Source organism: Manis javanica, chromosome 3, assembly GCF_040802235.1.
Source record: "Manis javanica isolate MJ-LG chromosome 3, MJ_LKY, whole genome shotgun sequence".
NCBI classification, from domain to species: Eukaryota; Metazoa; Chordata; class Mammalia; order Pholidota; family Manidae; genus Manis; species Manis javanica.
Genome location: NC_133158.1, coordinates 178564403 through 178625350, shown reverse-complemented (window position 1 = coordinate 178625350; position 60948 = coordinate 178564403). Strand labels below are relative to the sequence as shown.

The following is a 60948-nucleotide window of genomic DNA, read 5'->3' as shown; positions in this document are numbered from 1 at the left end:
CATGAGCTGGCACTTAGGGGAGAACCTCTGGACTGGCAGGAGGGCTACTCCTGTGGAAGAAAAGTGTCTGGCACTGCCCTGCTGAATTCACTATCCCATGTCCTTCCAAGGGAAGCCAAGCCAGGTGTGGTCTATCATGGTCTGACCATCCAACTGAGTTTAAGAACACCCCCAGTGGACATGCTCTCCCGCAGCACAGCCCTCACCTACCTACTGCCAGGCCTTAATCCCACTTAGACGTAAATGTCTACTCATTCAGCAGGTGAGATGAAATCCAACCAGCCTGCTTCACAGTCTTTGATGCTGACCATTGCCACATCTCTTCAACTGACAGCCAGAATTAAAGGGTACTGACTACCAGCCCCGCTTCCAACTGGCCAATAAAAACACTTGACCAAGGTTTTTATCATCATTTAATGAATGTTCCAAATACAACTTCATTGGGCTACAGGTGACTTTCACGATGGTGGAAGCTGATAAACCGCCCCCCTAATCAATGGCATGATTACTCGTAGTTACCAGAAACCTAGATATCAGCCAGACAGACTCAGTGAGGACCAGCATGATCACTCAGCTGGTCCCTGGGATTCTTATTTTCCTATTTCCTTCCCTTGTTCCTCCTCCCCTAAGGACCTCCTCCAGGGGTGTGGATGCTCAGGACAGGAGAAGGGGGCAGAGGGACAAAGAGTAGTGTCACAAACCCCACACCCCCAACACAGTAAGAAGACATGGGGCCCAGGTCTGCTCAATAAATACATAAATCATTTCCAGAAGCCACCACAGAGGTCAGCAGGCCCAGGGACACTGAGCTGGAGGAGCCACCCTCCTGTGGCCTGACCACGGTATACTTGCTACGTGCTGCACACCAGCACATCTGCAAAGGGTCCCAGGAAGATCTTGTTGAAGATGCAGCGGACCCATACCAGGTAGGTGGTGAAGGGCTTGATGTTCTCAGTGAAGGTGTGGTTCTGCAGGGCCAGGATGTAAGGCACGTAGGTGTTCTCCCCCTGCTCCTGCAGCCACACCTCATACTTCACCTCCCTCACCTTCAGGTACTTGAGGTTCCACGGGATCTTCCAGGAGACCGAGAGGCGGGCCTCAGAGGCATCCTGCACGGACACCTGGCACCTTGCTTCCCGAACCTTGCCTGGGTAGAGGCTGACTGTCAACTTCTGCTTCTGTGGCCCAGGCCGACCCTTCACCACACGCCGTATAGTTTGCATGAGGGATGGGATGTCCACCTTGGTGTCCTGGTAGATTCGGAAAAGCCACTCTGGGTTCCGGCAACAGAGATGCCGTGGGACCTCATGGCTTTGTAGGATACGGGCCTGCTCAGCCCGGTCGAGGTGGGTGATGCCCCCCTGATCCCAGGACCGCTCAGGGTATGTGACTGTGTTCTCTGGCATCATGTTCCGCCAGGCTACATACTGGAGGTCCATGCCAGGCAGTGTGGCCAGTGTCTTATAGGGGGTGTAGTGGTCAGGATTGACGGCATACGGGAACAGCTCAACCACTGTTGCCCCACGGGGTAGGAAGAGGGCTGTGACCAGCTGGGCCCCATGCATGCTGACCAGCATGGAGGCATTGCTGACCAGTTGTACAACATCTGTAAAGGCATGGTCCTCCAGGGACACTGTCACTGTCCTCATCTGGAACTCCTGAGCCAGCGCCAGAAGAAGCTCAGCCTCATTCAGGATGAGTCTATTTTGAGTGCGGCTGAAGACCAGAATGTACTCTTCACCCAGGGGGACCCCTGCATAGCTCACATTCAGCTTTTCCTTCATGAACCGTGAGAACTGACGGATCTCATTGCCTGAGACGAGGATGTTGGCCTTTGGGCCTTGGGGCTGCACAAAGCCATACTGGTACCAAGTAGTAGTCTTGGAGAGGCCCACAAAAGCACGGGAGAAGCACAGCAGCCGCCCCAGGGTCTTTAGCTGTGCCCTCAGGAGGGGCTGCTTAGGGCTGAGAAGCTTGTAGAGGTCAAAATGTGCACCCTCACTCCAGCCCTCCATGAAGAAGAGCCGGGCCTCATGGGCCAGGCCAGGGAACTGCTGCAGGGTGTAGAAGAGGGGCAGCAAGTCATCGTGGAAGACATGCATAAGGTTGTCAGGGTTGAAGCGGTTGGTGATGAGGGCCACGTCGGGCACGAACACGGGCTTGGGCATGAAACGCAGGGCAGCAGCCGGCAGCTCTATGAAGTTGAAGTACTGGGTGTTATGGTCCTCCACAGTGGACAGGTCGAGCAGGGCTGGCTGGAAGCGTCGGGAGCCCAGACTGGGCAGCATGACAGAGGTATTGCCGTGGAAGAAGATGAATTCCTCGGCCTCGTTGGAGTAGCAGAGCCACTTGAAGTGGCATATGCGGTCGGTGTGCGTGCGGCCCGTGCACACCATGTGTGTGCCACCCTCCATCAGGATCTGCAGGGCCTTTGCGTAGTCAATCCTCAGTGCTGGGGCTGGCTCTGGGGCCTCTCGGCTGAGGGCCAGCTCTTCCTCCAGAGCGGCTACATGCTCACGCAGCCGCACGTGCTTCCACAGGACTGCTGCCAGCACTGATACCAGGAGGGCGTTGAGCACTGCTGAGAGGTGCATCCTTAAGGCACCAAGTGGCCCTACTGAGATGATGGCCCCTGGGAAGTGCCACAGGCCAGGTGGGCTTTACCCATCCCTGCGGGCACCCTGCACACTGGCAAAAGCCTGCAGGAGAGAAGGAAAAGGGAAAGGTGTTGGCACAGTCAGTCTGGAGTCATCTCAAGCTCCCACTATGTGCCAGGCATGGTGCTAGGCTTTGTATACGTGCTGCAGCACTGATCCTTGCACCATTTCGCACATTTGTAGGTACAGATTAGACCACACTGTTCAAAAGTATTCACTCCCTCCCTCCCCCACTACTTCCATGAGGGGAGTATATATCCCTGTATCTTGACTTTGGATTTTGCCACATGACTTGCTTTGGCCAATGAGATGTTAGCAGGCAGAACATAATCAGAGGTTTAAAAGCTTGTGTGCTGGCCTTGTTTCTCTTTATACTTATGGCATTGCCATGAGAAGAATAGTTCAGCCTCACTTGCTGGTCCCAGTCTAGCTCAGCTGGCCTGTAAGTGGGTGGGCGCAGCCAAGATCATCAGAACCACCAGCTGAACAGCCAAGATCGGCCAAGACAGAGACATCTGAGATGAGTACATGTTACTGTTGTATATCCCTGAAATTCTGTGGCTGTTAGGAAGAATGGCTGCCTCGAAAGCTGACCAACAGAGAGATCTGTGATGAAAGAGGCCACAGGGAGAATTCTCCTTTAGAGGCCTGGCATTCCTGCTATGCAAGGTAAAGACTTTTCCTTGCCATCTGCACAAATGTGACTGAAGTCCTGTTGGTGCTGATCCCAGGCCACACACCAGGACACCAGTACGCCCCTTGTTAGGATATGGGGCACATATGCAAAACACCTGCTTTTGCTTAAAGCTTTGGTCTGGAAATCATGCCTTTTGGCTTTTAGAGGCCTATGAAAGGCTGGGTAGAAACTTGTCCTCTCAGTGATCCAGTAAGAGAATTATGTCTGAATGTCACCACTGACAAATGTTTTGTATATTGAGGCAAAATCTCAAAGGGTTAATTAAACTCCCTGCCCCACATACCCACACCTACAGAGAGGTGTGCCTGGGCTTTCGGCATTTGTTCCCATTTTCCTGTACTACCAGGAAGGGTATCAAAACTGCTCTGAGGCTGACTGTTCAGACAGTTAAAGAATCTCACCCTCCATCCTCACAGAAGACACATGGGTAATATCTGATGCCTCCTTGGCAACTGCATTGGGGAGGGATTGATGTGCTCCTGCTCTTGGGGCTAGTTTTGGACTCTTCGTGTCTTGCAACTTCTATCTCTGAGATCAAAAGAATCAAAGTATAATCTTGCCCAGAAAGAGCCAGTGGCTTAGATTCCCTCAGAGGCAGAGGCAGAGACAAGAGTTTGAGTCAAAATAATTTGAGAAATTATCCCAAGAAACATCATTCCCAGGAATGAAGAGGTAAGATAGAAAAAGGGTGAAGCTAATAGAGGGGACACTAATGAGCAGGTCACCACTTTGAGGAAGCTAGGTTATTTGCCTACCAAGTCCTGTTCAGCATTAATTGAAGGCCATTCCTGGGGACACCATCTCTTCCAACCTACCCTTCCAACCTAACCCTATTCCAACCTATACACATATGCACATATTACCCAAAATTTTTCAGGAAGAACTACTCTGACCAGGTGTAAAATGCACTCCAGTGTTGTCTCCTCTAAGTTCATTTAAAACGGGAAGGGGTCATGCTCATCTTAATTGATTTTACAACCTTAATAGGGTTGGCAATTTGTTATTTAAAAAATATTGGTCTAGACCAGAGATTCTCAACCCTGGCTGGTTATTGGAATCCCCAGGGGCACTTGCTACAAACACATATTCCTGGGCACTAATCCTAGAGATCTGATTCAGCAGGTCTGGAGTATAGCTCAGGCAGCTGCCTCTTTTATTCCTGTTTCATTTTCCTGTCTTTTTGCAGATTATTTCAAATTCCATTTTTATTTACATATAGTATTCCTGCGTGTATCTCTTGGAATAGATTTTTTTAGTAGTTGCCCTAGGCATTCATACTATACACATGCAACTTATCACAGCCTATTGTTACCAACATTTTACCTTTCAAGTAAGTACAGAGACCTTACCATGTTTAGGTTCCTTTATCCTCCATCCTTTATAATTATCATAAATATTTCCTCTGTTTCCATGAAGACCCACATCAGACAATGTTATAATTTTTGCTTCAACTGAAAAGTGAAGTTGCATTAACTTCAAATGCAATATCCTCAAGAGGAAAAGGAAAGTCTATTAATATTTGCCTACATTTTTACTTTCTCTATTCTTTCTTCATTCCTGCTGTTCCAGATTTTTGTTTGTTATCACTTTCTTTCTTTGAAGAACTTCCTTTAGTCATTCTTATAGAGAAGATCTGCTGGGAAGAAATTCTTTTGTTTTTTTTTTTCATGTGAAAATTTCTTACTGGCACCATCATTCCTAAAGGATATTTGCACTGGGTATAGAATTTTGGGAAATTCTCCTTTCCTTTCAGCACATGAAGACTCAGGCTGTGCCACTGCCTTCTGGCCTCCATGACTTCTGGTGAGCAATCTGCTGCACCTGCACTGCTGCTCCTCTGCAGGTAACACATCTTTCTTCTGATGTGGCTCTTAAGAGTTCTCTCTTATCTTTAGTTTTCAGAAGTTTGATTATCAAGTGTCCTGGTGTGGATTTCTTTGGATTTACCCTGTTTGGGTTTCATTTGGTCTTGAATCTGTAGGTTTATGCCTTTCCCCAAATTTGGGAGATTTTCAGCCATTATTTCTTTAAATACTTTTTTGGACTCATGCTGTTGTCCTAGGCCTCCAAGCACACTAATGCTATATATTTTTCAAAAACTTATTGTCCTAGTTCTCTGAGACTCTGTCTAGTTTTTTTTCCAGTCTATTTTCTCTGCTGTTCAGATTGGATAATTTCTATTGTTCTGTTTTCATGTTCACTGATTTTTCTGTCATCTTTCTTTTATTGAGCCCATCCAGTGATTTTTACATTTTGGTTACTACATTCTTCAGTTCTAAAATTTCCATTTAGTTCTTCTTTGTATGTTTTCTCTCTGCTGAGAGTTATCCTGGGCATTTAGGGTATCATGATACTATGCAGCTTATAAGTCCATTTCAGCAGTTTTTATGAAAACCATGCTGATGGGAGAAGGGAGAGCAGTGACTCTACCACTGGGTGAAGTGGAAATCCATGATCCCTACTCAGTTTCTACCAACACTACCCTGACAGGGAGGGTGAGAGATGGGTAGGGGTGTAAACCTAGCCTCCTCAGCTGGCCTCTACTGACATTTGGGGTGCCTCAACTCCACCAGGCAGGATGGAAGTTTCCAGTGACACCTCAAGAGGATTGTGGTAGAGAGGGATATCTTGCTACCACTAGGCAGTGGTGAAGGTCCAGGCTTCCCATCCAGCCCCATGGGGTCGGGGGTGGAGTGGGGTGCTGAACATGGGAAGCACCTGGTTACCACAGGCAAGTATGGAAATAGGTTATCCATTCAGACTTTAGTAAACCTGGGGATGGGGGGAACAATTTTTGCTGGTGTTTTGAAGGAATAAGATGTTACTGTCAAAAAGGTTTCTGTCTTGGTAGATGGCTCCTTTTCTAGTCCTTTGACAGCAGAGAGCAAGCTTTCCTTGGTGGTTTTTTTTTTTGTTTTTTTTGTTTGGTCTATGCCTGTTGGAATATCTGGGTTGTGGGCTTTTCTATATCCAGCTGGGATATAAAGGAGATGAAAAGAAAACCCAGGGAACTCATCACTGTTGTTCCATGTTCCAGGGTCCCTAGCTGCGCTACATTCTTCTCTCCACCTTTAAGCCTCTGATGTTTTATATATAATATCCTGTGTTTTTAGCTCAGGAGGGATAGGAATAAATGTGTCTACTCCATTTTGACAAGACCCTAAAGTCTCACTGGTATCTCCTTTTTTTTACCAAGCTCCCAGATGATTCTGGGGTATGGACAGATTTAAGAAAAACCAAGTGGCTCTGAACGAAAGAACCAGGCTATGAATTCCAATAGCTCCAAAAGTCTCAACTCATTCCAGCAACTCAAAATTTTAAGTCCAAAGTCTCATCACCAGGGAACACAGTCAGGTAGGGCTGCCTGGAACCTTGGGTATCCAGTGGTTTGCAGACCCTGATCCTTATGGGCTAATGACGGTTGTGGCAGGCAATGAGGACATGATGCCAGGGTTCTGAACCTTCATACAGCTCCAAACAGAACCAAGCCCCTTTAAATTTTTTTTGATATTTAGGGGTACTGGAGTGGGTTGAATGGTGTTCATCCAAAATTCATGTCTATCCATAACCTCAAAATTTGACCTTATTTGGAAATAGGGTCTTTACACATGTAATTAGTTAAGGATCTTGATGTAAGATCACACTGGATTAGGGTGGACCCCAAATCCAATGAGGGTACACTTGTAAGAGACAGCAAAGAATACACACAGAAACAGAAGGTGGCCATATGAAAACAAAGACAGAGATAGAGACTGGAATAATGCAGCTATAAATCAAAGACCACCCAGGATTACCAGGACACACTAGAAGCTAAAAAAAGGCAAGGGACGATTTTCCTCAAGAGATTTCAGAAGGAGTGTGGCCTTGCCAACACCTTGATTTTAGATTTCCAATCTCCAGAACTGTGAGAGAACACATTTCTGTCACTTTAAGCCATGAAGTTAGTGGTAATTTATCACAGCAGCCTTAGGTATCATAAAAATTCATTTGCTCTCAAGAAGGACTTACACTGCAACAAAGGTTAACAACGACTAAGCAAGTCTTCCTCATTTCATAGAGGAGCAGCAGTTTGTTCTAAATCACACAGTAAGTCTGTGGCACAGCCAGGATGAAAAATGGAAGTGCCCTAAACTTCTGGTGCACTGTTGCCTCCCAAAGGCTGGGGAAGGCACCTTCTAAGTTCAGGGCGCACAGCGCAGCCTGCCCCATTTCCCCATCAAACAACCTTGCTCCAGGGCCGGGGCAGGTCTGATGTAGATGTGCCTCTTCAGCACAGCTCTTCTGGGGAGAGCACACCCAGTTCATCCTCTGCAGCTTCCTTTGCATGAGGGAAGTCCTCTGGAGTACCCCCTCGCTGACACCACCACACCCTCCGCTAACCTTCCCCTGGGAGGGACAGGGGATTGCAATACTTCCATCTCAGGGCCCCAGCTCCACCAGTTAGTTTGGCTGATTGGCTTGCTCTTTTGGAGACATCTTCAATGGTATCATTAATCAATCAGTAGCTTTCGCATCCATCCTAAACCTGTGTGGCTCTGAGTTCCTGCTGCATCACTGGTGGTAGGTAGCTTGCTGAGGAGAATGTGTGCTGTCTTGGAAAGTTTGAAGATAAAAAGCCAGAGAGGATTCAAGATGGCGGCATGAGAGGTAAGACAGAGAACGCCTCTCAAAATCAAATATAATATGAAATATAGCTAATACAACTAAATCTAAAAGAACAACAGGAAAGAAGACTGCACCAGACTGCATACACCTGGAGAACAGAACAGACCTTATGAAACAGGGTAATGTACCAAAGCCTTGATCTGGCAGGACACAAGACCTTCCCCCACCCCAGCTCACCAACAGGAGGAAGAGAAATGGAACAGGGAGTGGGTGGAAGCCTAGAACTGCTGAAGACCCAGCCCTGGAGATCTGCTCTGGGAGCACAAACATACATTGCATAGTGTTCTGGAGATTAGTGGGGTTGGAAAGTAAGACAGGTGAAATACTTGGAGAGATTGAGATTCCAGCCATTTGTGGAGGACAGGGATCCACTTTTGGCTGCTATGGGATAAAGGAAAAGCAGGTGGTCTAAGAGGCTTCCTAGAAGCGAGAGGGCTGCTGAAGGGGCGGGGTTTGCACAGAGATTGCTGTGCCAGAGAAGGGATAGTGGACAAGGGTGTCTGAGAGTGCTCTGCCCAGGAGGTTGGGAACTTTCAGAAGCTTCAGATGCTCCATCTCCCTGGATGGTTACTCAGTTCCGTGACCCGCACTGTGATACACAGCCTGCTATGCCTTCCTCCTGGCCTGCCAGTACTGGCTAGCAAATTGGCAGGCCTGGCGTCAGGCCAGCCAGGCCTATGGCAGCTACAGACGCAAAACACAGAGGCTTACACATGTGTGGTTGGCACACTGATTCTGACAGAGGAGACAAGCGCTGTAGCCGGAAAGCAGGAAACAGCTCTTTCCACCCCCCAGGCACCAACCTTGCTCCCCTGCAACCCCAACATCACTCCAGGGGTTGAGGAGCTCCAGAGACTAGAGCTCCTGGGCACTAGAGGGCACCACATACAAATATGAAACGTCAAAGGAACCTGGTTCAAATCAAAATCTCACAAACACCAGAAAAAGGACCAAATGAAATGAAACTCACTGATCTTCCTGAAAGACAGTTCAAAATAAAAACCATAAACATGATCGTGGAGGTATACAAAAATATTCAAAAAACTCAGCGACGAAGTTAGGACGGAGATTCAATCATTAAGAAATTCCATATCTGAAATGAAACATACAATGGAGAGATTTAAAAGCAGATTAGATGTAGTAGAAGAGATGTTAAATGGAATAGAAATTAGAGAAGAGGAATACAAAGAAGCTAAGGCACAGAGAGAAAAAAGGATCTCTAAGAATGAAAGAATATTGAGAGAACTGTGTGACCAATCCAAACGGAACAATATTTGTATTATGGGGGTACAAGAAGAAGAAGAGAGAGAAAAAGGGATAGAAAGTGTCTTTGAGGTGGTAATAGCTGAAAATTTACCCAATCCGGGGAAGGAGACAGTCTCTCAGGACATGGAGGTGCACAGACCTCCCAACACAAGGAACCCAAGGAAGATAAAAACAAGACATATAATAATTAAAATGACAAAGATCAAGGATAAGGACAGACTTTTAAGAACAGCTATAGAGAGAAAAAAACACACACAAAGGAAAACCCATCAGGCTATCATTAGACTTCTCAACGGAAACCTTACAGACCAGAAGGGAGTGGCATGATATATTTAATGCAATGAAACAGAAGGGCCTCAAACCAATAATATTCTTCCTGGCAAGATAATCATTTAAATTTGAAGGGGAGATTAAACATTTCCAGACAAGCAAAAGCTGAGAGAATTTACCTCCCACAAACAACCTCTAGAGTGCATTTTGGAGGGACTGCTAAAGATGGAAGTATTCCTAAGGCTAAATAGCTGTCACCAAGGAAAATAAAAGCAGAGCAAATAAAGTAGAACAATTAATTACTAAGCAGATGCAAAATAAAATCAACTATCCCCAAAGTCAATTAAGGGATAGACAAACTGTACAGAATATGATACCTAATATATAAAGAATGGAGGAGGAAGAAAAAGGAGGGGAAAAAAAAGAACCCTTAGGTTGTGTTGGTAATAGCATACAAAGAAAGTTAAAATAGACTGTTAGATATAAGGGAATTACCCTTGAACCTTTGGTAATCACGAATCTAAAGTCTTCAATGGCAGTAAGTACATACCTATCGTTAATCACCCTAAATGTAAATGGTCTGAATGAACCAATCAAAAGACAGAGTTACAGAATGGATAAAAAAAATACAGGACGCATCTATATGCTGCCTACACATGACTCACTTCAAACACAAAGACATACACAGACTGAAAGTAAAGGGGTGGAAAAAGATATTTCATGTAACTAATAAGGAGAAAAAAGCAGGAACTGCAGTACTTCTATCTAGAAAACAGATTTCAAAACAAAGAAAAAAACAAGAGACAAAGAAGGGCACTACATATTGATAAAGGGGTCAGTGCAACAAGAGGATATAACCATTATTAATATCTATGCACGTAAAACAAGAGCACCTACATATATGAAAAAAATAGTGTAAGACAATTAAATGGGAAATAGAATGAAATGCTTTCATTCTAGGAGACTTCAACACTCTACTCACTCCAAAGGACAGATCAACCGGACAGAATATAAGTGAGGACACAGAGGCACTGAACAACATATTAGAACAGACGTACCTAATGGACATCTACAGAACTCTACACCCAAAAGCAACAGGATACACATTCTTCTCAAGTGCACATGGAACATTTTCCAGAATAGACCACATACTTGGCCACAAAAAGAGCCTCAGTAAATTCCAAAAGATTGAAATTCTACCAACCAACTTCTCAGACCACAAAGGTATAAAAATAGAAATAAATTGTACAAAGAAAGCAAAAAGGCTCACAAACACATGGAGGTTTAACAACATGCTCCTAAATAATGAATGGATCAATGACCAAATCAAAATAGAGACCAAGCAATACATGGAGACAAATGACAACAACAGTACAAAGCCCCAACTTCTGTGGGACCCAGTGAAAGCAGTTCTAAGAGGAATGTATATAGCAATCCAGGTCTATTTAAAGAAGGAAGAACAATCCCACATGAATAAAGTCACAATTATTGAAACTGGAAAAAGAAGAACAAATGAGGCCCAAAATCAGCAGAAGGAGGGACATAATAAAGATCAGAGAAGAAATAAATAAAATTGAGAAGAATAAAACAATAGAATAAAATCAATGAAACCAAGAGCTGGTTCTTTGAGAAAATAAACAAAATAGATAAACCCATAACCAGACTTATTAAGAGAAAAAGAGAAACTACACACATCAACAGAATCAGAAACAAGAAAGGAAAAATTATGACAGACCCCACAGAAATACAAAGCATCATTAGAGAATACTATGAGAATCTATATTCTAACAAGCTGGAAAACCTAGAAGAAATGGACAACTTCCTACAAAAATACAACCTTCCAAGACTGACCAAGGAAGAAACACAAAATCTAAACAGACCAATTACCAGCAACGAAATTGAATGGGGAATCAAAAGACTACCCAAGAACAAAACCCCCTGGCCAGATGGATTCTACACTGAATTTTATCAGACATTTAGAAAAGGCATAATACCCATCTCCTTAAAGTTTTCCAAAAAATAGAAGAGGAGGGAATACTTCCAAACTCATTCTGTGAAGCCAGCATCACTCTAATACCAAAACCAGGCAAAGACACCACAAAAAAAGAAAATTACAGACCAATATCCCTGATGAACATAGATGCAAAAATACGCAACAAAATATTAGCACAGTGAATTCAAAAATACATCAAAGGATCACCCACCATGACCAAGTGGGATTCATCCCAGGGATGCAAGGATGGTACATTTGAAAATCCATCAACATCATCCACCACATCAACAAAAAGGACAAAAACCACATGATGATCTCCATAGATGCTGAAAAAGCATTCGACAAAATTCATAATCGATTCATGACAAAAACTCTCAACAAAATGGGCATAGAGGGTAAGTACATCAACATAATAAAGGCCATAAATGACAAATCCACAGCCAACATCATACTTAACAGTGAGAAGCTGAAAGCTTTTCCTCTAAGATCAGGAACCAGACAGGGATGCCCACTCTCCCCACAGTTATTCAACATAGTACTAGAGGTCCTAGCCACAGCAATCAGACAAAACAAATACAAGGAATCCAGATTGGTAAGGAAAAACTCAAATTGTCACTATTTGCAGATGACATGATATTGCACATAAAAAAACCCTAAAGACTCCACTCCAAAACTACTAGAACTAACATCTGAATTCAGCAAAGTTGCAGGATACAAATTAACACAGAGAAATCTGTGGCTTTCCTATACACTAACAATGAACTAGCAAAACAGAAATCAGAAAAATAATTCCATTCACAATTGCATCAAAAGGAAAAAAATACCTAGGAATAAACCTAACTGAGGAAGTGAAAGACCTATACCATGAAAACTACAGGACACCCTTAAGACAAATTAAAGAGGACACTAATAAATGGAAATTCATCACATGCTTTTGGGTAGGAAGAATTAATATTGTCAAAATGGCCATCCTGCCTAAAGCAATCTACAGATTCAATGCAATCAAAATACCAACAGCATTCGTCAATGAACTAGAACAAATAGTTCTAAAATTCACATGGAACCACAAAAGACCCTGGATAGCCAAAGCAATCCAGAGAACGAAGAATAAAGCAGGGGGTATCTCACTTCCCAGCTTCAAGTCTAGTAAAAAGCCACAGTAATCAAGACAATTTGGTATTGGCACAAAACAGACACACAGACCAGCAGAATAGAATAGAGAGTCCAGACATTAACCCAATCATATATGGTCAATTAATATATGATAAAGGAGCCATGGATATATAATGGGGGAAATGACAGCCTTTTCAACAACTGGCGTTGGCAAAACTGGACAGCTACATGTAAGAGAATGAAACTGGATTACTGCCTAACTCCATATACAAAAGTAAACATGAAGTAGATCAAAGACCTGAATGGAAGTCATGAAACCATAAAACTCTTAGAAGAAAACATAGACAAAACTCTCTTGGACATAAACATGAGCAACTTCTTCATGAACATATATTCCCAGGCAAAGTAAACAAAAGCAAAAATGAACAAGTGGGACTATATCAAACTAAAAAGCTTCTGTACAGCAAAGGACACCATCAGTAGAACAAAAAGGCATCCTACAGTATGGGAGAATATATTCATAAATGACATATCTGGTAAGGGTTGACATCCAAAATATAGAGCTCACACACATCAACAATAAAAAAGCAAATAATCCAATTAAAAAATGGGCAGAGGATCTGAATAGACACTTCTCCAAAGAATAAATTCAGATGGTCAACAGACACATGAAAAGATGCTCCACATTGCTAATCATCAGAGAAATGCAAATCAAAACCACAATGAGATATCACCCCACACCAGTTACGATGGCCAAGATCCAACAGACAAGAAACAACAAATGTTGGCGAGGATGTGGAGAAAGGGGAACCCTCCTACACTGCTGGTGGAAATGTAAATTAGTTTAACCATTGTGGAAAGCAGTATGGAGGTTCCTCAAAAAACTAAAAATAGAAATACCATTTGACCCTGGAATTCCACTCCTAGGAATTTATGCTAAGAAAGCAGGAGCCCAGTTTCAAAGAGACATATGCACCCCTATGTTTATCACAGCCCTATTTACAATAGCCAAGAAATGGAAGCAACCTAAGTGCCCATCAGTAGATGAATGGATAAAGAAGATGTGGTACATATACACAAGGGATTCAGTCATAAGAAGAAAACAAATGCTACCATTGGCAACAACATGGATGGAGCTAGAGGGTATTATGCTCAGTGAAATAAGCCAGGCAGAGAAAGACAAGTATCAAATGATTTCACTCATGTGTGGAGTATAAGAACAAAGAAAGAACTGAAGGAACAAAACAGGAGCAGACTCACAGAACCCAAGAATGGACTAACAGTTACCAAAGGGAAAGGGACTGGGGAGGATGGGAGGGAAGGGAGGGATAAATGGGAAAAGGGGCATTATGATTAGCACACATAGTGTAGGGGTGAGGGGTACAGGGAAGGCATATAACACAGAGAAGGGAAGTAGTGATTCTATAGCATCTTACTACGCTGATGGACAGTGACTGAAATGGGGTATGTGGTGGGGACTTGATAATGGGAAGAGTCTAGTAACCATAATGTTGCTCAGGTAATTGTATATTAATGATAGCAAAATAAAAAAACAAAAAAAAGAGTACACTCTGAAACTACTAGATATTAGTATCTGAATTCAGCAAAGTTGCAGGATACAAAATTAATACACAGAAAGCTGTTGCATTCCTATACACTAAGCCGGAAGACAATTCCATTTACAAATGCATCAAAAAGAATAAATACCTAGGAATAAACTTAACCAAGGAAGTGAAAGGCCTATACTCTGAAAACTACAAGACACTCATGAGACAAATTAAAGAAGATACCAATAAATGGAAACATATCCCGCGCTCATGGATAGGAAGAATTAATATTGTCAAAATCACCATCCTGCCTAAAGCAATATATAGATTCAATGCAATTCCTATCAAAATACCAACAGCATTCTTCAATGAACTAAAGCAAATAGTTCTAAAATTCATATGGAACCACAGAAGACCTCAAATAGCCAAAGCAGTTCTTCCTGAGAACAAAGAATAAAGTGGGGGAGGGGGGAGTGCGCTCCCCGACTTCAAGCTCTACTACAAAGCCACAGTAATCAAAACAATTTGGCAGTGGTAGAAGTACAGACCCATACACCAATGGAAGAGCCTAGAGAGCCCAGATATAAACCCAAGCATACATGGTCAGTTAATATACAATAAAGGCACCATGGATATACAATGGGGAAATGACAGCCTTTTCAACAACTGGTGTTGGCAAAACTGCAAGAGAATGAAACTGGATTATTGTCTAACCCCATAAACAAAAGTAAACTCAAAATGGACCAAAGATCCAAACGTAAGTCATGAAACCATAAAACTCTTAGAAGAAAACATAGGCAAAAATCTCTTAAATATACATGAGCAACTTTTTCCTAAACACATCTTCTTGGGCATGGGAAACAAAATAAAAAATGAACAAATGGGACTACATCATGCTAAAAAGCTTCTGTACAGCAATGGGACACCATCAGCAGAACAAAAAGGCATCCTACAGTGTGGGAGAATATATTTGTAAACGACATATTTGACAAGGGGTTAAGATCCAAAATATATAAAGAACTCAGATGCCTCAACACTGAATAAGTAAATAACCCTATTAAAAAATGGGAGGATGATATGAACACTTCTCCAAAGCAGATGGCCAACAGGCACATGAAAAGATGCTCCACATTGGTAATTATCAGGAAACGCAAATTAAAACCACAATGAGATATCACCTCACACCAGTTAGGATGGACAAAATTGAAAATACTAGGAACAAAAAATGCTGGCAAGGATGTGGAGAAAGGGTGGAACTGCTGGTGGGAATGTAAAGTAGTTCAACCATTGTGGAAAGCAGGTTCCTCAAAAAACTCAAAATAGAAATACCATTTGACCCGGGAATTCCACTCCTAGGAATCTACCCTAAGAATGCAGGAGCCCAGTTTCAAACAGACATACGCACCCCTATGTTTATCACAACACTACTTACAATAGCCAAGAAATGAAGGCAAACTAAGTGTCTATCAGTAGATGAATGGATAAAGAAGATGTGGTACATATACACAATGGAGTATTATTCAGCCATAAGAAGAAAACAAATCCCACCATTTGCAACAACATGGATGGAGCTAGAGGGTATTATGCTCAGTGAAATAAGCCAGGCAGAGAAAAACAAGTAACAAATGATTTCACTCATCTGTGGTGCATAAGAACAAAGCAAAAATTGAAGAAACAAAACAGCAACAGACTTACAGAACCCAGGAATGGACTAACAGTTACCAAAGAAAGGGACTGGAGAGGGTGTGTGGGAAAGGAGGGAGAAGGGGAATAAGGTGCATTATGATTAGAACACATAATGTGGGGAGGGGCACGGGGAAGGTAGTACAGCACAGAGAAGACAAGTAGTGACTCTATAGTATCTTACTATGCTGATGGACAGTGACTGTAACGGGGTATCTGGTAGGGACTTGATAATGGGGGGAATCTAGTAACCACAATGTTGCTCATGTAATTGTATATTAATGATACCAAAATAAAAGAAAAAAAGAAAAAAAGCTGTCGGCTCTCCCAGCTCTGACCCGCAGATCTGGAGTGCCTGCGACACAACACTGAAGACCTGAAAGGCCACCAGGGGACTCGAGGCGCTGCAGCACAAGAGTAACACCGAAAAGGCACTCCCCATATTTACTGAGCAAATGAATTTAAACATCTAAAGAAATCTGGGTAAGGGGTTCAACACATGTCCAAAACACAGTCATTATCTGACCCTGAGTCTAGCCCTAGGGCCTGACTCTCCTCAAGGACACCGACACCACGTGGGGGGTCATGAGCTGTAGGAACTGCTGGCTCTAATCCTTCTGTTTTTGATCACACATCAAGAGTTGTAGGAAAAATAATCAAGTCATATGTATTTGTACATTTGATTTCTATATCACTTGATTTATGTATTAATCCCATTAATCCCACAAAAAGCCAGACAGACTTGGGTTCCAACCCCAGCTCTACAACTTAGGGTGTGCCTTTTTGAACTCAGGCTCTCAATCAGCTAAAATGAAAGCGCAGCACCCACGTCTTAGGACATGGATATGGTCAGAAATAATGTAGTTAAATCTCATGAATGCTGATATCTGACTGCTTCTGTTGTACGAAACCAGCAATTTCATGCAATTAGGTTCAACCTAATAAATGTCTAGTAGAGAGGAAAAGAAAATATTTTGAGGCACCAGATGGTTAATATAGGGCTACAGGGATGCACAATGAAATCGGGTATTTTAAAACATTTGGACGCACACTCGGCTGCCTTCATCTGACTCAAAGCAAAGCTGATCAGTGCTGAAGCAAGAACTGTCACTTTTCATCAAGGTCATTTGAAACAAAGGATTTTAAATACAAGCAGAAGATTCCTCCCAAAGATAGAGACTGAGACCAGACAGTGAATATTGTTACTTTGAGACCTTGGCCTCAAGGTCAAGTGCATTGATAAATGACAGAGCTTCACTGTTTTCATGTTGCATCCATGCCCCTTTCCTCTTTCTAACAAAACCCTGGGTCTGTCCAGATAGGCACCCTCTATCCCTGGTACCCACAAGGCAAAGAGGAAGCCAAGATCCACCCTGTACCTCCAAGGGGCTAATTAGCAGAGAGCATGCTTCCAGGGCCAGTTACTGGCCCAGCACAGCACACTACCTGAGTCAGACCAAGCTAACCAAAGGAAAGGAATCCCGTTCCACAGTCCCAGACGCTGGACAGAAAAAAATGTCCCGTGGCTATTGCCTGCCTTCTGACCATGAGGAAAGCAGCTTAAGAACAAAGCCAGAATGTCAAGGATGGCATGATGGAGGAGCGATCCAAAGGACAAAGGACCCTTGCGACATCCCTGAGCCATGCCCCCCACATACTGCTAGGGAGATGGTAACTTTCCTTATTACTGAAGCTGGCTTGGATTATGGTTTTGGTTTCTCATAGTCAAGTGCAATTTAATGGGCACAGAGGGAGAATCTCTTTGCAAAGTGTTGTGTCTGAAGCAAATACATGGGGGTCTGCCTGCACCCGTTTCTGAGTTCTGTGCTCTAACCCACAGGGGCTTTTTGGTATCCGTTTCCCCATGATCCTTCTAAGTTGGGTAAATAAAGCTCTCCCTCTAAGAAATCCTAGTATGAGAAATGAAAGCAAATCTAACATATTTACTGTAGGTCAAAGTGTAGCTACAATAATTTTCCACACAGGTTCTGTCTGCTGGTGGGGCACATGTACTAAGGTAACTTGAATGTCACAGCACAGGCAGCAGGTGGGGCTCCAGGGAGCCCTGCAGTCATGGAAGGGCCAGGCTTCTTTTGAGGAAGAAACAAGTCCTAGATTGGCCATTTCTTGGAGCTTTCAGAAGGAACAGAAATGTCATCTTGAGGGTAAAAAAGAAGGGAGTCAGGGGCTGTCCAGCAGAGTGATCCAAGGAGACCACCAAGTCCAGTCTGGTTAGAGTAGATGGTCTACTAGTAAAATCAGCTAAGGCCAGAGTGTCAATAGCCTAGGTACTAGGTCAAGGAATTTGAACTCTATTCTATAGATAACTGAAGGGGTGCTACTGAGATCTCTGAACAGCGTAGCCTGGAGATGTGGGAAGGGCAGAGGTAGAAAATCCCAGGACAAGTTCCCAGCCTCAATGTCTTCCCACTCAGTATGGAAAAGGAGAGCCTAGGAGTTAGAATCAGGGCCTAGAGGAGAGGGTGCTCAGGAAGCTAGTGGATCACACTCTCCATGAAGCATGGGGCTCTCCATCACAGGGCACAGGAGCAGGTCCTCATGGCAGTTCACATCCAAAAGTCTGCAGACAATTTAAATTTTAAATACATTCCCGTGAACTCAAAGCTAGTCCTTTAATAGAACTCCTACTCACTGACATCCCAGAGGGCCTTCCTGGTCCTAGGAGAAGAGGACAAAGTTGCAGCTACCCTGAGGGCCCATGAACTTCATATCCTTCATGCAGGTTCTCAAGGCTATTTCAGAACAAGAGCTGAGAAATTCTTATTCAGCCCAGGGATGAGAGGACAGGGCAGGAGCAGCTACCTTTTTAGCTGAGTTTTGACTGTGCCTTCAGTCAGCCCTATTCTTCTCCAGGTCTCAGTGAGCCCATAAATCCTGCAGCTGAGAAATGTGCTTAAATGTCACTATTTCTTTGTCTTTTCAAACCCATGCACCCATTGATAATAAAGAGAAACTCTTTCATGCCCCAAACTGACCTGTAAAGTCCAGTATCACCTTCCCCCAAGAATTCCTCATTCACAAGAGACTCTATTCTGCAATATCTGTCCCCCAAGACCACAGAATTCCACCAACCATTACTTTCTGAAATTGGTATTTTATATATATCTGTACGTATAAAATCATATTGCTGCATAAACTTTTCCAAATATATGTGGCCCCGGAAATTCTCCACCATCCTCACCAGGTAAGAAGTCCTTTGCTATTAGGTTGAACCATGGTTAAATTGCGGATTCTTACCATTTCTGACGAGTTTAACAAACTAATTATCCTTACCAGCACTATGGTACAAACAGTACCAAGGCTGCTCAAGACAGAAAACCTGTGTACTCAGCATGACATGACTACAGCTGGAATTCTGACATCTCTCCAGGAGGTAAGAGGAGAAACCAAGAACCAGAAAGAGGTCAGGAGGAGAAAGAGTTCATTCATCATTAGGCCTCACCTTAGATCTGGGCCAGGGAACTGAAGAGGGACTCATCATGGAATGACAAGGGGAACCCAAGCAGGAGAAATAGCTGAGGGCTATGTGAGTGTGTATCCACATACATACACACACAGCTTGTAGGTCTGACCACTGGAAGGGTCTGCAAGCAATGACAGCACAGTAGGAATAAGTACACCCAGAACTCTGATCTTGGTTTCTAAATATCATTCTTCACTAAAGGGAACCAGGGCTCCTGAGAAACAGTTGTTTCCAGGGCTGGAGCAGAGAAAGTACAAGATAAGCTTGGAACATCTTATAGTGCCAGAATGTCAAGAATTTCTCAAAAAATTATAGAAGCATATAGAAAAGCCACAGATGCTGTAATTCCCGCTCATGTGACACCAAATTCAATGGTGTATTTTTTCCCTACATATATGTATAACAAATGTTATACACAGCAGAGAGACAATAGCATAACTTCATTCAGGTACCTGGACCCAATTCCAATGTGCTTAAGTATGTGGGAGGGGGTCTTCCCACACATACTTACACCAAGCAATTCTCAAATATCAGCAGGGTGTTGGAGAACTCAACTCAATTCTGATGCTATCTGCCTGGAGGCAGCACCAGATTCCCAGGCTAAGGGCTCCAACCTATCACACTGCCTTCCACCTCCCCACTCCAGACACTGTTCTCAAGCCAGTTACCTGTGCTTCTGACCTACTGGCTACAGATTGGAGGTTCCCACGACCTCCTCATTTCATTCTCTTAATTTGCTCAAGCAGCTCACAGAACTCAGGAAAACACTGATGTTTATCAATTTAATAAAGGATACAAGTTAACAGTGAGATGAAGACAGACAGAGGGCAAGGTCCTGAATAAAGGGGCTTCTGTCCCCATGGAGCTGGGGCCTGGCTCAGTGGCTTGTGGGGGCATCTGGTTCCCCAGGCACGAAAGCTCTCTCCAACCAAGAAGCAGGGTCCAACTGAGCAGAAGAGAGAGAGAGCTCTTCTCAGGGGTTTTGTGAGCGCTTCATTGCATGGTCATGATTGACTATAAACTACTGGCCATTGGCTGATTCAGCCTCCAGCCCCTGCCCTTGAGTGGGAGTCCAAAAGTCTCTCATTAACATGACAAAACACCTGTTTCACCTTTAAAATTGAAGTATTTTCAGGAACCATGGATGAAGACCAGAAATACTGGGGAAATATATATTTAGTCATATGAATGATCAAATATGTATTCTTTTTTTTTTATTAAGGTATCACTGATATACAATCATATGCTCAGGTTTCACATGAGCATTGTGGTTATTGTATTCTCCCCTATTACCAAGTCTCCACCACATACCCCATTACAGTCACTGTCCACCAGTGTAGTAAGATGCTACAGTCACTGCTTGTCTTTCTGTGCTATACTGCCTTCCCTGTGAGCCCCCCTATATTATGTGCACTAATTATAATGCTCCTTAATCCCCTTATCCCTCCTTTCCCACCCACCCTCCCCAACCAATCCTTTTGGTAACAGCTAATCCATTCTTGGGTTCTGTGACTCTGCTGTTTTATTCGTTCAGTTTATGCTTTGTTCTTATGTGCCACAGATGAGTGAAATCATTTGTCTTTCTCTGCCTGGCTTGTTTCACTGAGCATAATACCCTCTAGCTCCATCCATGTTGTTGCAAATGGTAGGATGTTTTCTTCTTATGGCTGAATAATATTCCATTGTGTATATGTACCACATCTTCTTTATCCATTCATCTACTGATGGACACTTAGGTTGCTTCCATATCTTGGCAACTGGAAATAGTGCTGTGATACACAGAGAGATGCATATGTCTTTTTGAATTTTGGATCTTGTTTTCTTTGGGTAAATTCCTAGGAGTGGAATTCCTGGGTCAAATGGTATTTCTATTTTTAGTTGTTTTTTTAATTATTATTAAGGTATCACTAATATATACTTTTATGAAGGTTTCACAAGAATAGCAATGTGGCTATTACATTCACCCTTATTATCAAGTCCCCCCATACCCCACTGCAGTCACTGTCCATCAGTAGTAAGATGCCATAGAGTCTCTATTTGTCTTCTTTGAGCTGCACTGTCTTCCCTGTGACCCCACACACACCATGTGCACCAATCATGATACCCCACAATCCCCTTCTCCCTACCTCCCCACCCACCCTTCCCTACCTCTTCCCTTTGGTAACTGTTAATCCATTCTTGGAGTCTCTGAGTCTGCTATTTTGTTTCTTCACTTTTGCTTTGTTGTTATACTCCACAAACAAGGGAAATCATTTGGTACTTGTCTTTCTCTGCCTGACTTATTTCATTGAGCATAATACCCTCTAGCTCAATCCATGTTGTTGCAAATAGTAGGATTTGTTTCTTTCTTATGGCTGAACAGTATTCCATTGTCTATATGTATGACATCTTCTTTATCCATTCATCTACTGATGGACACTTAGGTTGCTTCCATATCTTGGCTATTGTAAATAGTGCTGTGATCAACACAGGGGTGCATACATCTTTTTGAATCTGAGAAGTTGTTTTCTTTGGGTAAATTCCTAGGAGTGAAATTCCTGGGACAAATGGTATTTCTATTTTGAGTTTTTTGAGGAACCTCCATATAGCTTTCCACAATGGTTGAACTAGCTTACATTTCCACCAGCAGTGAAGGAGGGTTCCCCTTTCTCCACACCCTGGCCAGCATTTGTTGTTCCTAGTCTTTTTGATGTTAGCCATCCTAACTGTGAAGTGGTATCTCATTGTGGTTTTAATTTGCATTTCCCTGATAAGTAGTGATGTGGAGCATCTTTTCATGTGCCTGTTGGCCATCTCAATTTTTTCTTTGGAAAAGTGCCTGTTCATATCCTCCACCCATTCTTTAATAGGGTCATTTGCTTTTTGGGTGTTGACGCGTGTGAGTTCTTAATATGTATTTCTTATAACTCATTATATAACAGGAGTCAAACTGAAGGAGCTTTCAGTGGCTAAATCTGGAACAATTTGGATAACAAAATTAAAGAGCAATAGTAATGGATTATAACCCATAGAATAAATATCCATGAGTTAATATTGTTATGAATAAATTAATAAATATAAATGGGAGAAGGGACAGATCTTTACAATAGAAATCTAGTAAATGTAGAAGCAATGATAGAGATAGAAAATCACTAATTAGCAAATCTCACTGTTGTTTTAGCAAGCTCCACTGATGGATGCAAAAATTAGTGGATGAAAATATGATGACAAATTATATTTTCATAGCCTCAAACTATCTCCCCTGAGACATATATTAATTACAAAGGTAAAAATAGAATCTTTACAGCAGAGAGGCCTGGCATACATCCTCTGAACCAAGTAATCAATGTTGACATCACCAGCAATAACACACTGCTATCATGTACCCCTTGACATCAAGCACTGGGAAGAGCTCCTCCCTTCTGCAGTCTTCCTGCCTGAAGTACATAACCTCAATCTATATCCCTAAATGGGGAAACTTGGCTCTAGCTCTGAATATGGTCTGTATTAGTTAATAGAGAAAACATTAAACCCAAATTGAAAGACATTCTACAAAATACCTGCCTAGTTAACAAAAGGTCAGGAAAGACTGAAGAGCTGTCACAGACTGGAAGAGAAGAAGGAAACAAGGACAACTAAATGTGATGTAGGATCTTGGACCCGAAGAACATTTGTGGGACAACTGGCTTAATTTGAATAAGGTCTGTGATTTAGTTAGTAGTGCTGTTATTACATTCCTGGCTTTGATAATTGTACTGTAGTTATGTAAAATGTTAACATTGGGGGAGCTGAGTGAAGCATTTTTTGTAACCTCTCTGTAAATCTAAAATTACTTCAAATAAAAAGTTATAAAAAAGTTAACTTAAGAAAAAAAAAGAACAAGTATTTATAGGTAAAATGGCATATGTGGTTTGTTCTAAAATACTCCAGCAAAAAAAAGGACAAAGACAGATGGAACAAGACAGTAGGATATTGATAATTGTGGATGATGATGATGTAGGGTTCTTTATATGATCTTTTGTGTCATATTCTATAATAAAAAGTTAAAAAGGAAACAGTAAAGAATCAAACAAATTACTATTACAAACGACAGAATTCTGGAGAGTGAACTAGTAATAAATTAATATTCAGAAAAAATATATATAAAGCCCTTGCTGAAGAGATGAGAGGCAGATGTATGTGGCACACACTATGCATGCTTTGCCCTGATCATAGACAAGAATGGCTTCCAACAGCAGCTAAAGCAAAACGGACACAGCCAGGCATATCAGAAAGCAAGACCTCCAGGGAAATGAGAAAAGGAGAGAGGAAAGACCCACTTCCAACTGCGGTGGGTGCCTCTCTAGTGAGCATTCTGCTACCTGACCCTCTCCTAGTCATCCCCATGGCGAAAGGCAGGCTTGGAAGCAGGTAGGGATGTGGGGCAGGGCCACAGACAGGAAGGAGGCCAGGGTCATCCCGCAGACCTGAGGGGCCTTGTGTTCAGTAGCCAGTCCCAGTCGAGCACTAAGCTCAGGCTTTGAGGCAAAGCTTTTGGGAACTAGGAAACACGGGCGTGAGGGCCTTGTGGGACAGACAACTAAGCAAGACCAGCCTTTGAGCCTGGGAGTCGGGGAGGGCTGTTTCTAATTAGAAGTCAAGTCTTCCATCCACCCCAAAGGCCTGCTGGAATGGTCTTGGCAGTAGGCCGGGCAAGTACAGACTGGCCCTCTGGGACCTTCACTGGGCACTTCAGGCTTTTGAGTTGTCCTTCAAAGGGAGAAAATAAGAAGGAATGTCTTCTGGGGATGCACAGAACACTTTGACAGAAATAATGTGCAGTGAAAGCATAGGAACCAGAGGTCAGATTGCCTGGGTTTCTATCCAACTTTACCACTTGCAAGCCAGGCAGCCTGCACAAACATCTGATGGGAATGGACGACATATGCAACCCTCATCCTTCCCAGGTGGGACAGCGCTGAGGCATGTGCCACGTGGCTCCCAGAGCTCCCTAACGGATTAACAGCTGCCTACAGTGGGAAGAGACCTGCTGCGCGCCCTTTCTCCCTTCCCTGTCTCAACATCCCACTAACCTATTCATTCCCGTTTATTGAGACTGAGTGCAAATAATCTACTTGCACTGGAATCCTTGTCTCAGGATCTGTTTCTGGGGGAACATTAATTAACACAGTTATCATTGTATTTCGCCACTGTGGAGACAAACGGAAAGCTGCCCTTGCACTTTTACCTGCTGTGAAGCAGCCAGAGTGTGGTAAGAAAAAGCCAAGTCCTTGGGCAGCCCAGGGTTATTACGAAGTCCCCCAGTCTCTCCTGACGTCCCACGTGCCCCTCGCCCACGCGCTGCAGCAGCCTGCATGAGCCCGGAGGGCTGAGGCGCAGGCAAAATCCTCAGCAAGTTTTCCAAAAGATAACAGATGGGGGCAGAGAATACATCAATCAGACCACCAGCACTAAAGACATAAAAGGCCTTCCTCATCGCCACATCAAAATGTGCCTGACAATAAACTCTAGGAGTAAATTCAAGACGGTGAAGAATAACTGGGCCAAGTTGCTACCTGGGCAACAGAGCCAGTGAGTCCCTTTCTCCACGCCAATTTTCACTGCTCCTGGGACCACCTGTGCCTGGAGAGGCTGCTAGTCTCAGTGACAAGGGGCTGGCGGCAGGGAGGCTGGGCAGTGAGAAGGAACTCAGGCAGCCAGACTCTCGTACAAGCTGCTGCCCTCTGCAGGACTGTGGCTTGTTGGGCTGGGTGTGCTACGGGTCCAGGCCTGATGTTTGACCAATTGTTCAGTGCCACCCAAAGCCTCCCCAGGACAGCAGTGACCAGGGTTAAGAACTCTTTCAGCCTGAAGACCTCCATGCCCCACTCGGTCACCTGACTCTGCTGACATATGCGGAGGGACCAGAATCCCGGCACCGTAAGACACCTTACTCTGCAGTGACGGGAGCTTCCTCCCACTCTTAAGCAGTCTACCCTTCTTTGTACTTCCCCTAACAACTCTGTATACTCTCCTAAGACCTCAAAAGCTCAAAAGTGGAGCTGGAATGTGCCTCTTTCTCATCTGCTGTCCTTAATCATATCTGTCCTGGGGAAACCCCTTCTGAGCAGTGGGGCAGGCTCCACCCTTGTCTACAGTCAGATATGGCAAGTGCTGCACACCCCAAGCTCCTGCTGGCACAGTGCTGGTCCCCTGCATGCATGCACAACCCCATTTACTTCTTCCTTACCACCACACAGCAGGATGGATTGCTTTGTTCCCATTTTCTATCTAGAGAGCGTCTCAGAGGCTGGGCCACATGTCCACAGGCTGAGATTCAAAGCCATGCAATCCCACTGGGGCTGCCTCTCAGAGGTGACGGCTGCCCCAGTGTCTTGTCATGAGGGTCCCTGGATAAGAAGGAGATAAGATGGTGGGCCTCGGTCCCACAGGCCACCAGGGTAGTATATGTGTCTCCACCTAGTGCCCTCGGAAGCTTCTGCTGATTCTTTAGGATCTTTGGGTAAGCATGAAGATCTGGCCTGTGAGGGAAAAAGGAAATCACCACCCCCTGGGCTTAAAAGCCCACCCAGAGCCTGCAGTGGGATGGGATCTCAAGAGGACAGAGGGTCTCTGACATGGGCCATTCCACACCGAGAAAAAGAAGAGCCAGACAAACCCTTTGCCTGCTTAGGCAAGGATATGACAGGTGTCCTCACAGCATCCTCCAGCCCAGCCCCTGCTCCAAGCCAGCCTCGTCCCAGCAGCCAGGACAGCTGCTCCCCTTCAGGGGTTCCTGCTGCCTCTACTTGGAGAATCCTATTTGGTGCATACCCCAACCCTGTGAATTATTCCCATTCTTGGATTAGGAAGCTGAGATCAGTGAGGTTCAACGACTTACCAAAGGCTACACAGTGTGAAGCCTGGATATTAACCCAGTGCTCTCTGACTCTAAAGACTGTGCTCAAAACCATCAAAACACAGAAGATCTGGTTTTAATTAAAGTGAGGCAGGGGATGGGGGTGGAGGAGAAGAAAAAGAAACATCTCTGGCATTCAAAGGAATCAAATCAGGGATGAGTAAGCCCAATGAAGGGCCCAAACATGCCGCCCTGGTCAAAGGCCGTACTCCCACCTGGGCTGGTTGAGTTAGCAGGGAAAGGGCTCCATCAAGGAGTACTTCCTCTCGGTTCTGCCTCCCTGAGATGCTGACACTTCCCTTGGGCAGGGTCCCCTCATGGCCAGGACATGTCAGCCAACATCAAATGGAGCAGCACACTTCCCTGTTTTACATCCAGCTATGGGCAGAAAAAATTATCCCCATGCATGGAAAAACCATCCAGTTGGCCATCTGATGTGATCAGCTCCCACCTGGCCACATGCGGGACCAATGACAGTGACTAGACAGGCCCACTGCTGATTAGCTGAGAGCTATCAGTTTCTGGAGCAGGGAAGAGGATCCTGTGGAGAAGCAAAGGGGTGTGAATGCTGGGGGGTGACAGCAGTGTCCGCTGGTGAAATTCTTGAATAGATAGAAGGGCTTCACAGGGGCCTGACTACCTTGCTCCTTACCCATTTGCTTTTCCTTTAGAAGAGCAGAGGCATTAAAACACAGAAGAGCTGCCTCTCCCCACCACTCCATCTCATTCATGCCTTAAACGGAAATAATGAGGCTTCACTCTGTGGATATGAAGCTTCTCCATCGCTTACGGATCACCAGCTGGATGCCCTGCTGTGCGCCTCTTGTACCGATGCACTATCGGGGATCCAACCTGCACCTAAAATGGATTCCCAGGTTATTGCCAGCTATCAAATATGAACCCACTCTGATCTCAAAACATACAATCAAAACCACACAAAAATCTACTGCCTGTGCAAATGGACATCACACCCACTATGTACTTTGCAGAAATTTAAAAAGTAACCCAAATTTAGCCAATTTCCCTGTAAACCCATCATTCTACAAGAAGAGATATGTAATTTCTTTGCCCAAGATTCTCCTAAGGCCTGTCTGCTAGCTCAGGGGCTTGGTACCTGGTGCAAGGCTGCCGGAAAAAGAGGGAAGGGCCCTGCTGCCTTCTGCAGTGAAGTCCGGACATTACAGAGGCAGGTAAGAGTAATGCTGGCAGGCGGCAAGGAGAGGAACAGAAGGGCTGGCCCAAACCTTGATTCTCCTCCTCAACAGGAACGGCCTTGGTACCACCTTCTGTGCTGGGGGGCAGAGGGCTTACTATACTGTGTTCTGTGGAAATAAACCTGTTACATGGCAAAGAAAGTCCCCAATGGACTTCTGAAGTGCTGCTCCAACAGCTCAGATCACGCTGTTTTCAGTAGACCTACTCCCTGGTGTGGTGATTATTATGACCAGACCACCCTCGCCTCAAGTTACCTGTCAAGTCACTTTGTCACAGACAAAGCATGGTCTGGTGCAGGGCACTCTCCCAGAAGAGTAAGGCGCAGGAGGAAAAGGCAGAGGGGGACGCCCACGCTAAGACGGAACAAGGCTTCCAGGCTTGCAGACACAGCACGGACACTTGCCCTGAGCCCCCGTCTCCCAAGGAGGAGGCAAGCCCTGAACTGTCCTCCGAAGGGAACACCAGCAAAGGCCGGGACCCCCAGCACGGGCTGGAAAGCTGGACCTGAAGCCATCCGTGGCAGAGGTCTTTGACTCCCTCCTTCATTCTCTTGGCAACAGACCTTGGTAGGTGTGAAGAGGCACATCACTGAACTTATCTAACTACCACTATGGCACAGCCAGCTGCCAAGCAGAACAGATGCCAGCCATGAGTACTGCAGCAGTGCGCCCCTCTGGGCCAGCTGGCTACCTACTGAAGTAAGGTGAGTAGGAGACTATCTACATTTATCTATATCTGTTCATAAACCTGAGTCCAAAGACTTAAGAGGACATGAGGAGAATGGAGGAGTGAGGCTTTCCATCTGTCCACGTTAGAAAAGAGTATGTGCAAGAGATACAAAAATGAGAAAAAAAAGACAGCTCTGTTCTCAAGGTTCTCGCTGTGGTGGAAGGGACGGGAGGCTTTCCTGACACCTGCAAGGCAGCTGCCAGAGGAGAGAGGACGTGCTCTGGGGCATGCCTGGAGCGGTGCCTTAACTGCAGGGGGACGAGGGAGGGCCGTCGCTCCAGGAGGTGCGCTCCTCCGGTACAGGCGACAATCTGCCCCTGGCCACTGCTGCCTTGTTCAGGACTGGCCTAACTCCTCATCTGATCACCCTGTCATCCCGATAGATGGTCCTATGGTCTTGGTTAAAAATCCCTGCTTCTCACTGGTTTTGCCCTAAGAGCTTCCTAGGGGAAGAGCACCGTTAGGTGGTACAGAAGAATCTGTTTAGGAAGCTGGAAAAGCCTGGCACATCTTCCACAGCACACAAACACATTCAATCTGGGCTAAGCACTGGCATCGGGACACACACGGCTGCAGAGGAGATTTCGGCCTCCTTCCTAACGGTGGTCAGGAATGCTTCCCAGGCCAGACACTTCACACTCACCTTCCTTCACACTGCGTGTGAACTGGCTTTACGATCTTGGCATTCCTTTCCCTCTTTAAGCCTCACTTTCCTCCTCTGCACAGTGGGAGTAATAACCTCCTTGGAGTGCTGTGAGAATTAAATGATGAACGCATGTGAAGTATCTAAATAGGCCTCCTAACACATGAGCTGTCACAGCTGTAGTTCCATTAGGATCCCTACAGTTAACAACAAACAAAAACAGACAGTAAACCAACCGTGCAGCTGCAAACCAATGCCCAAAGGGGCTGAACCCCCAGTCACTGTGAGTGGCACACCCACTCTCTCCCAGGCTCGCTCAGGCTTCCCAGTGACTTGTTTCCCTTCTCCCATGAAGATGCCCCCATAAATTTAGAAGAAGCTTCTACCACCACAACCATTTTATGTCGGCAGCATCCTAGAAACTCTTCATACGTCTTCTCATTGAATCCTTGAACCAGCATTAAGAAGCAAGCACAGCACTGTTAACATTATCCCCATCTTACAGATCAGAAAACAGAGGCTAGGGGAGCTAAGTAAATGGTCCCTAGTCCCTCAGCTTGTACGGAATGGAGTCAAGATCTGAACATGTGTGTAAGCACCTTCTATGCTACCAGCCCAGCCACCATTTGGACCCCATCTCGGCATTCCTGGCACAACAGTCCTGGGGATGCAAATGTCACTGTTCATCATTCTCTGCTGCTTCTACCTTGGGCACCAGATTGAGGACTCAACCAGTGTGGGGCACGAAGAGCTTAGTGGCTCAGCCAGGACAAAATGTGACAGTGCAAGAATATTTTTCAAAAGGAAAGGAAAAAAGAAATAAACAAGAGATTAAAAACATGCCTAAAAAAGCCCTTTAGAAACTGAGGCAGATGGAAGGTTCTGCCAATTCACGCCCTATAACCACCTCACTCAGCTCCTAGGGCAGCTAAATATTGTTAGATTCCCATGGACTTAGGAATCCTTTGGTGGACCCCATCTGTTCCCAGAAGCACTGGAGGAAGGGGTCGGTGCCACCATGCCTGCAAGGCAGCAAGGACCAGGTGGCTGGAGGGGGGCTGACTGCTGCGGACTCAGCATCTGCACCTGACCCCCCAGTGCCGGGTGCAGGTTCTGCTTCGGGGGGCCTTGGCTTTCTCCAGACACAGAAAAAGCACCTTGGGGTCTGATCAAGAGGAAAAGCTCCAGGAATTCTGGGCCTAGAGAAGGAGGGACAAGCTCACACATGGGAGCCAAAAGCCAAAGCCAGTGGGGAGAGTGAAGTCAGGCCAGGCCATGTCACCAAGAGACCAAGTACTCAGGTTGCAGCTCAAGTTGGTGATGGCCTGAGGGCAACTTTTCATCTTACGGTGACCACAGCATGGTATCACCAACTGAGTGATTTATTTCTCACAGCTCTGGAGGCTGAAGTCCCAGGTCAAGGTGCTGGCAGGGTTGTTTTCTCCTGAGGCCCTCGTTGGCTTGTGGGTGCTGCCTTCTCCCTGTTCTCTCACATGGCCTCTTCTCTGTGTGGACTGGGAGAGATCTCTGGTCTCTCCTCCTCACCTTGTAAGGACACCTGTCCTACTGGATTAGGGCCTCACCCTCATGACCTCATTTAACCTTACCTCCTTAAGGCCCCATCTCCAAACACAGTCACATCGGGGGTCAGGGCTTTGGCATATGAATGTGCAGGGTCACAATTCAGTCTGTAACATTATTCTGGTTTTTCCAGAGAAGGCTAGAAATCCATTAAAATGTGAAATGTCCCAATTCTTCAATTCTGGCCACTATTCAGAGTGAAGATGATGTGCAAGGACTGGCCCCGCAAGGGCTGGAGCTGCTGGGCCCGCTGCTGCTGGCAATACATGGGCCCAAGTCTGTCAGTTCTGGCGTAAGGGAAGCCCGCCTCCTGTCGGACCCACAGCTGCACCCAGGTTCCCAGCTGCACAGCTGCTGCTTCTGGTCACTCCTCCAGGAGCAGGGCTGTGGAGGTGAGGTACTGAACGGCCAGCAACCCTAGGCTGCAGAAGACCCAGCAGGGCCCAGGGTGGGGTGGCAAAAGCATAGAGAAGGTTTCATGTTTACATTACAACAATTTTATTTTTAAGGATTGTTCCAACTGAAAATCAGAGAATTCTTACTTTGCCATTGAAAGGGCTTTTACCCCAAACAGCCTGAGTTACTAGTGCTAAATGGTGGAAGCTTCTGGTCCTGCACTGATGAGTTCCAATAATGCAAACATCCTCAGGATGCCCTCCTCTTGTCCCTCCACCTCTTCTTCTGTTACCAGAGCAGGACATGGAACTAGTACTAGTGACATAATGCTTCTCTGTCTTCCAAGAGTAGATATTAATCCAATGCTACAGATAAACTCGGGCAAACATTTATAGGACATCGGGTTTTCTGGTGAAAGTATATACCCTGTGGAAAAAACTTAGCCTCTGAGTCCTCATTGTAAAACTTAATATTTAATTGACCAGGCATATTTAACATTTATTAAAGAATTCACATTCTTAGTCTAACATATTGTCTTGACATGGACAATCTCTCTGTTTCAGTATAAAAGGCAAAGCGAAGTCAAAGCTGGAGACATTAATCCCAGATCAATAGCTGATGACTGTGATTCTACTTTATTACCACTAAATGGGCATGAAACTTCAAAGAGTATGGGGGACCCAACAGAATTCCAGACCGTGTGACTCTGCTGCAAAGGCTAAAGGTCAAGCTTCTCTGAGGCTCCAAGGTCTGAGGTGCCGAAGTCTCTCCGCACAGGAGGGACAGTGGGGCAGGGGTGGAGGGGCCCTGGCCCCAGTGGCTCTCCCACCATCTTCCCACAATTTTCAGCTCCAAACGACAGAAACCTCTGCTCACACAGCGTGTTGTGACATTATCTGGCTTTCACTTGGCACCCACAGGTCAACTGTAAGTTAGACCTGCTATGGTCTCCTCTCTGGCACAACAGAGCAGTGCTCCTGCACACCAGCATGGTCACAAACAGGGATGCGAACAGGGAGCAGAATGCGTGAGGCTCACACAGGCAACACAAAACATGCCTGTATCAGCTTTTCTAGTGAAACTGCAAATTCAAATAGAAACAATTCTTACAGGGAATGCTCAGATCCCCATGTGTACACAGATTTGGATGGAACTTCAGGTCTGGTTGGAGAGGACTGAATTCAACAGGGGGGTCAGAAAAATCACTGTAGGAAGCATGAAACCTTCGCAAGAAGCATGAAGTGCACAACACCGGTGCACAGTAGGCAGCTGCGCTTGTGTGACTGTGGCAAGCGGATTTTGAGCCCAGTGTTGGGGGTGTTTTGGTTGGGGTTGGGAGGAATAAGAGGAGCACCCCTGTTATGCGCCCACATGTCCCTGCCGGCAACGCTGCTACAAGTCTCTGCCTACAGCAGGTATTACTGTGCCAGTTCTTGCATCTGCCCACCAAGCAAGACATGAGGCCAGCAAGCCATGGGCTCCTCTCCCAGCCTGGGGTAGTGATGGCCAAGCCCAGAGCCCCTGAGGCAGAATGGGCAATGTGGCACAAGGCAGGTGAAGATTGGGGAGCCCGGGTGCAGGGCAGGTGTGGACAGTGCCAGGAGAAGGGAGAGGGAGGAAGAGCCCAGCGGAGCCCCTTAGGATCAGGAGACCACCCATGAAGCCCCCTGCAGGGTGAAGCTGTGCAGTGCCCAGGTCACTAGCAGTGCCTGCCAGACGTCCAGGGAGCCTGGAACTAACATCAGCAAGTGGAAGGAGGCGGCAGGCCGTGGGGTGGCCTTCCCTTTGGCCTCATCACCGTGGTGTCGCCCTCAGCTCCTCCCTTCCCTAATGAGGATGATAATACTACCCCAGAGCTGACATTCCCTGGCTAGTCACTAGGTGCTGGGTCTTCCAGATCACATGGCAATTTTCATTTTATAGATAGTAAAACCAGAGCACAGAGAGGTTTGAAACCTGCCCCAGGTCACAAAGGGAGCACCGAGGAGCCTCTAAACAGGCAGCTGGTTACAGTACCTGTCAACTTGTTTTTTCTTCTTCTTATCTGGAAATAATTCCAGACTTATAAAAAAGTAGCATGTAGAGTACAAAGAACTCTCCTACATTCTTATCCAGATTCACTAACTACTCATTTGACATATTTTATCATTGTCTCTCTTTTTTCTGAACCATTTAAAAGTAAGTTGGAGACATCTGCTCTTTGGCCCTTAACACTACAGCATGCATTTCCTAAGAGTGAGAACATTCTATTGCATGACACAAATTTGTGAAATTAATATTGATATGAGACTCTTAGAAACCCATGGTCTCTGTTCTGTGCTCTGGCTCCAATCCAGGAAGAAGCACAGCATCCAGTGATGTCTCTTTAATCTCCTCCAATCTGAGGCCTCCACAGTCTCTCCCTGACTTTCATGACCTTGACAATTTTGAAGTCAGGGTCAGTTCTTTTGCAGTTTGTTGCTCAACTGGGGTTTCTCTGATGTTTCCTTATGATTAGACTCAGGTTATACACATACATCAGGAATCCATCTGTGAGTCTAACCATTAACCTTATTCTATGCGTTGGGATACTTAGCTGTGAGCAGCCAGGATTAGGAAGGATCAAGAAACCCAGTCTTTGCCGGTGGGTTTCAGCCTCAGGCAAGTTTACTCTTGATTCAATGAGACTGCAAAATGACAATGGAACAGTTTATACCTGGCTTTACTCTGATGGTGGCAGCTCAAGTGCTAGAACAGAAACCTGTCTGCCTCCGGGCCTCTCCGCTCTGCAGCAGTCTCAGTCTGTCCTAGGCTGCCACCACTCCAGCCTCTGCTCTCCTGCAGCCTTGCAGCCCAGAGTACTGGGTGGAGCTCTTTACAAAGTCAATGATAACATATTGCCCACGTTTGTGTAGTGTGCAGGAGGCCCAGGGTCAGGTGAGAATCATGGCCATAGGAACTTCATTTTCTCTACAAACCCTATCCTGTGTAGGATGCGTGAAGGACTAGGGCCACTTCCCTGAAGAGAAGCCCCTGGACCCACGGTACTCTGCACACCTGAAGGACTGTGGAGCAAGAATGAGGGTTCTCCAGAGGGGTGGGCTACAACCTATTCTTACTACCTAGACACTTGCGCGTGATGGAGAAAGGGTAATGCATGTCCCCAGGCATACATATAGACTCCAGGTGTTGTACCCAAAGTCGTGAATCCTAGAAGACCACCAAGGAGCCAACACTGATGCAAAAGCAAAGAGCCTTTATTGGAGCTAGCTCAAGCTCAATCTCTCATCTACACCAACACAGTGGCAAGATGCCAGAGAAAAAGAGCAAGTTTCAATACCACAAAGGTTTTATGGGGTTCTAGGGCAGTTGGTGGGGTGATGGTCATGGCTCTGACTGATTGGCTGGATCTAGGGGTAGTTGGTGGGGTGATAGGTCGTGGCTCTGGTCAATTGGCAGGGTCTAAGGGTGGTGGGTGAGCTCTTTGCTGACTGGAGAGGAGAGAGACCAAGCTCCGATTGGGTGAAATAGGATTCAGGTTCTGATTGGCTGAGGTAGGATCCGGGTCCCAATTGGCTGAAATAGAATCTGGAGCTTGCCCTTTCACAGGGAAAAGTAAGTCCCAGTAGATGGCTGCCCCTCTGCCCAAACACAGCTTTGGGGGCTGTTCCGGGGCCCGAAAGTAAGGCCTGCAGAAAGAAGTCATGGTGTGGATAAAATGAAGGTTCCTGTGACCAGGATTCTCACCTGGCCCTGGTCGGCTAGCTCACTACACACGTGTGGGCAATATGTTGTTACTGACTCTATATAAAAAGCTGCCCAGAGCTCTGGGCAACACGGTAGCACGGCTGCAAGGCTGCAGGAGAGCAGAGCAGAGGTTAGAGTGGTGGCAGTGCTGAGGACAGAGGCTCAGAGGACGGCTGTGTGGGCAGAGAGGCCCAGAGGCAGAGACCAGCTTGCTGAATGCAGACTCACTATGAGTGGATGGGATTTTAGTGTTTGACCTGCCACTGTGGAAATAAAGTTGGGTATAACCCTTTCACCCCAAGAACGTTCTACTGGCATTTCTTTGGTCATATTGAATCCATAGTGAACTTGCTCAGGGCTGAAACCCACTGACAATATACACAGGTAGTGGCATTTCAGCATGATAGGAAGGAAGAGGATTTCTCTAAGGGTTGGAGCTGTTTGAACAGGAAAGAATTCACTTCTTTGTAGGGTAATGAGCCCCTGCATGGAAACAGTCCAGCAAAACAACTGGTGAAGGCTACAAAGGTGCGGAGAGCTTGGCCAAGGGGTCATCCAAACTAGGACTCACAGTGGGACCCAGTATAAGCATCACCTGGGATACCAGAAATGCAGAATCTCAGGCCCCTACTCTAGACCTTTTGAGTCATAGCTCTAAAGGAGGAACCAGTAACCTGTGTTTTAATAAAGCTTCCAGGTAATTCTTATGTGTGCTCAATTTTAAGAACTGCTCTGAGGTGTTTCTAACACTCCACAATTCTGCAATGTCTTGCTGTTAAATACGGCCATAGAGGATTTCTGTCTAGCCCAGGGTAAGCAACTGATTCCAGAGACAACCATGCTCATCGATGAAGGCAGAGGAAATCCTGTTCCCAGCCACTGCTAAGATGGTGCATAAGCCTATGATCTGGAGCAGATGGAGAAGCCTGGCCTTCTCTAAGCTGCCTTTTGAGAAAAGTTTCCCCACCCTACTCCTGCCTTGCTTGTGTGTGGGAGTGGCAAAAACCCAGCCAGGGTCTCTCAGGCAGCCTGGGTATAATGCAGCTGCCAGGGAGAGGTCCAATCCAGTGCTGGCAATGGTACCAAATGTCCACACCTGCAGGACAGCAGAGGTGGTCCCCTGAGAAGTGGTCCCTGAACAGAGCAAGACTAGATTGTCTCTGGTTCCTTACAATGGCTACTGTCTACCCCACTGGAAGCTCTGAGACCCAGCACAACTGTGGCAACTCCTGATGCTGCCCCAGGATGCACCTTGATTCCTGCCACAAACCCACCCTGCTGATGGACCCTGGGAGCATCTCACCCTTGGGTGTGTCTAAAACAACCCAACACAAGGGCCTGAAGTGGTAATAGCAGTAACAGTGGTTAACAGTGGCAATAGAGCAAACCAGGGCACTTAACCCCTCCCTGAGGCTTGGGGGACTGACTACCCACTACCCAGCCAGGATGGGCCCTCTGTTATGCTTTTCAACATGGAGAAAAGAGACAACTCTTTGTAGTAAGACTGTACAACGCCAGTCCCTACTCAGAGTGAAAGGTCTGACTCTCTGACGGAGGCTGGGCCCTGAGTATGACAAGTGAGGACATGGGAAGCCATTCAAAATGGAAGCATTGAGAGCTGTACTGGCTACCTCAGAAAAGTGGATACTGGCTTCTCGGCAGGGTGTAGAGGCTAATGTTACCACCGGCTTACTTTACTGAGCACCTACTATGTGCTGGCACTATCCTAGGTGCTTTTCACGAAAGCCTCTGTGGAGAAAGCGAAGGTTCCTGTGGCCAGGATTCTCACCTGGTCCTGGTCAGCTAGCTCACTACACATGTGTGGGCGATATGTTATCACTGACTCTATATTAGGAGCTCTGCCCAGTGCTCTGGGCTGCTGCACAGCTGCAGGAGAGCAGAGGCTAGAGTGGTGGAAGCACCGAGGACAGAGACTGAGACGGTCTCATTGAATCCATAGTGTACTTGTCTGGGACTGAAACCCACTGGAATACAGCCTCTCAAAAGCCCTCCAGTGCAGGTACTGGTTTCTCTGTTTTCTCTAAATATGAAAAAAAACAACAACCCGCAAAGTGCATGGGGTGAAGTACCTCTCTAAGTTGTATAGCTCAAGCAAGTGGCACCAGGATTTGACTCTAGGGGTCTTGTTCATGCTGCTTCAGATTCAGAAAGTATAATCGGTGACTGAGAAGCAGGCAGGCCTCGGAGAAATGCCATTTTATCACTCAAGACAAGAGCAGGTGTGGATGGCTCTGGAAACACAGACCCACATGCCTTCAGCTGTAACTCAGCAACCCAGGGTTTATGTCTAATTACTCCCCACCTGGCCAGACAGAGAAAGACCCAGCAGTGGCAGGTGCTCAGGGAGCTGTGGCCATTACCTAGCTCTAAGGAAAGTCTGGGTAGCACATTGGGGTGATAATTATCCCACCTACCCTGGTGCTTGCTGAGGGTAAATCCCCCAATTTAGAATTAAAAAGCCATCACTTTTCAGAGCCAGAAGAGCACTTAGAAATGACTTGCTCCTACTCTTTATTTTATAAGACAACTTGACAGAGAGTGTGAGCTCTCATAGGCAGCCGAGGCATGCCAGTGTTCGGCCCGGGGCTCCTCCCCACACCCGCGGCTCATGGGTGGGCCTCCTCCCAGAGGCAGAGATCAGGCCCAGAGAAGACGCACAGCTCCGGATTCTGCCCACCCCCTAGGCAAGACCACCTCTCATAATCAAGCTCTCCAGGCCCCCCTCAGTCCTGGGGTCCAATGATGAAAACCTCCAGAAGCCACACCACTTGCCTCACTGTCTCTTACTGAAACCTTGTCCCCCTAGCTCCCCAGTGGACACGTCCAGCCTCATCCAAGCTCAGACATGCAGAGGAAGCACAAGCAGCCAGGCTGCAGGGTCCAAGAGCCACTGTTAACAACAGAGAGTGCCCCAGGTCTCACGGGCTCCAAGAACTGCCAAGACCAGGGGAGCAGAGTAGGAGAATTAAATGGCAATGGTTTTGTAGCTGAGAGGCTAGGATGTGAACTTGTGTCCTGACACTTGGCAGCTGTGTAACCCTAGACCAATTTTTCTTTATCTTTTGATATATAGAAAGCTGTACACAATTAATGTATGCAACTTGGTAAGTCTGGAGATAAGTATAGACCCATGAAACAATCACCATAATCTATGCCATAAACGTATCCATTACCTCCAAAAGTTTCTTCCCGCCCTCTTTGAGTATGTGTGGGATGAGAACAGTTAATGTAAGATCTACCCTCTTGGGAAATTTTTATTGTTAAGTATACAATACAGTATTGTATTGTACAGGCACTATGCGGTATAGCAGACCTCTAGGACTTAGTCATCTTGTATATCTGAAACTATACCCTTCGACTAACACTACATTTCACCTTCCCACAACCATCATTACACTCTCTGCTTCTATGAGTCTATTTTAGATTTAACCTATAAGTGGCATCATGTACTATCTGTCCTTCTCTGTTTGCCTGGGCCAGTTTTTAACCCCTGTGAGCCTCTATTTATTGGTCTGAAAAACACACAAAATGAACCTACTTCACAAGAGTTCTATGAATTCAATGAGACAACACAAGCAAAACACACTGCTTGACAATTATTTTTATAGTATTGTTATTAGTCATAATAATAATGCTGTAACTCTAATTCACTGGCTTTTACTCTATGCCAGCCACACACTAAATGCTTTACATGAATTATCTCATTTCTTCCCTCCTACAAGTCTGAAGTAGGTGTTATCAATCTCATTCCACATTTGAGGAAGTGTGCTTAGAGTCATTAAGTGAACTGGCCAGTGTCATACAGCTACTAAGTTGTGGGGAGACAGACCCCAAGTCTGACTCCAAAGCCTATGATGACATCCATGGAACATCCGCCTTTCAAGTTCCATTAGTTTAAAAAACTTATCAGGTGACAGGCGGGTCCTGAGGGAGGGTATCCACTGACAGCCAAACTGGGAGTGCAAAGACTGGGGAATGGAACATGTGTTAATTTCAGCTGATTAGCTCAATACTCACTAGAAGCCTTTGTTTACTGCTAAATATTTCAACAGCAGCAAGGCTCAGAGCAAGAACTTTTGAACTAGCAAGGCCAGCTCAAAAAATGTGGCAGTCGCTCTGACACCCCGCCAGACCAAGGCCTCCAGGACACTCACTGGCCACAGTGCTGGGGAACCCAGTTACTAGCACTCCATCCTATTCTTGCTGAGGATCTCCACTCTCTGTTTCTCCTCACACTCCAGGGGCCCAAGGCTCAGGCACTGATGTGCTGACCATTGCTGGGGAAGAGGGGACCTGTGTCCTTTCCTGCCTCTGCCTCCAAATGGGACTCAGATTCCTCATCTGTAATGTGAAAGGATGAGCTGGAAGATCTCCAAGATCCATGAGCCAGAGAGGGCAGCTAGGTGCAGTACAAACACGGACCTGGGTTCCAATCTCACCGATAGGGTTTCCCATAGTTAGCAATCCCAAGTGCTAACACAGTGTGTACCTGACACTGGGCCGAGGACTTCCTTAGCATTATTTTATCTCATCCTCCCAGAAACTCGGTGATTAAACAACTTTTATCCCCATTCTGCAGAGGAAGAAACAGGCTCAGAGAGGACAAGTGACTTGCTTAAGGGCATGCAGCTAGTAAATGAGAGCTGGGATTTGAGTGCCTGGCACATGTAACAGTAAACATTTAGTGAATGAACCCTGTTCTGTCTGTGCTCTCAGCCACTAAGTCCTATCAAACTCACCCCACAACCCTTTGCATACTGGGCCTCAATTCCCCCAGATATGGACTCTCAGAGTTGGCTGGCATGAACTAGACTCTAGCCACCCACCACCAGGTGCAGGACTCTAGTCTGAGGGCCCTACATCTTAGAAGAGCATCCCCCATCACTTACCGGTGGACAGGTTCCTGAACACACGTACGGAGTCAGGAGTCCGCTGGACACACAGCAGGTACCTTACTGAGCCCCAAGGAGGCCAGGGATCAGTTGTAGGCCTGCTCAAGTAGTGGCTTCAAAAGCATCTCTGAAGGCCCGAGCCCCCTCCACACACCTCACCTGGCTCCCCGCCACCCGCGCCTCGTGCGCATCATCATCTCCCTAGCAAAAGGGCTTGGGGACCCGCTACCAGTGCCAGCCCTGAGCAAACGGCTCCAGTGGGCGCGCGGTACCGGAACCCCGAGGGTCCACCTCTGCTCAACGGCAGTTCGATCACACGTCACTCCTCCGCTCTGCAAATTCCCTTGGCTCCCTCCCACCCGGAGAGGTCAGGGGGCCCATTCCTCAACTTCAAACCCAGCCGGGTCGGTCCCCTCGCCAGCCCCAGCGCGCGCCTCTCACCCTGCAGCCCGGGCTCCGCTCAGTGAGATTCGGCCGAACCCGCTACCGCCACCGCCTCCGTCCCCGTCCCGGTCCCCGGGGCCCGCTCCGAGCCTGGCAGGACCAGGTAGCGAGCGCAGGGTCCGCCGCGCCTTCCTGTTACGTCGCAGCCGTCGGCAGCCGCCAGGATTGCGGGTACCCGCGGTGCGCCGGCCTGGCCGGCCAGTCCAACGCAACAGCCTCTGTACGTGCACAGGTTCGCGGGTTCAGCGGGCCCGAGGGGGCCAGAACCACCCCCTTGTCTCGCGGAACTCTGGGAATTGTAGTTTGCTTCCAGGAAAAGACCGCCCATTGAACCCGCGGTATCTTGGGAGTTGTAGTTTGCTCACCGAGAGACGGTGGTCAATGCTAGATTTATATAATTATGGGAGTCCGGATAAAAAATTTAAATGCAAATTAAACCAACAATCAGATGTAATTTATGAAATCAAAGTAATTCATACGTTCACATGCTTTCAAAAATATAATACTAAGGGGAACTTAAATACAAAAACACTCTTCTTCTGCCGCCACCCTATGACACCCTACCCCTCACTCTGTCCAGTCCTGACGGACCAGCTCCTCAAGGGTAACCATTCTCATCTCTTATGGCTGCTGCATCTGGCATTTACTGCCCACTCTCGAAATATACATTTGTCCCTATTTCTTCACTTATGAATTTTAGACCTCTGACTCTGCTAATATAGATGAGAATTTAGTTTATTTAGATGAGCACCGGTTATGACTTCCTGTATCTCTATTGAGTTATGAGATATTTTTGTTGAATTGGGAAAACTTCATCTTTCATTTATAATTATTGTAAATGATAATACCCAAATGTTGAGGCAGTAAAAGTTGGTAAATTTATTCAGGACAATTTGACAATACCATTAAAAGCCTTTAAAAAAATGCAGACCTTGGTTAAAGAAATTCTAATAATCATGGATGACATCAAAAACTAAACAGTGTCGTTTGTAGTGATAAAAATTAAAAGGCTGGAGTGGCTATATTAATTTCAGGCAAAGTAGAATAAAGAGCAAGGAAAATTACCAGGCATAAAAGGGGATATTAATCAATGACAAAAGGGTCAATTCACCAACAAGACATAAATCCTAAATGTGAATGTGTCTGACAATAGAGTCTCAAAATAATAAATACTGATAGAACTAAAAATAGAAACAGACAAATCTGCAATTATTGTTTGAGATCTCAACATCCCTTTCTCGACAATTGATGAAACAACCAGACAGAAAGTCAACAAGGATATAGAAAAGCTCAGCAACACCAAAAACCATTTACATAATGTTGATCTAATCAACATTTACATAACTCCACTGAACAATAGAATACACATTCTTTTCAAGTACTCACAGAATATATATTAAAATAAACTGTATCCTGGGCCTTAAGTTAAAAAATTAGCAAAAGACACATGAACAGATATTTTAGTAAAGAGCATATACATATAGCAAATAAACACATGAAAAGATGTCCAACATCACTAGCCATCAGGGAAGTGCAAATTAAGACCATGAAGAGATAACACTACACATCTATAAGGGCAACTTATATTAAAAAATAGTTACAATATCATGGTGAGTATGTAGAGAATTGGATCTCTCAGACATTGCCAGTGAAAATAGTTTGGTAGTTTCTTAAAAAAACTACACATACATTTAATCTGTGACTCATCAATGGCACTCCTGGGCATTTATCCCAGAGAAATGAAAATCATGTCCATACAAAAACTTGTACTGATTGTTCATAGTTGCTTTATTTTAATATCCCTAAGCCAGAAACAAACAAAATGTCCCTTAACAGATGAACAATTAAATGAATTACAGTGCATCCACACCACAGAATACTATTCAGCAATGAAAAGGAATGGACAATTGATACATGCAACAGCTGGAGGATTTTGAAGGCATTGTGCTGAGTGAAAAAATGTTAATCACAAAAGGTTACATACTATATAATCCCATTTATACAACATTCTTGAAATGATAAAACTAAGAGTTGGAAACAGATTAGTCGTTGTCAGGAGTTAGGGATGAGGTAAAGGGGGAAGAGGTGTGACTATATAGGGGTAGGAGGAGACAGATCTTTGAGGGGATGGAACAATTCTGTATCTTCATTGTAGTGGTTCCATGAATTGACTCATGTGATAAAATGACATAGAATTATACACAACTTTATACCAATGTCAGGTACCTGGTTTTTGATGTTGTAGTAGGATTACATAAGATGTAACCATTGGGGGAAACTACATAAAGACATCCCAAGGAACCTCTCTGTACTGTCTTTGCAACCACTTGTGAATCTCTAATTATTTCAAAATAAAAAGTTTTTAAAAAGAAAGAACCAAACAAAAACACGGAAATTGCTTAATTCCTCAGCCATATAGGATTAGTGAAATAGAATCATGGACCATTTAAGAAATCATTAAAAGGATATTACAGAATAATACTTAATGCTGTGGAAGATATTTCACACTATATCATATTTAATGAAAAAAGCACCAGAACATTTAATATTGTGCTTTAAAAAAAAGTGTATTTGTGCATAGAAAAGAACCCAGAAGGATATCAACACACACCCTATGTGGTTTTTTATTTGGGAGATTTTTATTTTTATCTTGGGAGACTTTCATTTTTACCTTGTTGCTTATCTGTGTATATATATATATATATATTTTTTTTTTCCTGCAATGAACATGTATTGTTTGTGACTTTTAAAAAGCTCCTACGTTGAGTTTATGGTTCTCTACAAGAAAGCCAGTGATGGTCAGGTGGAAAGAGGCACCAGGCAGCCCAAGAGAGCAGCCCATTAGGAGGTGGGCAGGTATTGGGTTCTGACCAAAGCAGAGTCTTCAGCTTAGGATTCCAAAATACATGGCCTGTGGCCCCCCTAGGACCTGGTTTATAGACAGTGATGATGTTACATTTTATGAGCCCATCATGTTTTAAAAACTATTCTGGCTGTGGAGCATTAAGTAGTGCTTTATTTGCTGGTGGGAAGCTTTAATAGACTGGAGGAAATAAATACTTGCCACTGCAGTAAATACCCAAGGTGGGCTGGGTAGCTGGCTTTTTGAGTTCTTGCCTAATACTTTCAGTAAATCAAGGATTTATGCAGCACCAAGCTTGGTTTGGCATTCCTCAAGGCTAAGCTCTCTCCCTTTCTCTGGGGTCACCTTCCCTTTCTATTTCTCTATGTGGGTGACTCAAATTCACATCTTTAACCCTGAGTCCCAGATCCATATTCCCAGTCAAGCCGCTTGGGGCACATCCGCCTGGCTGGCCAGCTGACGGTGCCTACCATCGAAGTCAAACCGTCTGAAGGGGAGGCGTGGAGCTGATTATATGTACAACTCACTCTGAGAGGACGCCCCACGTTTGGGTGCCTGATGAGAGAACAAAAAACACAGACAACACAGACAGACAGACAATGGCTGCAGCCCCAATGTGGCGCAGCACCTTTATTTTTATACTGCCTTTCTCGGACCTCAGCCAAGTGCTATATTCATCTTTCCCTTCTCACTGGGAGGGCAGGCCAGAAGCAGGGGCGGTGTTTTCACACATCCTCAAGGTCTCCCCATCTTCAGAGTGAGGAGTCTTAGCTCATCTTCGAGGACAAGATATGTTTTTGTGGGCAGATAACTTCCAAGGACGGCAGCGGTTGTTCTCAAGTTGTGCTTTCCCATGCTGCGTTCAGACCTGGGGGAAGGTGCTTTCCCATTCTGCCTACAAACATGTGAGAAGACAAAGGCCGTCCCCAATAGCCAGCCAGCATCTTGGCCTAGACATCATGAATGTGATGATCATGGTGATGAGATCACATGTATCTGTGAATCATTTCACTGTCCTTCCCTCAGCAGGTGGAGTTAAATTCTCTTTCCCTTGAGTAACTTAGTGACTCACGTGGTGGCATAAGCTAATGGCTCACTCTAATAAATAGAATATGTCAGAAGTGATGCTATATGACTTCTGAGGGTAGGTAATAAGAAAGATACAGCTTCTACACCTCTGTGTGTGTGTGTGTGTGTGTGTGCGTGTGTGTGCGTGTGTGTGCGTGTGTGTGTGTGTGTGTGTGTGTGTGTGTGTGTGTATTGAGGGGAGTAGGGGAGGCTGCCTTTGAGACATACCATCATGTTGTGAGGAAGCTCAGGCCACATGGAAAAGACATTCATGTTCAAACAACAGAAACGTATTTTCTCCCAGTTGTGGAGGCTGGAAGTCCAGAGCAAAGTATCAGCAGATTCGGTTTCTCCCGAGGCCTCTCTCCTTGGCTTACAGACAGCACTTCTCACTGGGTCCTCACTTGCCTTTCCTCTGTGCACAGACATCCTTGGGGTGCCTTCCCTTTTTTACAAGGACACTGGCCAGATTGGATTAGGGCTTACCCTAACAGTCTCATTTTAACTTAATTACCTCTTAAAGGCCCTATCTTTAAATATGTTTATATTCTGAGGTCCTGGGGGTAAGGTTTCAACATATGAGTTTGGGGGGACACTGTTTATCTCATAACTATGGGTGTACTGCCAACAGCCCCACAGCTGACAGCCAATAGCAACTGCCGGACAGGTGAGTGAATGAGACTGAAGGTTGTTCCAACATCCAGCCTTCAGGCTACCTCAGCTGATAACCCAGACATCATACAGCAGAAAGAACAGGATAGAAGAGCTCTACCTAGTTTTTGTTTTTTTTGACCTACAGAAACCTACAATAAGTAAAAAATGATTTTTGTTATTTTTGCATCTCTAAGTTTTGGAATATGGTTATGCAGCTAATTATTAATTATGAAGTTAATTAATATCCTCCAGTAGTAGTTACCTAATGCTGTATAACAAATCGCTCCAAAACTTAGTGGCTTAAAATCACAACATTCATTTATTATATATCACAGTTTTGGGGGTTGCAGAATCTGGAAGAGACTTGACTGGCTGCTTCTGCTTCAGGGTGTCTCATAAAGTTGCAGTCACATGTCAGACGAGGCTGCGGTCAAATGCAACACTGACAGATTGGAGGATCTGCTCCCAAGGGGGCTAGCTCACCGCCGGCAAGTTTGTCCCTCTCCATGTGGCCCTCTCTGTGCAGCCTCCTGACTGTCCTCATGGCAAGGTGCTTTGCTTTTCTCGAGAGCAAGTGACTTGAGAGGTCAAGGCAGAAAAATGCCTTTTGTGAGCTAGCTTCAGAAACCTCACACAGGGTCTCTTCTGCGGTATTCTGTTGGTCACAAAGGTCAACACTGATTCACTGCGGGAGGGACTGTGCAAGGGTGTGACTGCCCAGAGACAAGGATCTTGGAAGACCTTCTGGGAGGCTGGCTACCACAATGATCATAAGAGATACCATCTGGGCAGTACGTATTATGTGCTTGGTTTTAGATGGAAATGATCTCATTTAATACTCACTACACTCTTATGCAGTAGATTATATTAGTCCTCAGTTTATAGATGAGAAAACTGTGGCTAAGAGTCATTAAATATCTTGCCTGAGGCCATGTAGCTAGCAAATGGAGGGAAATGGAACCCTGCTTTGGTGTGACTCCATGCCAGCCTCTCCATTCGCTCCCAGGGGCCTGAAACCTCTACTCTTATTGCTGTCCCTCTCCCTTCTCACTACCAGGTTGTATAAAATCCTGCAGTGTGTATCCTCCCCCTCATCCTCGTCCAGCTTTGCTTCTACTGGTCTGATTCAGGGTGGTCCTATATGTATTAGCTCTTTCAAGAAATATAAGATCAAAAAGCATGTGTTTGCTAAATTAATAAACTCTATCAACTTGTTATAATCCTATTCAATTTGAAACCCATGCATCTACTAGGATCTTTAAAAGGAATCATCAGACTCAAAGCCTAAGGAGAGACAGACCAGATTCTCTCAATGGAATCTGCAATCGGATCAGAAAACGCGGCCAGGCCAGGCCCAGGAGGGCCGACAGGGAGGAGAGGCAGAGAAGGAAGGCTCTTCTACCTGGCCGTCAATCCCGGGGCGTTTCTCCAGATACGGCAACAGAATGAGGTTCTGAACGGCTTTAAACAAGTACTTTTTAAAATTTAATATTACTTTTGAGAAAATGTAATTATTGTAAACCTTCCCTATTGTGTGTTTTTAATTCAAGGTTATATTTGCGCAGCTCACTGACAGCATGATAGGCAGTTTTGCCCGTGTTTGAGCTTCCTGGGTATGTTTGTCGTGGGGACACTCCTCTCTTCCTCCCGCGGTCACTCACCTCCAGCATAAGCAGGGTGTATAATCAGGGCTCTGGAGAGCCCACGCCCCCCACCCCCACCGCATTGCACTTAGGGATAATTAAATACTACTTAGGGAGGAGGATAATTATAAAAGACATATTCATTTCCTGAAACTAAAGCTTAACCTTTAATAAACTTTAAATTTCAAAGGAATCCATGTAATTTTGCATAATTCAGAATCATTTATTCATTCATCTCACCCCGAACACAGCCCCTTTCCTTTTGTTTCTGGCAGTGACTGTTATTTGATTCGTCTTGCCCAGCAGGCATGTGGAAGGACATTTTGTTCTGAATGTGAGAGGGAAATAAGACACATCCTGTAGTGGCAAATGCCTGAGTTACACAAACAATAGTGCATTTGGTGTATGTGGGGGCACATGATGGAGAGCCCCCCCGGAACCAGCCTCCCTCCATCTTACAGGACTGTCCTGAGCCACTTGCTTGCCTCTCATTGGTGGCTCCTTGGCCCAAACTGATGTACTGTCTGCCCCAGATACGGCTGCTTTTGAAATGTCCACCTCAGTAACTTACTTCACTTTCTCCAGCCCCACTCCTTGAATTTCTTGGAGGATGAATTCAATGGAAACACAGTAGTCAAAAATAGGGCACAGTGGCTAAGTGATACAAGTCAGACAGAGGAAGCCAAATCCCATGACTTCACTTGTATGTGGAATCTAAAAACAGAACGAAACAAGCAACAAGCTCATAGATACAGAGAACAAACTGGTGGTTGCCGGAGCCTGGAGGTGGGGTGTGGGTAAAATGGGTGAAAAGAGTCATATGGTACAAATTTCCAGTTAAAAAAATATTAAGTCAGCAGGATGTAATGTACAGTATGGTAACCATAGTTAATAATACTGTATTGCGTATTTGCTGCTTAGAAGTTTTTGTTACAAGAAAAAAAATTCTTTAACTATGTTTAGTGATGGTTGTTAACCAAACTTATTGTGATCATTTTGCAATATAATAAGTATTGAGTCACTATGTGGTACACATGAAACTAATATAATGTATATCAATTAAATTTTAATTAAAAATGATATAAAAAATAGGGTACATTGTAATACCTGATGTTGGTGAGGGTATGAGGGGAAAGGATCTGTCATACACTATAGGTAAGAATGTAAATCAGTGTGAATCAGGGGCTATATTGGGCTTTTAGTAGCACAGGGTTGCCTGAGGTAGCTTAGAACAATTACGATTTACATACTTGTGTCTGAGAAACAGCCCAGAGCTGTCTGAAAACTTTGAGAGGTTGGCCTTCCTGCTTTTCCGTCCTTAATGCAAGGCTTCCATTCTCAAGGCCACAAGAAGGCTGCTGCAGTTCCTGTCATTACAAAAAGGATCCATATAGGAAGAGGAGGAAGAACTGGAAGCACAAGGGACTTTCCTAGAAGTCTCACTCAAAACTTCTGCTGACATCTCATTGGCCATTCCTACCTGTGAGGAAGACCCAGAAATGTAGCTTCTTGATTATTAAGGAAGTAAGGGGAAATTGATATTGGGCAATTACTAACTAGCACACTCTCTGCCATGATGTACAGCCTTTATGGAGGACAATTCAGAAGGAACCATCAAAAATAGAAAATTTAAATGCACTTACCTCTGACTCAGGAAGTAGCCTGCTAGGAATTTATCCTGGAGATGTATTTTCACACATGTGCATGTGCTTAAGCACTACAAGCTGTTACTTGCAGCAAGAAAAATTGATGGAGATACATTTTCACTAAGTGCAATGTCTCAGCATTACAAACTCTGATCCACCAGATTAGCAGCTTCTCTTCCCCAGAAGGTGGTGGATGGGGAAAGGGAGCGGAAGTGTTGACAGTTCCTGTCTCTAAGCCAAAGTCCGAAAGTAGGGAGAGAAACATGAATGTTTCCCCACAAAGAGACCCCTCAGCAGGGAGTCAGAGGGCAGGCAGATCGTCTTGGAGACTGAAGAGGGTCGCTGAAGGGTCTGTAAATAATTATCTTCCTTTTTTACTTTTCCAGGTAGAAGCAGCAGGAGAAGCAAGGCTCAGAATGTGGCCATTGACACTCAAGTCTCTTGAAGACAATTGGGTCCATCCTTTGTCTTCAGAGAAGGAAGCTGAGATGCAGGGAGGTATATAGCAGCAGCAGTGATGGACGTTTTCTGGGCCAAGCTGTTGTATGTTGTCTGCCTTACAATAGAGCTTCAGATACTTTGAGGCTGTCATGGCGACCCTGTTGACAGAAGTCATCTCTTAGTGTCACACTCCACACTCAGAGAGGCAGCTGGTGGTGCTGAATTGGCATATCATGTGTCGGGGCTGCTCAGTTCTCCAGAAACTCAGGCTGAGTCCTGGGCAGCCCTTGCCTGACAGCAAAGACACAGCAATAATACAGCTCAAAACAAAGGGCTTCCCGGTGGCCCCATTCACCAAAGACTCCTTCTAAGTGAAAACCTGAGAAGACCCCAGGGATGAAAGTTGTTGGGGATTTATAAGGGAATGGAGGAGGAATAAGGCCTGAGTTATCATCCAGCTACAGCTTTGTACTTTCTCCAAATTAATGAGGCACTTGGAGAAGAAAGGATCAAAGTGTGATATTACAGAGATGGTGCTGGGAGAAAGAATGATGTTTTTTACAGTCCTGACTGTTCAAATATTCACAAGGGAGTGGAGATTGTCATTTGCGAGTCACCCTAGTGAGAATGATACGTTCACTCTGGTTGCGTCAGTGGCAGGGAGCCTGTGCTGAGAGTAACCGGCTCCTCCCCCACTGGCCCTCTTCCCATGGCAACCTCAGAGGCCTCCACAGGGCAGGGGAACACGTTGTCTGGGACATCGTTCTGTCCCCCATTTCTCCCGACTCCCAAGCGGCACCTGCTCTGACTCCTTCTTCCCCTCCCCCAGATCCCTCTGCCAGGGCCCTTCTCAGACGAAGGGGGCATTCTGTGTGGAAGTAGGCATGGCTTGAAAGTCTTCCCACGCATGTTGCTATGAGGGATTTCAACAACTTGAAAGAAGCAGAGCCAAGTAACATCCTGATAAGGCAGAATCTGAGGGTCTTTCCCCAGCAGTCTTGGCCCACACTGTGGGGTTGTTCTGAGTCCGCTCCATCCGTGCAAAAGATGTTGGTAACCTGTCCGTTTCCCTAGCCTTATCCATTCATACCACAGACATTGTCCAGACACCATACCTGCACCAGGCATGGTGCAGAACACTGGGGATAAAAGTGAGGCAGTGAGCCAGGACTTGTCCTAGCACAGCCATGACCTGGAAAAGCTCTGCTGAGAAACTCTGTGGGGGAGTTTAGAAGGACCCTAGTGGAACAGAGAATGATGCTCTGAATAGAATATGTGGTGAAGAAGGGAAGACTGGGTGTGGAGTAGGCTATAAAGGAAGAACAGTGGACAATCCTTGATTCAGCACACCCAGCGTCCATTCTCCTTGTGGTCATGCTCCCTGGCATTCTCATGGAAAGCTGTCCTTCTCTTACCTCAGCCCATGTGGTTTCCGGAAGCAGGCTTCATCCCCAGTACCGAGGTGGGGTCCGGTCCAGTCATGGCCAACCATAGCAGTCCTATTCCTTGGCCACAGGATCTGATTCGGAAGTGGTCACTGAGCCTCAACTCCAGGACTTTTGTTGTATCTCCTGAGAAAGAGAGACCATTTCTTCTGGGGTCATTAGGGTATGACCTTGGGTATGAAAAGAAGCACATTAAGGTGAGACTTTTCTGGAGAATTTTTAAATGGAGTAAAGAGATGAGGAGAAAATGCAAGAAAGTTAGTGAGGGACCACTTGAGTCCCTGGATCCAGCCAGACCTGAAGCTAACAGTCCTGGGCTTTTCAGAAACATGAGCCAACTAATTACCCATTCTCTCTCTTTTTTTTGATCAGTTTGAATAAGGTTTCTATCACTGTTAGAAATGAGTCAAGCTGATAAAGATATGCCCTTTAAAGAAAAGGACATAAAGGCACTTTCACCCCTTTACCATCCTTTAAGTTCACAAAAGATTGAAAGGAGCAAAACTGGGACCACAATGTAGTCTCTGAGAGAGCCAGGAGGGACCCCAAAGCTGCAGAAGAAGAGATGATGAGGTCAGAGACCAGAGAGCCACATCAGTGTGCAGCAAAGGCTAGGGGAAGCCAGCTCAGAGAGCATCCTTAACTCTCCTGTGCCCACAGCGGGTAAGGGAATCTCCTACTGGGACTGGGCCATCCAGGAACTTTCCCCCTTTCATGCACTACATGCTGACATGGTGTTTATCATATGCTCTTTCCTGCTACTTTAACTTGGCTTTATTGCCAAACTGGCAGCTCAGTGTGAGCAGAGCTTTTGGAAGACAAGTGTTTGCATGTAAGCTTTGAAATCAGACAGATTTGAGTGTGAACACTGACTCATGGTGTGACCTTTTTAAGCCTTAGATTATAGACATAGAACATGGAAATTGACATTGTGCGGTCATGCTGACACCTGTGCCAGCTGGGGGCTGCCCTGTTGAGAGTCAAGGAAAATTACCTTGATTCCCTCCTCTCCCCAATTCCTTGAGTCTCATGGCCTGATTGGTCACAAGAACACCCAGGATTCAATGGGCTCCAGGGACTTGCATCCTCATGGTTACTGTTACGAATCAGTCCAAACTGGAAGCTTTGTCCCTTCACTAGTTTTCCTCAACAAAATCTCACATAAAGCATTTGTAAGCATAATGAGGAATAGACTTTACTGAAGAAGCACCAAGAGTTAGCACATGTCATGCACCCTCTTAAGCAATATCCAAACTAGATGCTCTTTGTCTGCCACCACCAAGGGGTCTTGTTTCTTCCTTCACTCCATACCCTGTGTGTGCTGTCTGTCCACCCGCTTCTCCTCCCCTCCTCTCCCTTCTCTTCCTCTCCCCTCTCTCTTCCTCTTCTTCCCTTCACTTCTCCAAAACAGTCTTTTCCTCTCTTTGCCTTATGCAGCAGTCACTGGCTGGCACTCAGGACCAGAAGTGTCAACTTTTGCCCTGTGTCAGAAGGGTTCTTAGTTGCAGACAATGAAGTCCACTTCAGCTGGTTTAAGCACAATGGGACTTATTAAGGGATATTGGGTGACCCACAGATTCACTGGGATGATGGAGGAGCAGAATCTGCACTGGGCTTCCAGGAACAACTCCCACACCCATGATGCCCAAGAACCGGATGTCAAGGGAAATGCTGCCTCCCTGCCTCCAGGATCATGCTGTCCTGCCTTAAGACAGAAGCTGCCACTGCCGCTGCCAGCCACAGAGGAACCACAACCCTCTGCCACCATTTCTTGGTGCCAGGGTACCATATCATGGAGTTCCCTTCCTTCTTCCAAGTTTCATAGGGCGCATCTGTTTGGTGGAGCCTGGGTCCCAGATGGATCTCTAGCTGCAAAGGGCGTAGGAGCTGGAGTTTATGGATTTCCCCCACCCAGTGTGGACAGCACCGTAGAAGGGGCTGGAATGAGTGTTGAATGAGATGTTGGTGAGTGTGGTCTTTGGTATCTGCTGCCTCACCAGGAACCTCATGTAGTTGCTTTTCGAAAGGTAGTCCCTCTGTAAGAGGAATTCTTTTGCCAGAGTTTAAGACATTTTTCTCTGTCATAGAACATGGCAGTGAAACAGCTGGAGTTTCCCACTGAAGTCCAGATGGAGCCCTGGATCTCCACTCAGTATGGGGTACACCATTCTTCAACGATTTCCTTCATTCAGCAAACAGCCTGTGCAATGTATCATTTGGGATATCTATTAGTGCTTTAGGGATCTTCAATGTGTATTTTCAGACCACATCACTTCAGAGAAGGCATTTGAGCCAAGTTACATCCAGCAGAGACAAGGGTAAAGGCTTTCTGGCTTTGTTTCCTTTATTTTTGGAAAAACTCTTCTAGTCTGATTGACAACTTGGTTCACAGCCAAGCTGGCTGGGGGCAAGCACCTGACAGACATTCTACACAATTCTGGAGGAAAGAGAAACCTGCAGCCTGTCCTACTCTGATCACATTGCCATCACCTCCAGCCATTCGTAGAAGAAATTGCCAGCCCTGGGCCTGACTTTGATGAGTAGAAGACCAGGCTCTTGAACTCTCTTTCTCCCATTTTTGTTCTCCTGTCAAGTAATTGATCCTGGCTTGTGGAAGAGACATTTTGTAAAAGCAGAAATAGTAATAAGGCCAACCTGAACAGTGTTACCTAAAGAGCAGATGATCTCCCTGGCACATTAAGATTCACCAGTTCAGAAGGGGATCATTCCTGAAGGTGAGGAGGAGAATTCTTAAAGCAAACCGAAGGCAGCTTGCTAGAGCTGGAAAGTCACTCCTTCCTAAGAGCAGGGAAGGAAATATAATACAGGCTGCTCGTGTCCCACACCTGCCCTTGGACAATTTGCACACAGAACTCCCTCCATGCTTCTCCAGTCCAGGCTTCCAAAACCCAAGCAGTGTACTAGATGCTTCCTGAAAACTACCCGGTCATCCTACCCACAGGGATCTCTTGCCCTCTATAACTTCTGTTTGTTTATCATTCTCTTAAGTTGGGTTTTCCAAAACAAAAATTTGAGGGCAAGCAATTTATTTGAAAGGTGGTCCCAGGAAGCTCCAACCAGGGAGTGGAGAACTGAGACAGGGAGGGAAGGAAGCCAGCACAGGGTAAATGAATATATTACCACTGCAGTAGATATGGGTGCAGCCCGCCAGGGCTGCCTGCACATAACACACCTCATGGTCATCTTGCCCGAGTGGGGTAAGAATGCAGGCTTTTATCTTCCAGCTCCTACCCACTGTGGCAGGCACTGTTTGCAGGAGTCTCAGCATTTCCTTTTGCCCACACCTGTGGAGAAAGCCCTCAGACTGAGAACCCCAGGTACTTTCCTTCAGAAGCTTTTACTGTACAAGGGAATGGGGCATGCTAGGGGCACATTAAGAGGCACCAACAGCATCTGCTGTTCTTCCTCTCCTTTATCCATCAGTTCATCACTCTGTATGAAGCCCTGGGCTAGAGGCTGTAGCTGCAGTGGAAAACAACACAGACATCATTTATGATCTCCTGGATCTTAAATAAGCAACACTCATGAAAACACACGAGTATATAATAAAATCAGTGAAAGTGAGATGAAAGAAAAGAATGGAGTTCTGGGAGAGGATGGAAGGAAAACATACTCTAGTTTGAAGAATCATGGAGGGCTTCTTTGAAGAAGATGTGAGTTATATAAGTAGAGGTGAGAGGGATATGGAGGAGGATTTCAGGCAGAAGAAATAGCATGTGCAAAGGCCCTGAGGCACTGGGGACCACAATTGTGAAGCTGAAGGTCAGAGAGCAAGAGGGACATTTGGGGCTAAATAAAGCTCGAGATAAGCAGGAAGCAGAGTGTGCAGTGTTGCGGAAGCTGTGCTCGGGGTTTTGGTCTCTGTTCTTGGAGCAATGCAAGCCACTGAAGAAAGACAGACTGGAAAGTGATGTAAGCAGATTAAAAAAATTTTACAGTAGATTTCTTAAAAAAGGAAAGACAACTGTAGGGCAGAGAGGGAAAGAGTGGAAGTCATGAAGTCAAGAGTTGATGGTGGGATTTCTGGTCCAACCAAAAGAGAGTAATAGGGTCCTGACTTATCCTCCGACCTGAAATAATTATAAAATTGGTCAAAGCATGAAACAATGGTTTTTTTTTTTTTGTTTGTTTGTTTTAATTTCTTTTTTTTTTTTTTTTTTTTTGAGAGGGCATCTCTCATATTTATTGATCAAATGGTTGTTAACAACAATAAAATTCAGTATAGGGGGGTCAATGCTCAATGTACAATCATTAATCCATCTCAAGCCTAATTCTCGTCAGTCTCCAATCTTCTGAAGCATAACGAACAAGTTCTTACATGGTGAACGAAATCTTACAGAGTGAATAAATTCTTACATGGTGAACAGTACAAGGGCATTCATCACAGAAACTTTCAGTTTTGATCATGCAATATGACCTATAAACCATCAGGTCAAATATGAATATTCATTTGATTTTTGTACTTGATTTATATGTTGATCCCACATTTCTCCTATTATTATTATTATTTTTATTTTTAATAAAATGCTGAAGTGGTAGGTAGATGCAAGATAAAGGTAGAAAACATAGTTTAGTGCTGTAAGAAGGCAAATGTAGATGATCAGATGATCAGGTGTGTGCCTATGGACTAAGTATTAATCCAGGCTAGACAAGGGCAGCAAGACATCCACGGATGCAGAAGATTTCTCTCAAAGCAGGGGGGGTGAGGTTCTGAGCCTCACCTCTGTTGATCCCCAAATTCTCACCTGATGGCCCCCCTGCGACTGTGCCTGTCTTAGGTTGTTCCTCCCTTGAGGAATCTTACCCGTCTCTGGCTAACCAGTCATCTTCCGGGGCCATACAGGGAAATGTAAAGTTGGTAAGTGAGAGAGAAGCCATATTGTTTGCAAAGGTTAGCTTTTTACTTCTTTGCAGATTTATGCCCTGTGGCTTCTATGCCCAACACTTGTCTCGAGGTATCTTTACCACCTGGAGGAATTATGATACTCGGTAAATTCGATATGAGGCACGAATTCTATTTAAGGTTTGTAATTAGGAAGGAAGAAGAAAAGCTATAGATGTAGCATATGAAGGAAACTTGGGAGGATTGATTATTTCTTTGACATATCTTCTTGTATAGTACCTTAAGTATGTATAGGTTTTAAACTACTAACTAATTTGCACACACATATTAACATAATAGGAATACGGTGACATAAACAAAGCAAATCTATAATTACCAGCCATCTCCAGTGAAGCCAAGAAAACCATTTAGGCACCCTAGGCATTTGTGAAAATTTATCTATGATATGATGGATATTTTCCAACTGTACTTGAACCATCAGACAAATTAAAGCAGCCCATTTCTGGGATCTGTTCACATCCCATATGTTCTTTTAACCATAGATAGTCTATAGTCATGAGATTTTGGGGTGCTACAACTTGCACCCCTCCCAACCCCTGGTTGAGTTCCAACAGTACAGATCCAGTCAAATTCGTTGTCTCACTGTATGCACATGCCAGCCTAGACATCTCCCTCCTCCTTCTTATGGCAAGTCCAGGAGACGGTGGGCTGGATGCAGCCACAACCGCAGCATCGTCCGGATCCGTGTGGAGGCTTTTTGATGATCATCCCCCGGCACGAGTCCTCCAGAGAGTGCTGATGCCGGGAGCTCCTCCTCATATCGTATCTTAGTTCATTTTCTGGGTATCCAAGCTAGGCCTTGATCTTCTGCGTAGAAACAAACAGACCCTTTGCCCACACTTTGACATGCCCTCTATACCACTGTGCAGAACTCATTGGAGGTCAGCACACAGGAACTGCTTTTTTTTTTTTTTTTTTAATTAAGAGAAAGGAATATTATCAGAAAAGAGTACCTCCATAGCTGATCATCTGACACCCTTTAAGTGATCAACATTAAGGATATTTAAAGCATGCGTTGATCTTTGATTTACCAATAGTTTTATCCTGTTAAGGAGTAATCCCCCTTTTCTTTCTTTCTTTCTTTTTTTTTTTTAAATTTTTAATCTACACTTACCTGAAGAATACTATGTTTACTATGCTCTCCCCTATATCAGGTCCCCCCTAACAACCACATTACGGTTACTGTCCATCAGCTTAGCAAAATGTGGTAGAGTCACTACTTGTCCTCTCTGTGTTGTGCAGCCCACCCTCCCCTTTCTCCCTCCCCCCCATGCATGCTAATCTTAATACCCCCCTTCTTCTTCCCCCCCCTTATCCCTCCCTGCCCACCCATCCTCCCCAGTTCCTTTCCCTTTGGTACCTGTTAGTCCATTTTTGGGTTCTGTAATTCTGCTGCTGTTTTGTTCCTTCAGTTTTTCCTTTGTTCCTATACTCCTCAGATGAGTGAAATCATTTGGTATTTCTCTTTCTCCGCTTGGCTTATTTCACTGAGCATAATACTCTCCAGCTCCATCCATGTTGCTGCAAATGGTTGGATTTTTCTACTTCTTATGGCTGAGTAGTATTCCATTGTGTATATGTACCACATCTTCTTTATCCATTCATCTACAGATGGACATTTAGGTTGCTTCCAATTCTTGGCTATTGTAAATAGTGCTGCGATAAACATAGGAGTGCATCTGTCTTTCTCAAACTTGATTGCTGCGTTCTTAGGGTAAATTCCTAGGAGTGGAATTCCTGGGTCAAATGGTAGGTCTGTTTTGAGCATTTTGATGCACCTCCATACTGCTTTCCACAATGGTTGAACTAATTTACATTCCCACCAGCAGTGTAGGAGGGTTCCCCTTTCTCCACAGCCTCGCCAACATTTGTTGTTGTTTGTCTTTTGGATGGCAGCTATCCTTACTGGTGTGAGGTGATACCTCATTGTAGTTTTAATTTGCATTTCTCTGATAATTAGCGATGTGGAGCATCTTTTCATGTGTCTCTTGGCCATCTGTATTTCTTTTTTGGAGAACTGTCTGTTCAGTTCCTCTGCCCATATTTTAATTGGGTTATTTTTTTTTTGTTTGTTGAGGCGTGTGAGCTCTTTATATATTCTGGACGTCAAGCCTTTATCAGATCTGTCATTTTCAAATATATTCTCCCATACTGTAGGGTTCCTTTTTGTTCTATTGATGGTGTCTTTCGCTGTACAGAAGCTTTTCAGCTTAATGTAGTCCCACTTGCTCATTTTTGCTGTTGTTTTCCTTGCCCGGGGAGATATGTTCAAGAAGAGATCACTCATGTTTATGTCTAAGAGGTTTTTGCCTATGTTTTTTTCCAAGAGTTTAATGGTTTCGTGACTTACATTCAGGTCTTTGATCCATTTTGAGTTTACCTTTGTATATGGGGTTAGACAATGGTCCAGTTTCATTCTCCTACATGTAGCTGTCCAGTTTTGCCAGCACCATCTGTTGAAGAGACTGTCATTTTGCCATTGTATGTCCATGGCTCCTTTATCAAATATTAATTGACCATATATGTTTGGGTTAATTTCTGGGGTCTCTAATCTGTTCCACTGGTCTGTGGCTCTGTTCTTGTGCCAGTACCAAATTGTCTTGATTACTATGGCTTTGTAGTAGAGCTTGAAGTTGGGGAGTGAGATCCCCCCTACTTTAATCTTCTTTTTCAGGATTGCTTTGGCTATTCGGGGTCTTTGGTGTTTCCATATGAATTTTTGAATTATTTGTTCCAATTCATTGAAGAATGTTGCTGGTAATTTGAGAGGGATTGCATCAAATTTGTATATTGCTTTCGGCAGGATGGCCATTTTGACGATATTAATTCTTCCTAGCCATGAGCATGGGATGAGTTTCCATTTATTAGTGTCCCCTTTAATTTCTCTTAAGAGTGACTTGTAGTTTTCAGAGTATAAGTCTTTCACTTCCTTGGTTAGGTTTATTCCTAGGTATTTTATTCTTTTTGATGCAATGGTGAATGGAATTGTTTTCCTGATTTCTCTTTCTATTGATTCGTTGTTAGTGTATAGGAAAGCTACAGATTTCTGTGTGTTGATTTTGTATCCTGCAACTTTGCTGTATTCCGATATCAGTTCTAGTAGTTTTGGAGTGGAGTCTTTAGGGTTTTTTATGTACAGTATCATATCATCTGCAAATAGTGACAGTTTAACTTCTTCTTTACCAATCTGGATTCCTTGTATTTCTTTGTTTTGTCTGATTGCCGTGGCTAGGACCTCCAGTACTATGTTAAATAACAGTGGGGAGAGTGGGCATCCCTGTCTGGTTCCCGATCTCAGTGGAAATGCTTTCAGCTTCTCGCTGTTCAGTATAATGCTGGCTGTGGGTTTATCATATATGGCCTTTATTATGTTGAGGTACTTGCCCTCTATTCCCATTTTGCTGAGAGTTTTTATCATGAATGGATGTTGAATTTTGTCAAATGCTTTTTCAGCATCTATGGAGATGATCATGTGGTTTTTGTCTTTCTTTTTGTTGATGTGGTGGATGATGTTGATGGATTTTCGAATGTTATACCATCCTTGCATCCCTGGGATGAACCCCACTTGGTCATGGTGTATGATCCTTTTGATATACTGTTGAATTCTGTTTGCTAGTATTTTATTGAGTATTTTTGCATCTACATTCATCAGGGATATTGGTCTGTAATTTTCTTTTTTGGTGGGGTCTTTTCCTGGTTTTGGTATTAGGGTGATGTTGGCTTCATAGAATGAGTTTGGGAGTATTCCCTCTTCTTCTATTTTGTGGAACACTTTAAGGAGAATGGGTATTATGTCTTCTCTGTGTGTCTGATAAAATTCCGAGGTAAATCCGTCCGGCCCCGGGGTTTTGTTCTTGGGTAGTTTTTTGATTACTGTTTCAATTTCTTTGCTTGTAATTGGTTTGTTTAACTTTTGTGTTTCTTCCTTGGTCAGTCTTGGGAGGTTGTATTTTTCTAGGAAGTTGTCCATTTCTTCTAGGTTTTCCAGCTTGTTGGCATATAGGTTTTCATAGTAGTCTTTAATAATTCTTTGTATTTCTGTGGAGTCTGTCGTGCTTTTTCCATTCTCATTTCTGATTATGTTGATTTGTGTTGACTCTCTTTTTCTCTTAATAAGTTGGGCTAGAGGCTTATCTATTTTGTTTATTTTCTCAAAGAACCAGCTCTTGGTTTCGTTGATTTTTGCTATTGTTTTATTCTTCTCAATTTTGTTTATTTCTTCTCTGATCTTTATTATGTCCCTCCTTCTGCTGACTTTAGGCCTCATTTGTTCTTCTTTTTCCAGTTTTAATAATTGTGATGTTAGACTATTCATTTGGGATTGTTCTTCCTTCTTCAAGTGTGCCTGGATTGCTATATACTTTCCTCTTAAGACTGCTTTCGCTGCATCCCACAGAAGTTGGGGCTTAGTGTTGTTGTTGTCATTTGTTTCTATATATTCCTTGATCTCTATTTTGATTTGTTCATTGATCCATTGATTATTTAGTAGCATGTTGTTAAGCCTCCATGTGTTTGTGAGCCTTTTTGTTTTCTTTGTAGAATTTATTTCTACTTTCATACCTTTGTGGTCTGAAAAATTGGTTGGTAGAATTTCAATATTGTGGAATTTACTGAGGCTCTTTTTGTGAGCTAGTATGTGGTCTATTCTGGAGAATGTTCCATGTGCACTTGAGAAGAATGTATATCCTGTTGCTTTTGGATGTAGAGTTCTATAGATGTCTATTAGGTCCATCTGTTCTAGTGTGTTGTTCAGTGCCTGTGTGTCTTTACTTATTTTCTGCCCGGTGGATCTATCCTTTGGGGTGAGTGGTGTGTTGAAGTCTCCTACAATGAATGCATTGCAGTCTATTTCCCTCTTTAGTTCTGTTAGTATTTGCTTCACATATGCTGGTGCTCCTGTATTGGGTGCATATATATTTAGAATGGTTATATCCTCTTGTTGGACTGAGCCCTTTATCATTATGTAGTGGCCTTCTTTATCTCTTGTTACTTTCTTTGTTTTGAAGTCTATTTTGTCTGATATTAGTACTGCAACCCCTGCTTTCTTCTCACTGTTGTTTGCCTGAAATATGTTTTTCCATCCCTTGACTTTTAGTCTATGCTTATCTTTGGGTTTAAGGTGAGTTTCTTGTAAGCAGCATATAGATGGGTCTTGCTTTTTTATCCATTCTATTACTCTATGTCTTTTGATTGGTGCATTAAGTCCATTTACATTTAGGGTGACTATTGAAAGATATGTACTTATTGCCATTGCAGGCTTTAGATTCGTGGTTACCAAAGGTTCAAGGTTAGCTTCTTTAGTATATTACTGCCTAACTTAGCTCGCTTATTGAGCTGTTATATACACTGTCTGGAGATTCTTTTCTTCTCTCCCTTCTTATTCCTCCTCCTCCATTCTTCATATGTTGTGTGTTTTGTTCTGTGCTCTTTTTAGGGGTGCTCCCATCTAGAGCAGTCCCTGTAGGATGCCCTGTAGAGGTGGTTTGTGGGAAGCAAATTCCCTCAGCTTTTGCTTGTCTGGGAATTGTTTGATCCCACCATCATATTTAAATGATAGTCGTGCTGGATACAGTATCCTTGGTTCAAGGCCCTTCTGTTTCATTGCATTAAGTATATCATGCCATTCTCTTCTGGCCTGTAGGGTTTCTGTTGAGAAGTCTGATGTTAGCCTGATTGGTTTTCCTTTATAGGTGACCTTTTTCTCTCTAGCTGCCTTTAAAACTCTTTCCTTGTCCTTGATCCTTGCCATTTTAATTATTATGTGTCTTGGTGTTGTCCTCCTTGGATCCTTTCTGTTGGGGGTTCTGTATAATTCCATGGTCTGTTCGATTATTTCCTCCCCCAGTTTGGGGAAGTTTTCAGCAATTATTTCTTCAAAGACACTTTCTATCCCTTTTCCTCTTTCTTCCTCTTCTGGTATCCCTATAATACGAATGTTTTTCCTTTTGTATTGGTCACATATTTCTCTTAGTGTTGTTTCATTCCTGGAGATCCTTTTATCTCTCTCTATGTCAGCTTCTATACGTTCCTGTTCTCTGGTTTCTATTCCTTCAATGGCCTCTTGCATCTTATCCATTCTGCTTTTAAATCCTTCCAGGGATTGTTTCACTTCTGTGATCTCTTTCCTGACATCTGTGATCTCCTTCCGGACTTCATCCCACTGCTCTTGCATTTTTCTCTGCATCTCATCCCACTGCTCTTGCATTTTTCTCTGCATCTCATCCCATTGCTCTTGCATTTTTCTCTGCATCTCTGTCAGCATGTTCATGATTTTTATTTTGAATTCTTTTTCAGGAGGACTGGTTAGGTCTGTCTCCTTCTCAGGTGTTGTCTCTGTGATCTTTGTCTGCCTGTAGTTTTGCCTT

General features: G+C 44.7%; 1 protein-coding gene and 1 long non-coding RNA gene across 11 annotated transcripts; one reads left to right on the top strand and one right to left on the bottom strand.

The window, feature by feature from the left end:
- Positions 1 to 395: 395 nt before the first annotated feature.
- Positions 396 to 40180, bottom strand: POMGNT2 (protein O-linked mannose N-acetylglucosaminyltransferase 2 (beta 1,4-)). Of its 6 annotated transcripts, XM_036996297.2 has the most exons (5): positions 39897 to 40180; positions 28840 to 29036; positions 26905 to 27110; positions 25584 to 25743; positions 396 to 2699 (listed from the first exon to the last, which is right to left on the bottom strand). In XM_036996297.2, the coding sequence occupies exon 5, from the start codon at positions 2592 to 2594 to the stop codon at positions 852 to 854; it is 1743 nt and encodes a 580-aa protein (XP_036852192.1). In that variant the 5' UTR covers positions 2595 to 2699; positions 25584 to 25743; positions 26905 to 27110; positions 28840 to 29036; positions 39897 to 40180; the 3' UTR covers positions 396 to 851. The 6 variants fall into 6 exon arrangements, with proteins under 6 accessions (XP_036852192.1, XP_036852193.1, XP_017495463.1 ...); XM_036996298.2 differs by lacking the exon at positions 25584 to 25743; XM_017639974.3 differs by lacking the exons at positions 25584 to 25743; positions 26905 to 27110 and having other exon boundaries at positions 28840 to 28947.
- A 4999-nt stretch (positions 40181 to 45179) lies between these two features.
- Positions 45180 to 48714, top strand: LOC140848231 (uncharacterized). Of its 5 annotated transcripts, XR_012128792.1 has the most exons (5): positions 45180 to 45275; positions 45738 to 45934; positions 46035 to 46097; positions 47471 to 47651; positions 48160 to 48714. It is a non-coding gene; the product is annotated as an uncharacterized lncRNA (long non-coding RNA). The 5 variants fall into 5 exon arrangements; XR_012128793.1 differs by lacking the exon at positions 46035 to 46097; XR_012128794.1 differs by lacking the exon at positions 46035 to 46097 and having other exon boundaries at positions 45738 to 45955.
- The last annotated feature ends 12234 nt before the right edge of the window (positions 48715 to 60948 follow it).

Bases quoted from the DNA above. Each gene is read 5' to 3' on its own strand.
- POMGNT2 (XM_036996297.2), bottom strand. From the start codon at position 2,594: ATGCACCTCTCAGCAGTGCTCAACGCCCTCCTGGTATCAGTGCTGGCA.